Source organism: Zea mays, chromosome 5 (genome assembly GCF_902167145.1).
Source record: "Zea mays cultivar B73 chromosome 5, Zm-B73-REFERENCE-NAM-5.0, whole genome shotgun sequence".
NCBI classification, from domain to species: Eukaryota; Viridiplantae; Streptophyta; class Magnoliopsida; order Poales; family Poaceae; genus Zea; species Zea mays.
In genome coordinates, this window is record NC_050100.1 from 71,402,788 (window position 1) to 71,473,894 (window position 71,107).

Here is a 71,107-nt window from a genome sequence, read left to right on the forward strand (position 1 = left end):
ATGCTAAGAGATTCATACAAGCAATTTTTGGCTCTAGCATTTAAATGAATTTTTTCCTCACTCGTGGTGGGTTTCTCGGGATTCTTGAGGGGTTTCATCCCGTCACGAGTGACTCTCCAAACACCTAGATCAACGGTCTCTACGTAACAAGCCATTCTAGCACTATAATATGGGAAGTTAGTGTCGTCGAAGTGTGGTGGCCTATGGGTATCCATCACTTCCTCTAAAAAGCGTCGGCTCTTTTAGCGGTGAAGCTAAAGCGTTTCAAATGAGCCAAACCAGGCTCTGATACCACTTGTAGGAAACGGGTGACGCCTAAGAGGGGGGTGAATTAGGACTTCTAAAACTTTTACTAAACTAGGCCACAATTAAATCCCTAGAGCAAAACCTATGCAAATAATCAAACTAGAAAGCGCAATCTAGGTTTTGTCTAAGTGTAGCTATCTCTACCGCAATGGCTAAGTTTCAATCTACACTAAATAAGTATGTATACAAGATTGAAACTTAAATGCTTAATATAAATGCGGAAACTTAAAGAGCAAAGTAGAGAAGCAAACTCTCATGGATGACGCCGGTATTTTTACCGAGGTATCCGGAACCACGCAAGGTCCCGACTAATCCTCATTGGTGCCCCTACGCAAAGGGAAGCCCACACGAGGGCCAAGCACCACGGTCGAGTAACTCCATAGAGAGCCGCGGGCCTTCTCCACACGCAAGTGGTGCTCCGCTTCCGGCTCCTCTCGGACGCTCCCCACCGTCTCCACTATCGAGCTTCCGGCCGAAAACGCCGCGGGCCTCGTTCCCTCCGGTACACGGTGGCGGCCGTGACACAAACGCGGTTGTCACGGTCTCGCAAGACTCTTGCCCCACTCGGTACAATTACAACGGCTCACGCAAGAGCTGAGGGGTTATGTGATTTTACAAAACTCACTTAACTAACTAGGGTTCACCTAGAGCAAGCGCTAAAGCGGTCTAACTAACCTAAGCACTTCGCAAAGCACCTACGCTAATCACCGAGTGATTCTATTAAGCACTTGGGTGTTTGAGCTCTTGTAAATGTGCACTATATGCCTTGGTATGTTGCTTGGGCTCCCACACCTCCAAATGGCCGGTTGGGTGAAGTATATATAGGCCCCAACTCAAATATATCCGTTGGAAAGCAGTTCTGCAGCTTTCTGTGGCGCACCGGACAGGTGCACCGGACTGTCCGGTGGTGCACCGGACATGCCACGTGTACTAGCCGTTAAAAGTAGCTGTTGGAGCTTCCAAAGATGGCGCACCGGACATGGCGCATTGGACGGTCCGGTGTGCACCGGACAGCCCATGCCCTCTTGTCGTATTTTGGCCATAACTTTTAGCTCCAAACTCCAATTTCGATGATCTTGTACTTTTTGGAAAGCTTATGAAATTCTCTACATTCCAGAGTTAAAGCCATATCAGTTTGAGCAAATTTGGCACACCGGACAGTCCGGTGTGCACAGGACATCCCATATGCTGGTGCAGTTTTTTCAGCAATTCCGACTTCGTATTGTGGGCATAACTTTTAGCTCCGAACTACGATTTTGATGATCTTGGACTTTTTGGAAAGCTTATAAAATTATCTACATCTCAGAGTTGAATCCATGTCAGTTTGAGTAGATTTGATTTTGTGAAACACTTCCAATTCAGTTAGCCCTTCCTCTCAACTTTGTCAACTTCACTTTTGTTTTGCATCTTTGTATCTCACTTCTACTTCTTGATGTGTTGGACTCTTAGCATGTATAAAGTGTCTTCAATATGACTTTGTAATGTATGATATGGGTCTTATAATGTCTTCTTTGAGGTGTTGCATCCTTAGAGCCTCAGTCCAATCCACTTCGCATCCTGTGAACTACAACACACAAACACTTGGAAAATACATTAGTCCACAGGTTATGTTGATCATCAAACACCAAAATCTATTAATCTAAATGGCCTGGGGTCCATTTTCCTTACAGCTCTTCTACCATGACCGCGACCGGATGCGCCCCGCCTCCTCCTTCGTCTTCTGATTTGTAGGTTCGGGTTCCCTTTTGGTGTTTGCCGCCAAAGGGGGAGAGAAATGAGAGTTGTGAGAGCTAGGGGGAGTTAGGGAGTTAGTAGAGAGTCATTTTGATGTAATATATGTGCTTGATACTCTCTGTACTAGCTCCTCTTTTGTATGACGATTTTGGCTCACAAACTCTATTATATGCTCTTGATGCTATGTTGACTATGTGTGTATTGTGTTTTCACCTTATATGTTATCACCAGTCTTCTAGTTCTTGTTCATCGATTTGATTTTACTTTTATATGAACAAGAAACTTATGATGTGTATGCGCTCATTCTTATTATTATGTTACACACTCTTTCTGTCAAAAATTATTGAGTATAATTAACCATCTTCTCTATTGACAGAAATTTCAAAACAAACTACTCTCACAATCTTGTACGGTTGTCATCAATCACCAAAAAGGGGGAGATTGAAAGCATCTAGGCCCCTGGTTGGTTTTAGTGATTAATGACAACGTAATATTATATGTGACTAACGTGTGTTTTGCAGAGGCAAATGGTAAGTTAGGTCGCATTACAGGTAAACGTACTACAACGGTGAAAACAATCCCGAAGATAAGAACTTGAAGCGACGACTAAAGCGACAAAACAAAAAGTGAAGGCCTTCGTATTCCGAGTGTCAAGGAGTTGCGAACACTCGTGATATAGTTAGGTCTTTTATTTTGTTTTAACCGTACTATAAAGAGGGGTTATCGATGAGTAGTTTGACCAAGAGAGTTCTAGTGTAGTGTTGGTGCATATTTACACTCACATATAGTGCTAGGTGTCACTCTAGAACATACTCACGAGTTAGGACGAAACCAATTTGAAAAACAGCAGAAAATAGAAATTAGGGTTTCTGTCTATGGCGCACCGGACTGTCCGGTGTGCACCGGACTGTCCGGTGCGCCCTTTGTCAGGTGAGGCCAGGTTGGCCCGGGGAAGGTCTTTCCCCCTCGTAGAAACCCGAGAGCGCAAGGTTTGAGAGTTGAATTTTAGTGGCACACCGGGCAGCGCACCGGACTGTCCGATGCGCACCGGACAGTGACTGTTCACTGTCCGGTGTGCCATCTGCCCAACGGCTAGCTGTCAGAACTAGCCATTGGAGTCGACCGTTGGCGCAACGGTGGCGCACCGGACTGTCCGGTGTGCCCATGCGCAGGAAAGTTCTTGTAACGGCTAGTTGGTGGGTGAGGGCTATTTATACCCCCTCCACCCACCATATTGATTGTCTTGCTGCCCACATTTACTCCTGCACATTGGTAGAGCATTGCAAGCACCATAAAGCCTAGTGAGGTGATTTGAGAATCTTAATCCCGCATTTGGACCTCATTAGCGCTAGCGAGAGCCACCTAGAGCACACACCGCATGCATTAGGCTTCTCTTGGTCAAGCGAAAGTCTACGACTTGTTACTCTTGGTGATCGGCATCACCTAGACGGCTTGCTAGCATTGGGAGTTCGGTGATCACCGTGGAGATCTTGTTGGTGACCCGACTCAAGTTTGTAAGCGGTCGTGAGGGATCCACCGCGCCGGAGTGGCAAAGGATCATCTCGTAGTGAGCACTTGGTTCTTGCAAGGACCAAGGGGGAGCGATACCCTTACGCGGGTGCTCCAACGAGGACTAGGGGAGAGTGCTGACTCTTCGATCCTCGGGAAAAATTAGAGGAGTCTTCTAAACCTTGCTTTACATTCCGCACTTAATTCAAGTATTTTACATTGTGTATTTGTTTAGCAAGTATTTGAAGTATTGTCTTAGCATTGTTGTATTTCTAGTATTATTCGCTTATTGCTAGTTGTTGGGGTGAAGTTGGGCTCTTGTTTAGGTTTTAATTATTGTTGATTTTTAGAAAAGCCCAATTCACCCCCCTCTTGGGCATCGTGATCCTTTCACAGAGTTTGAAACCTATTTGTGTAGTCCGTGTCCACTGGTATGGATGAGTCTGGTGTGGTATGGCAATTAGTGTTTTTGATCTCCATAAACAGGAAAGTGTGTGTGGGTGTTTTGGAAATAAAAACAATGCCACGGGAGCAGGAAGCTCAATGGTGGTTGAGTGTGAAAATGTGCTACTTCTCTCTATGGAGTAAACCATCAAAGTATAGCCTTTCACTGAAAAAAGAGTGACTTCAACTCCACCATACCAAGCATGTACTGTATAGGTCTCTATCTTTTTACAGCCGGTTGGGCTTGCGGAATACCTAGTGTATTCATCCAGATTTATTTATGTTTTTCAGCAGCTGAAGACTTCTTTTCTGCTATGTTCGACTAGAAGGGGGTTGTGTCTGCACCCAGTCTGCATGTGGCTTGGGCTAGATGATCTTCCACTGTGCTTTGTATTCCAGGCTTGCTAGAGCTTGTACTTTGGTATTGTAATAACTGTTATTCGAAACTCTATACTATTTGAAGTAAGGAATGCGTTTACTAGCCTCCTGGGACTAGTAATTGTATCACATTTGAGTCCCAAAGGATCGAGACGCTTCAATTCCTCCTTGTGTTTGTTGCCGGACTCCCTTGAGAGGGTCCTCCCCGAGCTTGCGGGCTTGTCACCGGTTATCAACTCCCTCTTGGTGTGATCTCCAGACATCACTTCGAGTTGGTTAGACTCTTAATGAAGCACTAGCTCTGATACCAATTGAAAGTTGCCTAGAGGGGGGTGAATAGGCGAAACCTGAAATTTATAAACTTAAGCACGCACTAACGTCGGGGGTTAGCGTTAGAATTAAAATAAAGTTTGAAAGAGAGGGGAAAACAAATCAAACGAGAAATAAGACGAGTGAACACGATGATTTGTTTTACCGAGGTTCGGTTACAAAGAACCTAGCCCCTGTTGAGGAGGTTGAAAGGGAAATAGGGTCAAACCTTTTCCTAAATGATTTTGGTGGTTGAATTTCCCAACACAAATAATTGGACTAACTAGTTTGCTCTAGAATATACATTCTATAGGTGCTAAAGGTTCAACACAAACCAATAAAAAGATCAAGTTAGGGTTCAAAAAGAAAGGAGCAAAATAAACCGAAGGCTACCCTGGTCTGGCGCACCGGACTGTCCGGTGTGCCACCGGACAGTGTCCGGTGCACCACTGGACAGAGTCCGGTGCACCAGGGACCATACAATCCGAACTCCTCAGCTTCGGGTTTCTTAGAGGCCGCTCCACTATAATTCACCGGACTGTCCGGTGTAGCACTAGACTGTCCGGTGCGCAAAGCGGAGCAACAGCTACTGCGCCAACGGTCGTCTGCAAAAGTGAATAGTGCACGTGAATAGTGCGCGAACAGTTCGCGCAGAGTTAGAGCAGCGCCAAAAGGCGCACAGGACAGTGAACAGTGCCTGTCCGGCGCAGCACCGGCCTGTCCGGTGCACCAACATCGAAACTGTCAGAACCCTAATGGTTGGGTGACGTGGCTGGTGCACTGGACTGTCCGATGCGCCCATCGACATCAGCCCTCCCCAATGGCTGTTTTGGTGGTTGGGGCTATAAATACCCCCAACCACCACTATTCAAGGCATCCAAGTTTTTCAGACATCTCATTCAATACAAGAGCTAGTGCAATCAATACAAGACACAATTCAATAGAATCAAAGCCTCTCCAAGTCCCAAATCCACTCCAAACAAATAGTGACTAGAGAGAGTGTTTTGCTTGTGTTCTTTGAGCTCTTGTTCTTGGATCGCTTTCTTCTTCTTCTATTCTTGTTCCCAAGCTACTTGTAATCAAAGCAAGAGACACCAATTGTGTGGTGGTCCTTGTAGGGGTCTAAGTGACCCGTTTGATTAAGGAGAAAGCTCACTCAGTCTAGGTGACCATTTGAGAGAGGGAAAGGGTTAAAAGAGACCCGGTCTTTGTGACCACCTCAACAGGAAGTAGGTTTGCAAGAACCGAACCTTGGTAAAACAAATCATCATGTCATCTGCTTCATTTGCTTTTGATTTGTTTTCACCCTCTCGCTCGGACTCGATTCTAATTATAACGCTAACCCCAGCTTGTAGTTGTGTTTAAAGTTGGAAATTTTAGATTCCACCTATTCACCCCCCTCTAGGCGACTTTCAATTGGTATCAGAGCCTGGTACTTCATTAGAGCCTAACCGCTCGAAGTGATGTCAGGAGATCACGCTAAGAAGGAGATCGTGACTGGCAGTGAAAAGCCTACAAGCCACGGGAAGGTTCCATCGGGGGAGTCCGGCAACAAAATGAAGGGATCCCCTTCACATGTCAAGTCGCATCGGAGCGGCGACAAAAAAAGAAGATGAAGAAGGTGGTCTACTACGAGACCGATTCTTCGTCGCCATTCACTTCCGGCTCCGACGCGTCGTCCGTCACTTCTAAGAGCCATGAGCGCAAGAAGTATAGTAAGATGCCACTTCGTTATTCCCATATTTATAGACGCACTCCTTTACTTTCCGTCCCACTAGGCAAACCACCGGTTTTTGATGGTGAAGATTATAATATGTAGAGTGATAAAATGAGGCATCACCTAACCTCACTCCACGCTAGCATATGGGACATTGTTGAATTTGGAGCGTAGGTACCATTGCCGGGGGACGAAGGCTATGATTCGGACGAGGTCGACCAAATCAAGCACTTTGATTCCCAAGCAACTACTATACTCCTCGCCTCTCTATGTCGAGAGGAGTATAATAAGGTGCCAAAGAGATTTGGGACATGCTCAAGACCGCGCACGAAGGGGACGAGGTGACAAAAATCACCAAGCGGGAGACGATCGAGGGAGAGCTCGGTCGATTCGTCCTCAACCAAGGAGAGGAGCCACAAGCTATGTACAATCGGCTCAAGACCTTGGTGAACCAAGTGCGCAACCTCGGGAGCACCAAGTGGGATGACCATGAAATGGTCAAGATTATTCTAAGATCACTTGTTTTTCGCAATCCTACAAAAGTTCAATTAATACGTGGTGATCCTAGACATAAGCTAATGTCTCCTGAGGAGGTTATAGGAAAGTTTGTGAGATTTGAATTGATGATCAAAGGCTCCAAACAAATCATCGAGCAAGGCGGCACCTCCACACCCGAGGTGCAACCCGTCGCATTCAAAGTGACGGAAGAAAAGAAAGAAGAGTCTACATCAAGTAGGCTTCCCATCGACGCCTCCAAGCTCGACAATGAGGAAATGGCGCTTATCATCAAGAGTTTCCGCCAAATCCTCAAGCAAAGGAGGGGGAAGGATTATAAACCCCGCTCCAAGAAAGTGTGCTACAAATGTGGTAAGCCCAGTCATTTTATTGCAAAATGTCCTATATCTAGTGACAGTGACAGGGGCAACGACAAGAGAGGGAAGAAGAAGGAGAAGAAGAGATATTACAAGAAGAAGGGCGGCGATGCCCACGTGTGTCGGGAATGGGACTCCGACGAGAGCACCACCGACTCCTCCTCCGACAAGGACGCCGCCAACATCGCCGTCAACAAGGGTCTTCTCTTCCCCAACATCGGCCATAAGTGCCTCATGGCAAAGGACGACAAAAAGAAGGTAAAATCTAGAGCCTCCACTAAATATACAACATCTAGTGATGATGGTAGCTCTAGTGATGATGAAGATGATTTGCTTAAGCTTTTTGCCAATCTTAACATGCAACAAAAGGAAAAATTAAATGAATCGATAGGTGCTATTCATGAGAAGGATGAACTCTTGGATAACCAAGAGGAATTCCTTATTAAGGAAAACAAAAAGCATGTTAAGGTTAAAAATGCCTATGCTCATGAGATGGAGAAATATGAAAAATTGACTAATGAGATTAGCACTTGCCATGACACTATCTCCAACCTTAGAATTGAGAATGCTAATTTGATTGCTAAGGTTGAGAAGTCAAATGTATGTGATGATTCAATTGCCAATCTTATAAGTGATAATGCTAGTTTAATTGCTAAGATTGACAAATTGAATGAATCAATTTTTAGCCTTAAGACTGAGAATGATAAATTAATTGCCAAGGCTAAAGATTTGAATGTTTGCAATATTTCTATCTCCAATCTTAGAAATGAGAATGCCATATTATATGCTAAGATTGATGAATTAAAGGCTTGCAAACCCTCTACATCTACTGTTGATCATGTTTCCATTTGCACAAGATGTAGAGATATTAATGTTGATGCTATCCATGATCACCTAGCTTTAATTAAACAACAAAATGATCACATAGCTCAACTTAGTGCTAAAATTAATGAGCATGAGATAGAAAATGAAAATTTTAAATTTGCTAGGAGCATGCTCTATAGTGGGAGACGCCCTGGCATTAAGGATGGCATTGGTTTCTAATAGGGAACCAATATCAAGCTTAATGCCCCTAAGAAATTGTCTAATTTTGTTAAGGGCAAGCTTCCATGGTTCAGGATAACGAGGGTTACATTTTATATCCTGCTGGTTATCCTGAGCACAAAATTAGGAGAATTCATGCTAAGAAGTCTCATCCTGTCTCCCATAATGCTTTTATGTACAAGAATGAGGCATCTAGCTCTAGGCATTCTACCCATGTTAAAATGCCTAAAAAGAAATATCTTACTACATCAAATGAGCCAATTATTTCATTTAGGACTTTTGATGCATCTTATGTTTTAACTAACAAATCAGGCAAAGTAGTTGCCAAATATGTTGGGGCCAAGCACAAGGGCTCAAAGACTTATGTTTGGGTACCCAAGGTACTTGTTTCTAATGTGAAAGGACCCAAGACCGTTTGGGTACCTAAGAACAAGGCCTAAAATTGTTTTGCAGGTTTATGCATCCGGGGGCTCAAGCTGGATAATTGATAGCGGGTGCACAAACCATATGACTGGGGAGAAAACGAAAATGTCTTTCTAACCGAAGCTCAGAAAGCTTGAAAAACCCGCAAGTGTTAGTGAGCAAGAGCTATGAAAATTGATAAAATAAAGCAAGTGGCTTAAGCAGCGTACCAAATGAGGTTGATACGAGTTCTTATTTATACGCTCGGCACGCTTCAAATTGGGGGCCCTGTCTGTCATTGATTGTTGCTATTCTAGCAAAGGGAAGGTGTTTTTTCGGACCTTCGGCTTAAGGTCTTGTAAGGAAAATGGACCCCGGGCCATTTGGCTAATCGAGTTCTGGTGTTTGATGAACAACACAATCCGTGAACTAATAAGTTTTCTAGTGTTTATGTTTGTAGTTCACAGGATGCATGACTTACTTGGACTAAGGAATTGAGGCAAGTAACACCTCAAAAGAAGACATTAAGAAGATTCAAGAAAAGTCCAAGTGTGCTGCTGTGGACTTTCTGTGCGAAGGCGCACCGGACTGTCCGGTGGCACACCGGACTGTCTGGTGCCCACACGCCGGACTGTCCGGTGCACCAGGGAACTCCAGCCCAACGGCTAGTTCCAGGTGGCACTCGAAGAGAAGACCACCGGACTGTCCAGTGTGAGCACCAGACTGTCCGGTGTGGAAAAGTCTGCGGCGCCAACGGTCACCTGCTCTGATAGAGCAACGGCTAGGCGCACCGGACAGGCTACAGTGCGCTGTCTGGTGCACCATCGGACTGTCTGGTGTGCCACAGAGAACTGCAGCTTTTCTCCAATGGCTATTTTGGAGTTGGGGCCTATATATACTACACCCAACCGGCCATTTGAAGGTGTGGGAGCCCAAGCAACATACCAAGGCATATAGTGCACATTTCCAAGAGCTCAAACACCCAAGTGCTTAATAGAATCACTCGGTGATTAGCGTAGGTGCTTTGCGAAGTTCTTAGGTTAGTTAGACCGCTTTAGCGCTTGCTCTAGGTGAACCCTAGTTAGTTGAGTTAGTTTTGTAAAACCACACAACCCCTCGGCTCTTGCATGAGTCATTGTAATTGTACCGAGTGGGGCGAGAGTCTTGTGAGACCGTGACAACCACGTTTGTGTCACGGCCGCCACCGTGTACCGGGGGGAACGAGGCCCGCGGCGTTTTGACCGGAAGCTCGATAGTGGAGACGGCGGGGAGCGTCCGAGAGGAGCCAGAAGCGGAGCACCACTTGCGCGTGGAGAAGGCCCGCGGCTCTCTACGGAGTTACTCGACCGTGGTGTTTGGCCCTCGCGTGGGCTTCCCTTTGCGTAGGGGCACCAACGAGGATTAGTCGGGACCTTGCGTGGTTTCGGATACCTCGGTAAAAATACCGGCGTCATCCACGAGAGTTTGCTTCTCTACTTTGCTCTTTAAGTTTCTGCATTTACATTAAGCATTTAAGTTTCAATCGTGTATTCATACTTATTTAGTGTAGATTGAAACTTAGCCATTGCGGTAGAGATAGCAACACTTAGACAAAACCTAGTTTGCACATTCTAGTTTGATTATTTGCATAGGTTTTGCTCTAGGGAATTAACTGTGGCCTAGTTTAGTAAAAGTTTTAGAAGTCCTAATTCACCCCCCTCTTAGGCATCACCCGTTTCCTACAAGTGATATCAGAGCCTGGTTTGGCTCATTTGAAACGCTTTAGCTTCACCGCTAAAAGAGCCGACGCTTCTTAGAGGAAGGGATGGATACCCATAGGCCACCACACTTCGACGGCACTAACTTCCCATATTATAGTGCTAGAATGGCTTGTTACCTAGAGGTCGTTGATCTAGGTGTTTGGAGAGTCACTCGTGACGGGATGAAACCCCTCAAGAATCCCGAGAAACCCACCACGAGTGAGGAAAAAGAAATTCATTTAAATTCTAGAGCCAAAAATTGCTTGTATGAATCTCTTAGCATGGATATTTTTAATCAAGTATTTACCTTGAAAACTGCTAATGAGATTTGGCTAAAATTGCATGAGCTCCATGACGGCACATCCAATGTCCGTGAGCAAAAATATTGCCTAGTCTTAAATGAGTATAATTCATTTGCTATGAAAGATGATGAGCTTGTTAGAGACATGTATTCTCGTTTGAATCTAATTATCAATGAACTCAATTCTATTGGCATTAATAAGCTAGGTGATGCGGACATTGTGAGGAAGATTATCTCCCTGCTACCACAACAAAGATATGGGAGCATCATCACCATCCTTCACAACATGGAGGACTTGAGCAACATGACCCCGACCATTGTGATTGGGAAAATCGCGGGCTTTGAGATGTAGCGAAAAATGAGTCTGGGAGAGCAGCCAACTTCCTCAAGACCAATATGCTTTTGCATGTGATGAAAGGAAGGGCAAGAAGAAGGCTCCCACTCCAACTTCCTCAAGCGAAGAAGAGGAAGAAGAAGAAAGTGATGATGATGAAGATAATCAACCATACACATCATCCTCCGAGGACGAAGAAACAATCCGACGCGTTGGAAAGGTAATGAGGATGATTCGCAAGATTAATCTAATGGGTGTGCCCCTGTAGGTCGAGGATCTTCTCTTTAACATTGACAGAAAAAAGCAATGGAAGAGAGGATGCTTCGCATGTGGGGAGAAGGGCCACTTCAGGGACAACTGCCCAAATATGGCCAAACCCAAAAAGGAGAGGAGCAAAGGCAAGGCGCTAACAAGTGTTAGAACTTGGGATGATTCTTCAAGTGAAGATGAACCTCCAAGGACGTGCAGCCATCGGTCCTCATCACGCTCATCACGGTCATCACACAAATGCCTTATGGCAAGAGGTAACAACAGCATTCCATCCTCTAGTGATGAAAGTAGTAGTGATGATGAAGGTGAGGGAAAGGCCTCTGTAGATGAGCTTGCGGAAGCCGTAGAATTTTTTCAGGATGTTTGCACTAAACAAAAAGCTCAACTTAAAACCTTGAAAAATAAGTTGGTTAGCTCTCAAAATGATTACAAAGGTTTGCTAGAAAAATTTGAAACTTGTAAACTTAAATAGTGAGCTATCAACTAAAATTGAGCTATTAGAATCTAGTGCTCCATCCACTGCTACCGATGATAGCCTTATTAAAAAGAATGAAAAACTTAAGGCTAAGTTAGCTAGCTCCCAAGAAGCTATTGAAAATTTGCTTGAGAAAATGGAAATTTTTAGCATACACAATAATGAGCTAACTACTAAGCTAGAAAACATTGGTAGCACCCCAGCAGCATCTTTAGTTGAAATACCTGAAATAATTAAGAAAGATGCTTCTACTTCCTGCTTTGATTTAATTGATGATTCTAACCCCTGCAACCAAGTCGTTGTTGGGAATATTGTTGTAGAGACATGTTCGGATGAGGTTGCAAAGGAAAATGAACAATTAAAGCAAGAAGTGGCTCGCCTTGGCAAGGCTTTGTATGACAAGAAAGGCAAAGCCAAACAAATTCGACCTCCACAGGATAACACCACTGCGGGAGTGAACAAGCCTGTAGAGGGAGAAACTGTGATTTGTAGGCTATGCCACAAGGAAGGCCACAAGTCTTTCCAATGCAAGGCGATGACCGGGGATAACAAAGGCAAAAGCTCAAGCAAGAGCCATCAAGCAAAATCTCCAACACCTACATCAAAAAGGTGAATAAAAAGGATGCTACACCATATTTGATCAAGAAGAAAAAGAATGGAAAGGTGATAGCAATCAAGGCCAACAAGCAAGCCAACAAAGGAAAGGGGGCCAAACGCATCTGGGTGCCAAAGGAAATAATTTCAACCATGAAAAGCACCAAGAAGGTTTGGATCTCGAAAGGGAAGTGAGTGCACCGAAGGTCTTCGGGAAATTTGGAGACTTGGCAAAGTTGGGATGTATATCATGGGATACATCATATTGGATCAAGTTTATTGCCAAGTGGGTCAGTGAAAACTTTGGACCCAAATTTCCCACCCATGACTAAGGTAACTAGATTTATTGTATTTCTTGTTTTTAGATATGCGTATCTATTTACCTTATATCTAGTTTACCTTTCTTGCCTAGTATTACATTTGTTACTTACTTTTGTTTAAAATCATGCATACTAGGAAAATCACATGGTAGGTCTGCTTGTTTAAATTCATACACTTAAGCAAGCCTACATGATTTAAAATGTCTAGTTAAGCACGGCACATAGCTTCTATATCACTCCATAGTAAATGATGCATCAATTGAAAATTTTGAATTCTACAAGTTGTATCATTTAACTTATATGTGCCAAAGTTCGGATTATAGATAATGTGCCCCTCTTGATATCAAATCAAAGTGCATGTCTCCAACAAGTATTCAAAACTTGTATGCACACCTTCACGGGGAGGTTACTCTATAATCTAATACTTTGAGACTAACACTTTTTCAAGTCTATTTCATGTGATAGTCTCATTGTAAGGAAAATGAGGTCCCCGGAGAAAGACAAAAATCTTCCACTGCAAAATCTCCAAGAACTCTCATGTCTCTCAAGCTCGCCATTGAATTTCAATCGGTATCTTTTGAGACTACATCTAGTATCATTTACATGTCTTGTCCAATATTTGATTAGACTATGTTTCATATCATATACTTCCATGTTGCTAAAAATGCATAAGTAGTTAACTCATATTTTGTTACCTATGCATAAGGGAAGTTAGTCTTTTCAAATCATGTCTTGCACCTCTAATTTTCACATGCTTTTTCCTAAGTAGAGGATCTCTGTCAGGGGGAGTATTTCTTCATCTCTAAAAAAGGGGGAGAAATTTCTTTCTAAAGAGAACACTCGTTTAGGGGGAGTAATCTCTTCAAATGGTATCATTCATGTGGTTTAATTTAGTATCCTTCAAGTGGTATCATATGATAAAATTCTTAATGAGGGCAAGCTTTTATTTACTTCCTACATGCTTTTAATGTCTTCCTTTTCGGTGGTTGATGCCAAAGGGGGAGAAGTTTAGGGACCAAGGCAATGAAAACTATTCAAACACCAAACACCACAAATTTAAAATTTTATATCTATAAATTGTTTTTCAAGTGGTTTTGGTTATTTGGTCCTAAAATAGGAAGTAAGTGAATTATGGAGTTAGGGGGAGGCTTAAGTCCATAATATCACATTGTGGGGACAAACATGCATCCTAGCAAGTAGATTGCATATTTTCATTCAAATACTTGTATTATTTGCTTGTTTTGGTTGTGTTGTCATCAATCACCAAAAAGGTGGAGATTGTAAGGAAAATGGACCCCGGGCCATTTGGCTAATCGAGTTTTGGTGTTTGATGAACAACACGATCCGTGAACTAATAAGTTTTCTAGTGTTTATGTTTGTAGTTCACAGGATGCAAGACTTACTTGGACTAAGGAATTGAGGCAAGTAACACCTCAAAAGAAGACATTAAGAAGATTCAAGAAAAGTCCAAGTGTGCTGCTGCGAACTGTCTGTGCGAAGGCGCACCGGACTGTCCGGTGGCCACCGGACTGTCCGGTGCCCACACGCCGGACTGTCCGGTGCACTAGGGAACTCCAGCCCAACGGCTAGTTCCAGGTGGCACTCGGAGAGAAGACCACCGGACTGTCCGGTGTGAGCACCAGACTGTCCGGTGTGGAAATGCCTGCGGTGCCAACGGTCACCTGCTCTGATAGAGCAACGGCTAGGCGCACCGGACAGGCTACAGTGCGCTGTCCGGTGCACCACCGGACTGTCCGGTGTGCCGCAGAGAACTGCAGCTTTTCTCCAACGGCTATTTTGGAGTTGGGGCCTATATATACTACACCCAACCGGCCATTTGAAGGTGTGGGAGCCCAAGCAACATACCAAGGCATATAGTGCACATTTCCAAGAGCTCAAACACCCAAGTGCTTAATAGAATCACTCAATGATTAGCGTAGGTGCTTTGCGAAGTGCTTAGGTTAGTTAGACCGCTTTAGCGCTTGCTCTAGGTGAACCGTAGTTAGTTGAGTGAGTTTTGTAAAACCACACAACCCCTCGGCTCTTGCGTGAGTCATTGTAATTGTACCGAGTGGGGCGAGAGTCTTGCGAGACCGTGTCAACCGTGTTTGTGTCACGGCCGCCACTGTGTACCGGAGGGAACGAGGCCCGCGGCATTTCGGCCGGAAGCTCGATACTGGAGATGGCGGGGAGCGTCCGAGAGGAGCCGGAAGCGGAGCACCACTTACGCGTGGAGAAGGCCCGCGGCTCTCTACGGAGTTACTCGACCGTGGTGCTTGGCCCTCGCGTGGGCTTCACTTTGCGTAGGGGCACCAACGAGGATTAGTCGGGACCTTGCGTGGTTCCGGATACCTCGGTAAAAATACCGGTGTCATCCACGAGAGTTTGCTTCTCTACTTTGCTCTTTAAGTTTCCGCATTTACATTAAGCATTTAAGTTTCAATCTTGTATTCATACTTATTTAGTGTAGATTGAAACTTAGCCATTGCGGTAGAGATAGCAACACTTAGACAAAATCTAGTTTGCACATTCTAGTTTGATTATTTGCATAGGTTTTGCTCTAGGGATTTAACTGTGGCCTAGTTTAGTAAAAGTTTTAGAAGTCCTAATTCACCCCCCCTCTTAGGCGTCACCCGTTTCCTACAGGCCTTCGTCCATGTCGCAGTCTGAATTCGTCATCTTAAACAAATTGATACTGCGAGGGGCTACTGTTGGGGGCCTTCGTCCTCCGAAGGTCCTCAAAAAACGTGATTTAACAAAATCTTCAAGTGTGATATGTGAACAGGTACCTTCGGACTTGGGCTAAAAGCATGTACAACGTAAAAAGCACGATCGTGACGAAGGTTGGAGTTGCTCCAAAGCTATGTGCAGGGGAGCTTCGGCTAAATGGCGGAGAGAGGAACTGACTTAAAGGGGAAAAGGCTATATAGTCCTCATAGAATTGTCTATTAGTTAATAATAAATGTAAAGGGCATGAATGTAATTTCTCACAGGTTGTGTCTTGTGCCTATAAATAGATGAACAGTTCCCCCGTACTGTTCACGCTGACTGATACTTGCTCGTGCGTCACACTTGTACTTTTACCTTCTGTCAAACTGAAGGTACATATGTAATCTAATTTTGTTTCTATTCTTTTCATGGTAATATAATGAGAACGAATTGATAATGTTATATAATTGTTCATGTTATCTCCTGCATTTTATATGTTTCTCCTTTTATTAATTTATACCATGATGATGAAGGTATGTCCTTCATGACCTTCGTCTGAAGATCATTGTATCCTAAGGGAAATAATGCTTCGAAGGACGAAGGGCATTAACATTTAACATTTTGTGTTGCCTTGTTCTTAATTCATAGCACTTGATAACAAGTCCCCAACAAAAAGGATGTTCTCCTCCTATGAGAAAAACCAAGATCCCTAAAGAGCTATCACATTCGGGGATGGAAATCAAGGTTTGGTCAAAGGACTTGGTAAAATAGCTATATCATCTGACCACTCTATTTCCAATGTTTTTCTTGTAGATTCTTTAGATTACAACTTGCTTTCTGTGTCTCAACTATGCAATATGGGCTACAACTGTCTATTTACAGATGTAGGTGTTACTGTCTTTAGAAGAAGTGATGATTTAGTAGCATTTAAGGGAGTATTAGAGGGTCAGCTATACTTAGTTGATTTCAATAGAGCTGAACTCGATACTTGCTTAATTGCTAAGACTAATATGGGTTGGCTCTGGCATCGCCGACTAGCCCATGTTGGGATGAAGAATCTTAGAGAGAACACATTTTAGGACTAACGAATGTTCATTTTGAGAAAGATAGGGTTTGTAGTGCATGCCAAGCAGGAAAGCAAGTTGGTGCTCATCATCCACACAAGAACATCATGACAACGGACAGGCCGCTCGAGCTACTCCACATGGATCTATTCGGCCTGATAGCTTACATAAGCATCAGCGGGAGTAAGTACTGTGTAGTTATTATGGATGATTATTCTCGCTTCACTTGAGTATTCTTTTTGCAGGATAAATCACAAACCCAAGAGACTTTAAAGGGATTCTTGAGATGAGCTCAAAATGAGTTCGGATTGAGGATCAAGAAAATAAGAAGCGACAATGGGGCGAAGTTCGAGAATTCTCAAATAGAAGGTTTCCTTGAGGAGGAGGGCATCAAGCATGAGTTCTCTTCTCCCTACACACCACAACAAAATGGTGTAGTAGAGAGGAAGAATAGAACTCTTTTGGACATGGCAAGGACCATGCTTGATGAGTACAAGACTCCGGACCGGTTTTGGGCTGAGGCGATTAACACCGCCTGCTACTCCATCAACCGGCTCTACCTTCACCAAATCCTCAAGAAGACATCATATGAACTCCTTACCGGTAAAAATCCCAATGTTTCATATTTTAGAGTCTTTGGTAGCAAATGTTTTATTCTTATCAAAAGAGGTAGAAAATCTAAATTTGCTCCTAAGGTTGTAGAAGGCTTTTTACTAGGATATGATTCAAATACAAGGGCATATAGAGTCTTTAACAAGTCCACTGGACTGGTTGAAGTTTCTTGTGACATTGTGTTTGATGAGACTAATGGCTCCCAAGTGGAGCAAGTTGATCTTGATGAACTAGATGATGAAGAGGCTCCGTGCATCGCGCTAAGGAACATGTCCATTGGGGATGTGTGTCCTAAGGAATCCGAAGAGCCTCCACAAGCCCAAGACCAACCATCATCTTCAAATCAAGCGTCTCCACCAACTCAAGATGAGGAACAGGCTCAAGACAATGAAGTTGAAGATCAAGAGGATGAGCCACCTCAAGAGGAGGACAATGATCAAGGGGGAGATGACAATGATCAAGACAAGGAAGATGAATAGGATCAAAGACCGCCACACCCAAGAGTCCACCAAGCGATTCAAAGAGATCACCCCATGAACACCATCCTCAGTGATATTCATAAGGGGGTAACTACTCGATCTCGAGTCACTCATTTTTGTGAACACTACTCTTTTGTGTCCTCTATTGAGCCATACAAGGTGGAGGATGCACTAAGAGATTCGGATTGGGTGTTGGCAATGCAAGAGGAGCTCAACAACTTCACGAGGAATGAGGTATGGCATTTAGTTCCACGTCCTAATCAAAATGTTGTAGGTACCAAGTGGGTATTCCACAACAAGCAAGATGAGCATGGTGTGGTGATAAGGAACAAAGCTCGACTTGTCGCCAAAGGTTATTCACAAGTCGAAGGTTTGGACTTTGGTGAAACTTATGCACCCGTAGCTAGGCTCGAGTCAATTCACATATTACTTGTCTATGCTACTTACCATGGCTACAAGCTCTATCAAATGGACGTGAAGAGTGCATTCCTCAATGGACCAATCAAGGAAGAAGTCTATGTTGAGCAACCTCCTGGCTTTGAAGATAGTGAGTACCCTGACCATGTTTATAAACTCTCAAAGGTGCTTTATGGGCTCAAGCAAGCCCCAAGAGCATGGTATGAATGCCTTCGAGATTTTCTAATCACTAATGGCTTCAAAGTCGGCAAAGCCAATCCTACTCTCTTTACAAAAACTATTGCAAATGATTTGTTCGTATGCCAAATTTATGTTGATGATATCATATTTGGGTCTACTAACAAATCTACATGTGAAGAGTTTAGTAGGATCATGATTCAAAAATTCGAGATGTCTATGATGGGGGAGTTGAAGTATTTTCTAGGATTTCAAGTAAAGTAACTCCAAGAGGGCACCTTCATCAGCCAAACCAAGTATATTCAAGATATTCTTAACAAGTTTGGAATGAAGGATGCCAAGCCCATCAAGACACCCATGGGGACCAATGGGCATCTTGACCTCGACACGGGAGGTAAATCCGTAGATAAAAAGGTATACCGGTCGAAGATAGGATCTTTACTCTATTTATGTGCATCTCGACCGGATATCATGCTTTCAGTATGCATGTGTGCAAGGTTCCAAGCCGATACTAAGGAAGTTCACCTTAGGGCCGTGAAAAGAATCATGAGATATCTAGTTTACACTCCTAAGTTTGGGCTTTGGTACCCCCGGGGATCAATCTTTGATTTGATAGGATATTCCGATGCCGATTAGGTAGGGTGTAAAATTGATAGGAAGAGTACATCAGGGACTTGTTAGCTTCTGGGAAGATCCTTGGTGTCTTGGGCTTCAAAGAAATAAAATTCAGTAGCCCTATCAACCGCCGAAGCCAAGTATATTGACGCAGGCCATTGTTGTGCGCAATTACTTTGGATGAGGCAAACCCTCCGGGACTATGGCTACAAATTGAGCAAAGTCCCTCTCCTATGTGACAATGAGAGTGCAATCCGCATAGCGGATAATCCCGTTGACCATAGCCGCACTAAGCACATAGACATTCGGCATCACTTTCTGAGAGATCACCAACAAAAAGGGGATATCGAGATTGCTTATATAAACACCAAAGATCAATTAGCCGATATCTTTACCAAGCCATTAGATGAGAAAACCTTTTGTAAACTTAGAAATGAGCTAAATATACTTGATTCTCGGAACTTTGATTGATACTTTGCACACATTGCTCATTTATATACATTTGATCATATCTCTTTCTTTTTGCTATGACTAATGTGTTTTCAAGTATGTCCTTATGCTAAGTCATAGATTGAAAGGGAAATGGAGTACATCGACGAAGAGAAGGCTTCCACTCCACTCTGTCGGTATCATCCTTCATCGCTACTCCACATCACTCTCACATTGGTATAATCTTTTTACTCATATTTACTTGTACCAATAGGGGAGAAAGACAAGGGCTCTCAAATGTCTCCATTTTTGGCGATTAATGCCAAAGGAGGAGAGAATAATAGCCCAAAGCAAACGGACCACACCACCACCCAAATTTTAAAAAGAAGTTTTCAAATTGGTATTTCAATGTGTTTTCAAAAAGGGGAGAAAGTCTTTAGTATTTACAAAAATTACTAAAACCCTCTTGAACACTAAGGGGAGAATTTCATTTAGGGGGAGTTTTGTTTTAGTCAAAGGAAAAGCATTTGAAACAGGGGGAGAAATTTTTAAATTTTGAAAATGCTTCTTTCAAATCTTATTCATATGCCTTTGAGAATTTGCAAAAGACTTGAAAAGAATTTGCAAAAACAAAACAAGTGGTGCAAGCGTGGTCCAAAATGTTAAATAAAAGAAAGCAATTCATGCATATCTAGCAGTGAAGGTATAAATTGGTTTAATTCCAAGCAACCTTTGCACTTGCCTTATGCAAACTAGTTTAATTCTGCACTTATATATTTGCTTTGCTTTGTGTTGGCATCAATCACCAAAAAGGGGGAGATTGAAAGGGAAATAGGGTCAAACCTTTTTCTAAATGATTTTGGTGGTTGAATTGTCCAACACAAATAATTGGACTAACTAGTTTGCTCTAGAATATACATTCTATAGATGCTAAAGGTTCAACACAAACCAATAAAAAGATCAAGTTATGGTTCAAAAAGAAAGGAGCAAAAGAAACCGAACGATGCCCTGGTCTGGCGCATCGGACTGTCCGATGTGTCATCGGACAGTGTCCGATGTGGCAGGGACCGTACACTCCGAACTCCTCAGCTTCGGGTTTCTCAAAGGCCGCTCTGCTATAATTCACTGGACTGTCCAGTATAGCACCGGACTGTCCGGTGTGCCAAGCGGAGCAACGGCTACTGCGCCAAGGTCGTCTGCAAAAGTGAACAGTGCGCGTGAACAGTGCGCAGACAGTTCGCGCAGAGTCAGAGCAGCGCCAGAAGGTGCACCAGACAGTGAAAAGTGCATGTCTGGCGCAGCAACGGACTGTCCGGTGCACCAAGAAGTCAGAGCTCCAACGGTCGAAACTGTCAGAACCCTAACGGTTGGGTGACGTGGCTGGCGCACCAGACAGTGTCCGGTGGCGCACCGGACTGTCCGGTGCGCCCATCGACAGCAGCCCTCCCCAACGGCTGTTTTGGTGGTTGGGGCTATAAATACCCCCAACCACCACTATTCAAGGCATCCAAGTTTTTCAGACATCTCATTCAATACAAGAGCTAGTGCAATCAATACAAGACACAATTCAATAGAATCAAAGCCTCTCCAAGTCCCTAATCCACTCCAAACAAATAGTGACTAAAGAGAGTGTTTTGCTCGTGTTCTTTGAGCTCTTGTTCTTGGATCGCTTTCTTCTTCCTCTATTCTTGTTCCCAAGCTACTTGTAATCAAAGCAAGAGACACCAATTGTGTGGTGGTCCTTGTAGGGGTCTAAGTGACCCGTTTGATTAAAGAGAAAGCTCACTCGGTCTAGGTGACCGTTTGAGAGAGGGAAAGGGTTGAAAGAGACCCGGTCTTTGTGACCACCTCAACGGGGAGTAGGTTTGCAAGAATCGAACCTCGGTAAAACAAATCACCATGTCATCCGCTTCATTTGCTTTTGATTTGTTTTCACCCTCTCTCTCGGACTCGATTTTAATTCTAACGCTAACTCCGACTTGTAGTTGTGTTTAAAGTTGGAAATTTTAGATTCCGCCTATTCACCCCCTCTAGGCGACTTTCAGAGGTCACAAAGACCGGGTCTATTTCAACCATTTTCCTCTCTCAAACGGTCACTTAGACCGAGTGAGCCTTCTTCCTTAATCTCACGGAGTCACGGGTCACTAAGACCCTGCAAGGACCACCACACACTTGGTGTCTCTTGCCTCACTTACAAAGCACTAGAGAATAAGAATGGGAAAAGAAGAAAGGCGATCCAAGTGACAAGAGCGCAAATGAACACAAAAATCTTTCTCTCACAAGCCACTAAGTGTTTGAAATGGATTTGGGATTCGGAGAGGATTTGATCTTTTGTATTGTGTCTTGGAGTGAATGCTAGAGCCCTTGTATTAAATGTGATCTTCAGAAAACTTGGATGCCAATGGTTGTGGTGGTTGGGGTGTATTTATAGCCTCCAACCATCAAGTAGCCGTTGGCCAAGGATGCTGGTGATGGGCGCACCGGACAGTCAGGTGCGCCACCGGACAGGTACTGTGCGCTGTCCGGTGCGTTGCCACGTCACCCAATCGTTAGGGTTCGGAGCGAAGTCGACCGTTGGAGCTTTGTCCTCTTGCGGCACCGGACAGTTCGGTGCCCCTCTGACTTCCTGCTCTGATTTCTGCCGCGGTACTGTGCTGTACTGTTCATCCATCAGAGTCGACCGTTGCGCGCAGATAGTCGTTGCTCTGCTGGCTCACCGGACAGTCCGGTGAATTATAGCGGAGCGCGCCTTCGTTTTCCCGAGAGTGGCTGGTTGACACCTGTACGGACTTGGTGCACTGGACACTGTCCGGTGCGCCAACTTTCAACACACTCAAGTTCTTTGCTCCGTCTCAAATTGAGTCCCTAACTTGATTCTTTTATTGGTTTGTGTTGAACCTTATGCACCTGTAATACATGAGTTCTAGACAAACTAGTTAGTCCATGAGTTTATGTTGATGATCAACCACCAAAACTAATTATAGGAAATGGTTAACCCTATTTCCCTTTCAATTTCTCACCATCCACACTTAGTTTGTGTTTCTAGCAAAGGAGAAGATCCTCGGAATTTTGTTGTTAGGTGAACATTATTCCAAACATCTAACCAACCAAGAAAAGTTCTCCCATCACCCGCTTTTGGTATGGCAATCCCTCTGTAGTTCTCGGCCATTTTATTGATGTCCTTCCACGGAAAGTAACCTCTTTCACTTAAGTATGAGGTATCAGCCCCCTAGTGAGTGTTCTAGATCAAACGGGACTAGGGAGTATTCTGGCGATTTTTGCCACGTTATCTAGTCGTTGTTGATAATTTGAGATTGAGCATACAGTGTTTTGACCGGTATTGCTCCAGACACATCAAGTGACTTATAATCCTGTCCAGTCACATTACAATCCTCTCTAAGTACTTTACCCGATGGTGTATGCGGTGTTACACCAGACATGAGTAACCTTTAAATGTCCATAAGACCATGCATTTCTCTCAGTGTCGTACTAGCAAATAACATAATGTATAGTATGTCTATTAGCAAATAATGTTATTTGCTAGTGTATTTTATATAGTTTAACATCTTTAGAAAAGGAAATATTATTAATATTTCAGCTTCTGTATCGGTTGATACTTGTGGCTGTTCAAACTCACAATCATGAGGTTCTACTTTGGAACGAAAATCTCAAATTTTACAAAGGTTTCATAAATTTAAGCTCTCAATCTATAATAAAAAGACCAGCCACTATTTGAAAAGATCTCCACCATTGTTATTTCAAGCACACGACATCCCCATTTTACTTTAGGTCTGTCCTCCTCCTTCTGCAACAGTGTCTAGAACCTTGTCCAATGTGTTTCTTTGAAGGTGACCTGTATATCAAAAAAATCACATCATTACGACTTAACCATATAGCTCAACATAGGTCACATGCTCCAACCTAAATCTTTATATAGTTTAACATGATGTGAAATATACTTCAAATTAGATAAATGAATGATAAATATCCCAAACAAGCTGAATAAACAAAAGCATAAGATATAAGATAAAACCAAACCAAACAACATGTGTTAGTCAATCAATCGAGATCATCCAATCCGTCATCAATTCGAGTCGAAGACAGAGATCCTACGTCGCGGAATAGAACCTCTCTTCTTGAATCTTGACAGCCTTCTCGTGGACGACTGAGCAATCAAGAACCCCAAAAAGGCAAAATAAGGAAACCCCATGCCACAGATTATTATAAAAGATTTCAGTCCTCCATGGACGACACGACGAAGGTCGTCCGACACAAAGGTACAGCTGGAGAGCCCTGTCGCACCCGCACCCGCACCCGCACGCAGCGGCGGCAGCGCAGCTGCGCAGATCGCCATCTCAATTCTCGACCCAACCCCCACGCTGGCCGCTGCACTGAGCAGCAACCACCAGTCCTTCTGTCCGCAGCCTACCACACACGCCACGCCTCGCCTCCGGTCTACATGGCCGGCGAACTGCGCCACCGCCGCGCGCCGTCGGAGGACGAGGGCGTCGCCTCCTCTCAAAGACTCGACTCCGCCCCCGCAGGCAACGGCAAGGCTGGCACTTCGTCCGGCGGCGGCGAGGGGGCGGAGCCGCGGGGCGGGAAGAGGGACGCGCTAGGGTGGCTGGAGTGGTGCCGCGGTTGGATGGCCATCGTGGGGGAGTTCCTCTTCCAGCGCATCGCCGCCAGCCACCTGGCCAACCCGCTCGAGTTGCCCCCGCTCGATGGCGTCTCCATCGTCGTCACCGGCGCCACCAGCGGCATCGGGCTCGAGATCGCAAGGTGCCTGCTTTCTCCCCTCCCTCATCTTGTTTTCTAAAACCCCACAACACAAGATGTGATGGATGGATCTTTTAGACGGCCGTTGCGATTTGCCATAGTTAGCTGCAGCCTTTCGAATTGATTCATTGATTGATGATAGTTTACTCCAGAGTGTCTGGGCACTGTGGTTAGTGTTGCTGACTTATGTGTGTGCACTCTGAAAATAATAAACCTGGTCACTTTTTATTACTACGTTTATCTGTTATCTTGTTCATTCATGTATATGATTATCTTGTTCATTCATGTATATGGAAGTCCTACTTAACCAATTATGGTATAAGTATTTGGTATTGTTAATCTTTTATATAATAAAGCAAATACTTCACCAACTGACTGCTGATTGCTGGACACTCAAATCTAGCATGCCCTGTGCTGCTGATTTGAAAGCTTGGTTTTGTCTATCCAACGCCACGAACAACAAAACTTTTTCAGTCCCAAGCAAGTTGAGGTAGACTATTGGTTTTGTCTATCCTATCGTTATAGAAATAAAACATATCAGATTGCTCCACAAAATCTATCTATCTACTCCATTTTACATCGAAGCACCTAAGTCTTCATGTTATTACCAGTCTAAAATAAAAGGCCTTGTTGTATTGGAATTCAAGTTTGCACGAAACATTGTACAAAATTACAAACCAGAAAGCAGGCTCCAAATAAGAAGTGTGCATCTTGTTCTCAAACTGGAACTGGTGGTACTAACTGGATCCTTTTGCTTAATGTACAAAACAGGCAACTCGCTCTCGCTGGGGCACATGTTGTTATGGCTGTAAGGAGACCCAAGGTGGCACAAGAGTTGATTCAGAAGTGGCAGAATGAAAATTCAGAAACAGGAAGACCACTAAATGCCGAGGTAATTTTCAAGATACTTGCTGTGTGGCCCTTGGATGATGAATGAGTCTGTTTAAGTTGCTTAAATTTTGTACAGCGTGACCTGACTGTGCCTGCAGACATTTTTTTTTAATTTTTCCAATCTGGTGCATTTAAACATGAATCTGAGTTTCTGCTATTTGTTTAAATGACTTCCATATGAATATTTATTAAGCAATATTTATGTAGTTAACTACATATATTACCTATGTGTAAGTTCACCACACTTGCCACCTATAATCAGTCACAGAGACGCATATCATGATTGGAACAGATGACAGGCACACCTAGATAACTTGCAACTCATAAACTTCAGGATCATAAATTTGGTTTGGTTGTCTGCTTTTTTTTCATCATTTACACCTTACTCTTTAAGGTGATGGAACTTGACCTGCTCTCCCTCGACTCGGTCGTAAAATTTGCTGATGCTTGGAATGCTCGTATGGCACCGCTGCACGTGTTGATCAACAATGCTGGCATCTTCGCTATAGGAGGTCTGCAAGATTATTTATTAACACAATCGTTTGGGTCTTGACATACTAAATATCAGGTTTCAATTAAGCATGCATTTTAAATTGTAGCATATATATCTACCTTTTCCATTCTATGTAGAACCCCAACATTTTTCGAAGGATGGACATGAAGAACACATGCAAGTGAACCATCTTGCACCTGCATTACTGGCGATGCTGCTTATACCTTCCCTTCTCCGAGGTTCTCCCAGCAGAATCGTTAACGTTAATTCAATCGTGAGTTTCCTTGTCTCACCACCATTAGTTGTATTGCAGGCACAGTTTTCTACCATGGATGCAAATGCTTGAATTCTAGTGTTAATTTAGTATCAATGAAGATGACACTCTACAATTCTTTTATGGCTACATTACCAGCATCTGACCTGTTTGTATCCAATTGCAGATGCACAGTGTAGGTTTTGTTGATGCTGAAGATTTCAACTTGAGAAAACATAAATATAGAAGTTGGTTGGCGTATTCAAATAGCAAGTTGGCACAGGTAACCTATCTGTTAAAGGCTGCTGACAAAAAAGTTGCTCCATTTGAAATGCTAGTTCCTATTCTATACCTTTGAACTGTTTTTTCTCCCTGTTATATCAAAATAAAAGTACATGCCTTTGATCTATAATAGGAATAGGTCTGAATTATTCTTGTTGCACTCTCAGGTAAAATTTAGTAGCATGCTTCATAAGAGAATTCCTGCAGAAGCTGGCATCAGCATAATTTGTGCTTCTCCTGGAATTGTCGACACGAATGTTGTGAGTTCCATTTCCATTTCATTTGTGGTCTGGTCATTTGTGCTGTTTCAGGAGGTGGATTATTATTATTATTATTATTATTATTATTATTATATATATATATATATATATATATATATATATATATATATATATATATATATATATATATATATATATATATATATATATATATATATATATATATATATATATATATATATATATATATATACTTCTCCTGGAATTGTCGACACGAATGTTGTGAGTTCCATTTCCATTTCATTTGTGGTCTGGTCATTTGTGCTGTTTCAGGAGGTGGATTATTATTATTATTATATATATATATATATATATAACATGCATGCCTATCCAACGTTCACATTTCGGGAAATATAGAGGTGTGGATAGTTATCACTCATGATTAATTGAACACAGTGATAGAAAAGAAAACGCAAATGAAAAGGTGCATATATTGTCCATGATTGATTCACATGTATCATAAGTCCTACCACTCCCCAGTAAAGTATATTTATCACTTATCCTGAAGACCATAATTTAGCAACCTATTCTGCTTACTATCTGTAAAGGACAAGCCCGGTGCAGTGTCTCACTGAGTCACTAGGATACGGGTTCGAAGCAAAGACTTGCCATGGTTTTGTCCCTTCCCTAGACTACACTCGTGTGGGAGCCTCCGGCACGGGGTCTATCCCTTCTATTCTTCTTACTGTATGTCTTTCGTTCACTATGTATATAAATGTTAAACTCAGCACTTGTTACATGACGCAGACAAGAGACCTTCCTAAGATTGTTGTAGCTGCATACCGTTTTCTTCCCTACTTCATATTCGATGGTCAAGAAGGTGAAGCTACCGAACTTCCGCCACTCTACAGCTTGTGCATCTTCTGGTACACAACTGATATTCTGTTCTGGATCCCGTCCAGGTTCTAGGAGTGCACTGTTTGCGGCATGTGACCCCCAAGTTCCAGAGTACTGTGAGATGCTCAAGTCGGAAGACTGGCCAGTCTGTGCTTGCATTAACTACGACTGTAATCCGATGAACGCGTCTGAAGAAGCGCACAGCCTTGAAACCTCGCAGCTGGTCTGGGAGAAGACGCTCGAGATGATCGGCCTTCCGCCGGATGCCCTGGACAAGCTCATCGCCGGAGAAACAGTGCCGTGCCGTTATGGACAATAGGATGTCGTCGCACAGATCCAAACAACACCACTTTTCAGTTAACAGTTTCGAGGTGGTTTGTTCCAGCCTTTGATTAGAGCACCTCTGTTGTATCCTTTTTTTATCCTAAATTTGCAGGGGGGAAACACCGTGTAAGGAAGAAAAAGAAACTGTTAACATCTACAACCTTTGCTCTTTCTTGTACTGTGTTGGAACTTGCTCTCTGCTGCAAGTGGGCCAACGGGGGTGAACAATGGCGACAACAGGGTTACGTGCACGGGGGCAATAGCTCTGTTTTTCTAGCCCCTCACGGGCACTGTGCGGGGGTATTTATAGGTGTCTGAGCGCCCAGCGTCTTGTCTCAAGGACGCATGTGCCCTCAGACGCCTAGTTTATCCCCGGAATATTCCCATAAAGCAGGGTTACAAGCTGTAATTACAAGTATGCCTTTACAAGTCAGGCCCGTAATACAGAGGCGGCCACGCGGGGCCCGTTACAATGGGCCAGATCACACGCGGGCCTTGGGGCTGAATGAGGCCGCGCCGTGTGAGGACGTCGCCGCAGGTCTTCGTCAAGGTGTCGAGACCTGCGAAGGGTGTCCCTGCCCGCTTTGCCTCCGTCGGACCAGCGGCTGCAGCGAAGGCCTGGAGCGAAGGGTGGCGTCTTTGCCTTCGCCCCAACATTTGCCCTCCGAGGGACCAGTTCGACAGTCACCTGGTGCCGAAGACGTCGCTAGATGGCGGAGACGCTGAAGGCCTGGAGCGAAGGGTGGCGTCTTTGCCGTCGCCCCAACATTTGCCCTCCGAGGGACCAGTTCGACAAAGTCACCTGGTGCCGAAGACGTCGCTAGATGGCGGAGACGCTGCCCTCGCTCGAAGTGGTTCCGCGGGGGTTTTTGATGTGACCGTTGATGGACGGCGTACTGTTGGATTGCGGGTTTCCCGAAGCGTCGCGGCCTGTCGGGTTGTGGGTTTCCCGAGGAGCCGTGCCCTGCCTATAAAAGGGGGGCGGGGGCGGCGCTGTTTGAATTCTGCTTTCCGCGCTCCGTAAAACCCTAGCCGCCCGCCGCCTTGCTGCTCCTTTTCCTCCGCTGCTCCCTTTGCTCGCCGTCGTTCTGGCTCGAGTGAAGCAAACCGCCCGCCGCCGCCGACGGTACGTAGCCATGCCATCCTCTTCTTCTTCCGCCACCGCCACGCCGCCGGCCGCCGCCTCGTCTGAGGAGACGTTGAGTGACGCGATGGTGGAGGAGTTGCGCGCCGGCGACTCTGTTGAATTCGGTGTGTCACGGATGACGTCAGGCCGTATTGAAGATATGCAGCGGTTGGGCTACTTTGGCGACGGAGTCGCTCGGGCCCCGGGGACGGAGGAAGTCCCCGAGCCGGAGGGCGAGTTGGTTGTTTTCGAGGCGTTCTTCGCCGCCGGACTCCGCCTGCCTGCGCACCGGTTTGTCAGCGAAGTCCTGCGCAGATTCAGTGTTCAAATACATCAGCTTACGCCGAACGCCATAGTGGCGCTGGCGAAGTATGTCTGGGCGACGACTTCGTACGGCGGGCAGCCGTCGGTGGAAGTTTTCGCGAAGAATTATTGCTTGCATTGGCAGAAAAGGGTGGTTGAGGGCGGAGTTGCGCAGTTCGGGTCGTGCACTTTCACGCCGAAGACCGGCAAGACCACGATGCCAGTAGTGGAGTTGGTCCCGTGCGCCCGCAACAAGTGGGGCAGTTGGAATGAGTTTTGGTTTTATGTTTCTGAGGCGACTGTCGAAGGCCATCAAGGGCTCCCCGTGTCCTTAATGTGCTCTCACTATTACTCTGCGTATCCGCCTTTCGAAGTGGCAGAAGAGGATACAGACGAAGAGGCCCTACGGTACGCCGCCGGACAGAGCAGCGGGCGTGATTTGGTTGAAGAGTTTGCGGCGTACGGGGTCTGGCCCTTGGCGCACGGCTGGGCGCTGGGCGAAGTATGCCCTCGCCGGATGCCCTTTCACGGAGGAAGGGAGGTGCGAAGTCCTGCCTTCGCACTGAGTTTGCGGAACCGTGACCCGGCCGCCTTCGTGCGCGATGCAGAAGACTTGGCGGTGCGACTCGTGGGGCGCTACGTGCCGAAGACGGAAGGCCAGCGCAGTTTCGATATCCGTGGGTCAAACGATCGCTTGAACAGGGTCTTTGAATTAAATCAACTGCCGTACGACGGCTACCCTGGTCAGGACGAAGCAGACCGCCGCGGGAAGAAACCGGCGGTGGAGGCCGGAGGCGACCCTGCGCTGGCGGCCGCCACCTCTTCGAAAAAGAGAAAATTAGGTACTGCGATGGGAGGGCTTGGGGTGTCTGATAGTTTCGCTAGAGAGTTAATGAGGACGTGTGCGGCCCCGGGGGAGAGGATGTCTTCGCCCGAGCTCCGGGAGTCTTCGGCTCGGATGCTGAGGGTTACCGGGGGTTGCTGGCCTAAAAACATTCCTATCCCCTGGGATGAAGAGGACTGTTTTACATCTCGTATGGCTCGTCGGTGGAAAGTTTTTCCTTATGGGCGAAATATCGGTCATGTTGTGTGGGCAGTGATGGACAAGGATCGCCAAGCGGCGGCGCGGAAACGTCAGGCGACTGTGAGGGTTCATGAAGCCCGGCCGAAAAGGCAGCGGGGAGCATCGAAGGCTGAGGCCTCCGGCGGAGGCAAGCCGCCATTGCCGGCGAAGGCGGGTGCCTCCGCGCCTGGCAAGGCGCCGGAGGCGACGGTGGGCGCCGGAGGCCCCAAGCTGTCGAAGGTGGTGCCGTCCGCCAGCGGAGTGGCGGAGGCTGCGAAGGCGGCCCGATCGCTACCGCCGCCCGGCAAACGCGTTGCCGACTTCGGCACTGAGATTGATGTGGAGGATTATCTTGGGGGTGAGTCTGTATGTATACACTTTTTTTTTTTTTTTTTTTTTTTTTTAAATCTGTTGATGCGTTGCAGGGTTGGACGAGGGCCCGCTCGCTCTAGTTGTGCCTGGCGCGGCGGTCGCGACGGCTGTGCCAGCGCCGAAGGCGGGGGTAGAGATCCTTGGCGCTGGAGGCGAGGTGACTGCCCTCGCGTTGGTCAGAGACGAGGCGGACGCGGCGACCCGCCGGCTGAAAGAAGCAATGGAGGCGCTGAGTCAGGTCTGCCGAGCTTCTCTTTTTTTTTTTTTTTTTTTTCTTTTTTTTTTTTTTTTTTTTTTTTAACACGGGCCTTATGTGTGTTCTGCAGGTGGCTGACTTCACCAGCCGTACTGCGTCGGGGGCCCTTACGGCGACGTTGTCTGCCGAGGTCGAGAGACTTCGGACGCAACACGCGGACGCTGTCCGTGAGAAGTCGGCCTCCGACAGCAAGTGCCGCAAGCTGGCGGAGAAGGTGGCCGCCCTTGAGAAGGAGAAGGCAGACCTCCGGCGCCAGCTGATGGAGGAGAGAAGGGAGGCCAACGAAGCCATCGCCAAGGAGCAGTCTGCGCAGGCGGAGGCCAGGCTGGCGCGGGCGGAGGGCAATGTCGCCAAGGAGCTCGCCGGGGAGCTGCAGCGGCGGCTTGCTGCCTTCGAGAGCCGCGCGGAGGGGGCCGAGGCCGCGGCGCGAGCGGAGGCCGAACGGACGCGCACGCAGCTCATGACTTCATATCGCGAGCTGGGTGTGCGGACGAGCGACTTCGAGGTGCCGGAGCGAGAGGCCGGACTTCGCTGTCTGGAGTGGGTGCAGGAGGAACTGCAGGAGCTCCCCACTGTCTTGGCGGGGTTGATGTCGTTCACCTCCCTGGTCACCTGCGAGGCAGCGATGAACGCGCTCTCTCGCGAAGGCTGCCGGCACTTTGAGGCCCTCGACCAGGTGGATGAAGATTTTGGGCGAGATATCTTTGAGGTCGAAGACCCCGTGGTGAAGGAGTCCGGCGGGGCCCTCTTTGACCGGATGTGGGGTTCATACGGTCGAGAGGTGGTCCGGGCGCGGGCCGAGGCTGCAAGGGCTCAGGTAACGTTGTCGTTTGCTCGGTGCTTGCTGGGTGCGGTTTGTGCGTGTGTTTGCTGAATTTTTTTTGTACGTTTTGCCTTAGGCGGAGCGCGGCGAGCGGGTGGACGATTTTGGGGCGCTGAACAGCGCGCCGCCTGAGCCGGAGACCACCCCTGCGGAGGCCGCCACTGGAGTCGCCCCGGTGACCGCGGAAGATGCACCAGGCGTCCTTGTACCTGCTGCGGCCGGCGAAGGCCTACTCCCAAGGGTGGCCGAAGGCGCGTCTGATGCCCCCGCAGCCGCTGTGCCGGGCGTTGAAGATCCAGCGGAGACAACGGCGGAGGCGGCGGCGGAGGCTCCCGCAGCGGCAGGGCCTTCGCAGGTGGCGTAGGTGGTGTTTAGGGTTGAGGGATTTTTGGATGATGTACTGAATTTTGGTTGCTGCGCAGGTTCAAGATTTTGGGCCTGCGCACGCAACCGCTACTACTGGTTTTTTGGCGGCTTCGACCGCGGAAGGTGGAAATGAATGTGGTGGGTCTGTTTCTGAGTTTTTTGATTTTACTGACTCTGGGAGCTCGGCTGAATGGACCGAGGAGTCGTCCGAGGAGGACTTGGACTATTTTGCGGCCCTGGACGAGGCTGCGGCGGAGGCTGCGCTACATGCTGTGGACGCGCCAGGCGTGCCCGGTCCTAGCACCGGGCACCGACGACGAAGGGCGGTTGCGAAGCGTAGGATTAGTGCGGAGGAAGGGGCTCGTCTTCGCGTTAGTAGGGTTGGTCGGCAGGGGCTGCTGTCTTTGCCGGCCGTCTCGGGTGTGGGGGAAGGGGAGCTGCGAAGCCTTTTTGCTGGTGAGGAGCTTAGGATAATGTTATTTAATTATAGAGAGATGGGGATTATTCCTAAAGTTGAGCCGATGTAGGGCATAGTGCCCTCGCTTGTGTATGTGCAAGGGTTTGTAAAATGGAGTGGTGTGCCCTCGCGTGCTTGTGCCTGCGAGGGCGCTGTGTGCTTTGACTGGTGTGATTGATTGTGCTGTGCCAGTGTGATTATAATTGGTCTTGCTGTCGCTTCTGCTTTTGCCATACTGGGTCGGCTGCGCCCTTGGGCGGTTTTTGCGGTAGGCTCCGGCTGCGCCTTTTAGGCGACTTCTGCGTGAAAAACCTTCGCGATAGACTTTGATTTTTGCGCACTTGTGGAGCTAAGTCCGGCTGCACCCTTGGGCGACTTCTGCGCGGTTAGTCTTCGCGATAGACTTCGATTCTTGCGCACTTGTTGTGCTAAGTCCGGCTGCACCCTTAGGCGACTTCTGCGCGGATAGTCTTCGCGATAGACTTTGATTTTTGCGCACTTGTTGTGCTAAGTCCGGCTGCACCCTTAAGCGACTTCTGCGCGGATAGCCTTCGCGATAGACTTTGATTTTTGCGCACTTGTTGTGCTAAATCCGGCTGCACCCTTAGGCGACTTCTGCGCGGATAGTCTTCGCGATAGACTTTGATTTTTGCGCACTTGTTGTGCTAAATCCGGCTGCACCCTTAGGCGACTTCTGCGCGGATAGCCTTCGCGATAGACTTTGATTTTTGCGCACTTGTTGTGCTAAATCCGGCTGCACCCTTAGGCGACTTCTGCGCGGATAGTCTTCGCGATAGACTTTGATTTTTGCGCACTTGTTGTGCTAAATCCGGCTGCACCCTTAGGCGACTTCTGCGCGGATAGCCTTCGCGATAGACTTTGATTTTTGCGCACTTGTTGTGCTAAATCCGGCTGCACCCTTAGGCGACTTCTGCGCGGATAGTCTTCGCGATAGACTTTGATTTTTGCGCACTTGTTGTGCTAAATCCGGCTGCACCCTTAGGCGACTTCTGCGCGGATTGGTCGCACGCGAGGGTGGCTAGCGCTTAGCCTCGCGGTGACTTCGAGTTGGTCGAATGCCGAAGACCGTTGTCGCGGTCTTTTTTCGACACATGCTTTTGCGGGGGATTTTTCTCACATATATTACATGGCTCCGCCTCGTTAAAAACCTCACCCCCCGGGAGGAAAAGAGTGCGGGCCGGTACAAGATTGTTTGCGGTGAATTACAAGGGCGAACTCAGCCCTAGGAATTAAACAAGAAATTTACGAAGGTTGTCAATGTTCCAGGAGTGCTCCAGGTCCTCGCCATCTGGCGTTGCGAGTCTGTAAGCGCTGGGGGAAGCTCTTGTCTTGACTATGAAGGGGCCCTCCCACTTGGGCTCCAGCTTGCCCTTGGACTCCGTCCGAGCTGTTCGGATGAGTACGAGGTCCCCCGCGCTGAACTCCTTTGGGATGACTGCGCGGTCGCGCCATGCTTTGGTCTGGGCTTGGTATTTGTTCAAGGCCTGCAGGGCGAAGACCCGGTCTCCGTCAATGAGATCTTTGGAGGTTGGCTCATCGACGTCAGGGGTGGCTGACGGAGCTGTGCGCGGAGACCCATGTTTTATTTCTTGCGGAGTCATTGCCTCTGATCCGTATAGAAGGCGGAAAGGAGTGAACCCGGTCGCCCTGCATTCGGTTGTGTTTAGCGCCCAGACTGCCTCCGGTAACAAGTCGGTCCATCTGCCTTTTTTCTCGTCGAGGAGCATCTTCTTGATGGCTGTGAAGATTTTCCCATTGGCACGCTCCACAACTCCGTTGGACTGCGGATGATAGACTGAAGCGAAGGCAAGCTTGGTGCCGATGGAAAAACAGAAATCCTTGAAATCTTGATTGTCAAACTGCTTGCCGTTGTCAACTGTTAGCTCGGACGGTACTCCGAAGCGGCAAACAATGTTCTGCCAAAAGAATTTTTGGGCAGTCTTTGATGTGATTGTGGACACAGCCCTCGCTTCGATCCACTTGGTGAAGTATTCGACGGCTACGAAGGCGAACTTGAGGTTCCCCTGAGCGGTGGGCAAGGGCCCGACAATGTCCAGGCCCCAGCGCTGAAGAGGCCATGTATGGGCGATCAGCTTTGTGTATTGCGAGGGGTTGCCTGACCGAGGAGAGAACTTCTGGCAAGCTTCGCAGGACCTTGTGACTCGATTTGCGGCGCAGATCATTGCAGGCCAGTAAAACCCTTGTCGGATCACCTTAGCAGCCAGGGCCCTTGGCCCCGCGTGCGAGCCGCAAGTTCCACTGTGGACCTCGCGCAAGATTTGGATGCCTTCGGTCTCGGTGACGCATTTAAGCATTGGCTGACTGACCCCCTTCTTGTATAATTGGCCCTCGATTGGTGCGAAGTCCCGGCTCCGATGTTCGAGGCGCTTCGCCTCACTGACGTCGGTTGGGTGATAGTATCCCTGTAAAAACAGGGTTATTGGGGCCCGCCAGTCTTCGGTCATGATTAGGTGGACTATACGGTGGCCCTCGCTATCATTTGTTATTTGGAGCCCTTCGGGGCTCCGGACGGCTGGCGTGCCGATGGTGTGAAAGAATACGTCGGAGGGCAGGGGCTCGCCCCTGGCGGCGGCCTTGGCTAATGCATCAGCCTCCTCATTCTTGGCCCTGTCCACATGCTGTAGGGTGAATCCCTTGAACTGCCTCTCGAGACTTCGGATAGCCGCGAGGTATTGCATGAGCGCGGGGTCTTTTGCTGCATAGTCTTTTTCGACCTGACCGGCGACTATCTTGGAGTCTGTTTTGATGATACATGTGGTGACTCCGAGGGCCCTTAGCTTGCGGAGGCCGAGGATGACTGCTTCATACTCTGCTATGTTGTTTGTACATTTGTCGGATTCCAGAGCGAAGCTGAGGCGTGCTGCGTATCTGTGTTTGACTCCGGCTGGTGAGGTGATGACTGCCGCGACGCCTGCCCCCGCATGACACCATGCACCGTCGCAATGGATAGTCCAGACCTTTTCTGTGGATGGGTCCGGCTGTGTTACTGGCCCAGTCCAGTCGACGACGAAGTCTGCCAGGACTTGCGATTTGATGGCTGTCCTGGGCTCGAAGCTGATATGGTAGCCGGAGAGCTCGGCTGCCCACTTGGCGATTCTCACTGATGCCTCCGGGTTCCTGAATAGTTCGCCGAGTCCCCTGTCCGAGGTGACTCGGACCTTGAATGCTTCAAAATAATGGCGCAGCTTGCGCGAGGACATAACAACTGCGTAAGCAATCTTCTCCAGCTCTGTCATGTTGCATTTGGATGGTGTCAGGACTTCGGAGACATAATAAACAGGGCACTGTCTGACTGTGCCTTCGACTGTCTGCTCCTGCACTAGTGCCGCGCTGACCGCGTGCGGCGAAGCCGCGACATAGAGCAATAAGGGGAGCGAGGAGTCTGGGCTTGTGAGGATGGCCAGCTCCGCCAGGTACTGTTTTAATGAGGCGAAGGCCGCTGCTTGCTCCGGTCCCCAAGCGAAGTCCTTCGCGCCGCGGAGGGTTTTGAGGAAGGGTAGACTTCGCTCGGCGGACCTGGAGATGAATCTATTGAGGGCGGCCATCCTGCCTGTCAGGCGCTGGACGTCCCTGGCGGACTGCGGAGGCGACATGTCGACGATGGCCTGGATCTTGGTTGGGTTGGCCTCGATGCCTCGGCGGGACACCAGGTAGCCCAATATCTTGCCCTGGCGGACACCGAAAACGCACTTTTCCGGGTTTAGGCGGAGTCGTGCATCTCGCATGCTCGCGAATGTTTCCGCCAGGTCGGCGAGGTGGTCCTCCTTATTTTTGCTGGCGACGACGATGTCGTCCACATATGTGAATACGTTTCTGCCGACCTGCCCTTCGAGCACCGTTTTGGTGAGTCTGGAGAAGGTGGACCCGGCATTCTTGAGACCCTCCGGCATTCTGACAAAGCAATAAGTGCCGAAGGGTGTTATAAAGCTGGTGCTGGCCTTGTCTTCCTCCTTCATGTATATCTGGTGATAGCCGGAGAAGCAGTCGAGGAGGGACATGACCTCGCATGCGGCCGCGCTATCGACTATTTTGTCGATCCGTGGCAACGGGAAATTGTCCTTTGGGCAGGACTTGTTGAGACTGGTGAAGTCTATGCACATGCGCCATTTTCCGCTTTTCTTCTGCACCATCACAACATTGGAGAGCCACGTGGGGTAAGCCACCGGCTCGATGAATTTAGCCTCCAGGAGGCGATGCACCTCCGCCTTGGCGGCTTCTGTCTTTTCATCTGACATCTTGCGAAGTTTCTGCTTTTTGGGTCGCACCGAAGGGTCGATCCCCAGGCTGTGTTCGATTATGGCTCGGCTGACTCCGACCAGATCGAGGGCAGACCAGGCGAAGACATCTTTATTCTTGGCCAGGCAGCAGAGAAGTTTCTCTTCTTCAAGTGACGTGAGGTCTTCGCTGATAGTTACAGTCTGTTTGGGCGTGGCCTGATCGAGGGGGACAGTCTTGGTCCCGTCTTGGCACTGCAACTGTGCCTTGTCGTGCTGCTTGTTGGTTGGGCTAGCCGGCGCAGGGACTTCGCTCTGGGTCGTGAGACAGTGTACATTTCTCTGACCGGGCACGAAGTCCCGCTCTATGTTGCGCGCCGTCTGCTGGTTGCCGTAGATTGTGATGGCGCCCAGCGGGCCTGGTATCTTCATACATAGGTACAACCCGTGGATGGCGGCTTCGAATTTGTTGATGGAGCCTCGGCCCATGATGGCGTTGTATGGATATACCATGTCGACAATGTCGAAGGTTATTTGCTCACTTCGGGCATTGGGTGCTACACCGAAGGAGAGGGGCAACTCTATCTTGCCAACTGGAAAGGTGCCCTTGCCGCCGAAACCATACAACGGGTTGTCCGAAGGCTTCAGCAAGCTGTGGCTTATGCCCATGCGGTCGAAGGCGTGGAGGAAGATGATGTCCGCCTGACTGCCGTTGTCGACGAGGACTTTGTGTAAGTCCCAGCCTGCCACGCTGCAGTTGATGACCATTGCGTCGATGTGGGGGGCGCTGCGCAGGTCGACGTCTCGCGCGTCGAAGGTTAGCGGTATATGGGACCACTTCGTCTGCACGACTGGGCCAGTGACGGCGACATGGTTGATGCTGCGGTAGTGGTCCCGCTTCTGCCGCTTGGTGTCGAAGTCGGTGCTTGACCCCCCTGTTATCATGTGAATGACTCCGCGATAAGGTTGATCGGCGAAGTCTTCTTGCTTTGGGGGATGGGGAATGTTTTGGTGTTGTTGGTGTGGTGGTGGGGGTGGAGGAGGTACGATTTGTACTTCCTGATGATGTTGGTAAGCGTGGTGCGGTGGATGCGGAGCGGGGGCGTGGACGTATGGTGGAGGGGGTGGCTGGTAGTTATGCGCGACAATTCTGGGATTGTCGGCCGGCTGCGCCCTCGCCATTCTATCTCTGGTGGCCTTCGTCTCGGGGCAGTCTTTGGTCTGGTGGGCGCAGTCTTCGCCGTGGAAAAGGCAATAGAACCGGCGCGGTGGCTGCTGCGCCCGCCCTCGACCCCTGCCGCGCGTTCCATTTCCGCGGCCTTGTGGGGGATATTCCTGGCGGCGAGGGGGGTCGGCAGCAGGCTGTTGGTTGACGATGTTGTGGACTTGCTGCTGACTGCGGCTGTCTCGACTGGAGTCTGGCTGCGAAGTCCTTGTCCACGTGCGGCTGGACTGCGGAGTCTGACTGTTGGGTTTCCGTTGCGACTCGACCTTGCGCTGGTGGAGCTCTTCGGATTTGGCATATTTTTCGAAGAGCTGATATAGCTCCTGCAAGCTCTTGGGTGGATCCCTGATACAATGGCTGTAGAGGACGCCGGCCCGAAGGCCATTGATGGCGTAGTGGATAGCGATCTGATCGTCGACAGAGGGCAGCTGTGACTTGAGTGTTAAGAACTTGCGGTAATACTCCCGCAGAGTCTCCTTTTCCAGCTGTTTGCAAAGCGAGAGCTCGGCCAAAGCGTCGGTGTCTGGACGGTACCCTTGGAAGTTGAGGAGGAACTTGTCCCTGAGACTTCGCCACGAATCAATGGACAGCGGGGGCAATCTGGTGAACCAGGTGAGTGCTGGGCCCTCTAGGGCGATGATGAAAGACTTTGCCATTGTGGCCTCGTCCCCTCCGGCTGATGCAACGGCGACTTGGTAACTCATGATGTACTGCGCCGGATCGGTGCTGCCGTTGTACTTGGGGTATGCCCCCGCTCGAAAGTTGGCTGGCCAAGGCGTCACTTGCAGGTGTGGCGCCAGGGGACTTCGCTCGTCGAGGTAGTTGATCCCTTGGAATGGCGCGCCGTGCTGGGGGGCGTAGTCATGCTGGGGGAAACGCGGGTTCTCCGGCTGCGCCCGGTGCTGCAGGGGTTGGCCGTGCTGTCGGCCGAGGTAGCCTTCGCGCATGTCCTCCGGCTGAGCGCGTTGCTGGAGGGGTGGTTCTTGCTGCAAACCGAGGTGGCCTTCGCGCTGCATCAGCGCGATCTCGCGCTCGAGGTCTTGGGCTTTCTGCTCCTCGTCGCGTATCATTTGCCGCACTTTGGCTAGCGCGGACACACGCTGGCGCTTGGCCTCCAGTATCTCTTTCTGCCTTTGGAGATTGCGGTTCCTGAGGCGCAGGGCGCGCAGCTGCAGCTGTTCTTCTGTTGAGACGCCGAGGACCTCGCCGTCCTCGGTGAGGTCCGCGCCCTCCAGTGGGGCGAAGCCTGGGGGCGGCTGTGACTGTCCTTCGGTTCCGCAGGTGCGGAAGGTGTCGTCTTCGCCGGTGTGGGGAACATTGTCTTCAGTGGGCTCTTGGTGGGTGGATTGCGTGAGGACGAGGGCCTTGCCCTTTCTTGCGGCCAGCAGTGCTGCCTTCGCAGCCTCGTCAGCCTTGGGGTTAGCTCTCTTGGGTGCCATCGCGGGTGGTTTTGTCGTAGCACGAACGGTGGGCGCCAAATGTTGGAACTTGCTCTCTGCTGCAAGTGGGCCAACGGGGGTGAACAATGGCGACAACAGGGTTACGTGCACGGGGGCAATAGCTCTGTTTTTCTAGCCCCTCACGGGCACTGTGCGGGGGTATTTATAGGTGTCTGAGCGCCCAGCGTCTTGTCTCAAGGACGCATGTGCCCTCAGACGCCTAGTTTATCCCCGGAATATTCCCATAAAGCAGGGTTACAAGCTGTAATTACAAGTATGCCTTTACAAGTCAGGCCCGTAATACAGAGGCGGCCACGCGGGGCCCGTTACAATGGGCCAGATCACACGCGGGCCTTGGGGCTGAATGAGGCCGCGCCGTGTGAGGACGTCGCCGCAGGTCTTCGTCAAGGTGTCGAGACCTGCGAAGGGTGTCCCTGCCCGCTTTGCCTCCGTCGGACCAGCGGCTGCAGCGAAGGCCTGGAGCGAAGGGTGGCGTCTTTGCCTTCGCCCCAACATTTGCCCTCCGAGGGACCAGTTCGACAGTCACCTGGTGCCGAAGACGTCGCTAGATGGCGGAGACGCTGAAGGCCTGGAGCGAAGGGTGGCGTCTTTGCCGTCGCCCCAACATACTGTGTCGTAGAAACATTTCAATATGTTGACTGACTTGATTTCTTGTACTGATGGCCCCTAAAACAGGGCCCACTACTTTAGATTTGATAAGGGATCTTTCTATCTTTGAGGGCTTTGCTTTTTTTTTACTGCACTCATGACTTCAATAATGGTCCTTAAAATTCAGCTCTCGAATAGAACAAATGATATACATGCCAACTAGAGGGTTAAGATCCATATATTAATTACAGGCACCACCCTTCAGTAGAACAAAGTAAGTTCATAAGTAGTGCTGGAAACCAGCTGTTACAGCATAAACATGGCGCGAGTTGCGAACTTGATTCCTCTCCAGTCTCCAGGGACCTAACTGACACTGATTTGCCCACCAAATGCATGAAAAGGCACAATGAGTCAACATTCCAAGGTAGCTGCCCCTAAGCATTTGGGGGCCAGAGCTTTGGATCTTGAGTTGTGTCCACGATGGTCGGAGGCAACCACTGCCACATCGCCATCCCAGGGAACGGTGCTGGGATTGGAGCACTTTTGTTGGCTGGAGCTTGCTGTGGCGGCGCAAATGGAGTGAACGCAGCAGGATGGTATGAAGCTGGATGAGGGAGATGGGGGACATATCCTGTAGGAGCTACACTCATAGCTTTGACTTGCTGCTCCAGCCTATCCTTTTCTACCTTTAGTCTCACTTTCTCTTCACGGAGCTCGTTCTTCTCCTCCTGAAACAATAATAGAGCATTCCCCTAATTAAAGCAAACAGCTTTGGTCAGAGAGTAGGCTTCTTATAGATGTGTGAGTCTGTGAGAGGTTACACTGGCCATCTCTAAACATGCATATTTGAAAATGACAAATCTAGTCTAGAAACTAATTTGGACCAAGCAATGGCCGCAGAAACATTGGGCATGATTGTGAGTTCAGTAGAACTAGGTTTGCCAGCTTGGAACCTTGTGCAGAAGCAGAAGACAAAAAATCATGCATTTTCAACAAGAAACGACAAGAGTTGTGACTTATGATTATCTTGAAGCAATAAAATTTCCCTTATCCAAGAAAAAAGACCTTAGAAGACATTGAGAAGCATGTGGAGGGCATCAAAGACTCTGAAATCCAGTAGAAAGATTAGTAAGAAGGATAGGCTGTATGAGGAAGATACCTTCAGATCCTTGATATTCTCCCGCAACTTCTCATTTGATTCCTTAAGCTTTTCTGCCTCACCTCTAAGTTGTGCCACCATACGGGCTGCATCACTCAATATATTTGCTTTATCTAACTTTGCTTCCTTACCAGGATTCATAATTGAACTTAATTCCAGGAACCTGCAATTCAAAATAACAGAAGAAAACTAAGATATGTGCAAGTAAGTGCATTCACCATTCCTTTCTTGAGCAATGGTTTCAGAGGTATCATATAATATTACCTGTCATTCAGCTTGTCCCTCCTCATTTTTTCACGGCAAGCTTTGGATGTTGGGCCAGATGAACATGGTTCATCTCTACCCCTGCACAGAACAAAGTATTTATATTATTATAGAGCAAAACATAAGGAACTGCCATGTACAAGTTGAATGCTATGTTCATAGTGTTGTGATTCCATTGGCAAGCATAAGAAAATGAAACACACCAGATCACATGGGAATTGAAATTTGATGCAAGATAATTTGACAGCAATATGCTATACAGCCACTATTATCTGATTGCATTTGCACACTTAAATGCCATACAATCTTGATGGCATTTTAGAACCTTTAAAGCCTAATGTTTCCTGCTTGGGGCTTGAACCCCATGAAAAGGAAGAACAGGATGCCCAAATAGACACACACACACACAGTGGACATGAACTTGACACAATTCAGCTACATGCATGTACTTGACAATCAGAATGAAGAGTAAGGACAAGACACAATACCTTTTCCCCAAATTAGATTGCTCAAATCCACAAGCATCTCCATGGATACCCTCAATCCCAAGTCTGCTACAATTGCAAAGTAAGTACCAAATTCCACACCAGGAAATACATACAGAGGAAATGAAAGTGCAGAGTAGCTGCTCAAGCATCTAATAAACTATTGTGCTGCTAGCATTTCAGTCAAAAGATAAGAAGAAAACGCCTAAGGGATCATGATAATGCAAACCAAGTAGCACTGCAGATTGCTGATTAATCTAAGTCGCATAATCGCATGACCATAGGTTAGGCTACAGAATGGCAGACTGAAAACTGGCAGATACACACAAGCCTTCCTCCTTTCCCTTGGACAGAAAAAAAAAAGAAAGATATATGCGCATGCTGTTTCGGTTAGCACATAGTTTTTAGAATCTACACCAGCCAAATCAAGCAACCAGTCTACCACCGCCCACAAAATTAAAACAAAACAAAACAAAAAAGGAATCCGCAGCGACAACGACCCTCGGGAGTATAAAACCCCATGCACCGGTCCGTAAGCCTAAACGCAGTCCACATGTAAGTATATACTAGGACGAGAAAGGGGTGCTCCGGTCGGCATCGCCGTACCCTCCGTCGTCGCAGAAGACGGCGACGAGATCTCCGTCGTCGCCGGCGCCGGCGCCGCCGAGGAGGAAGTCCTCCACGGGGTCTCGGCCTCCAGCGCAGTCCATCATCGTCGCAGTCGCCGCGGCGACCGGTCGGAGCAAGGCTAGGCTAGGGTTCCTTCCTCGGGGGCGGGCGGATGAGCGAGACGAGAGGTCGAGAACGAACCGGGCCGTCCGGTCGCGCGCTTTGCAGAGTGCCCCCTGGACGCTGCCCTGGCTGTTGTTAGCAAGGTCCTCGCCAGTCGTCACACCGAGGCGCGGGGGAGGGGCCCCCCAGTTTGGAATTTCGGGAGACGTGAGGGGGCTTGATGCGATTACGTTGGTGGACTGATGAGTGATGAGATATGGCCATGCGAAGAAGAATGGCCCGGCTGGCCCTCACAGTCACAGCAAGCGCGTGGAGTGACTTGACAGTGATGGGCCGTAGTGGACGAAGTATATATATGGGCGTGTTCGGCTGGCTGCAAGCCGACACTGTTGCAGCTGTTTGGACTGCTGCAGCTGCAATCCATAGAGAGAAAAATACTGTAGAACCCGCAGCCGCAGCCGGATTGCAGCCGCAGCAAGCCGCAGCGAACAAGCTGTATATTTTTTATGGTGGGCTTACTCCTACAAAACGGATCCGGTTCCCTTCACCAACCAACTTGGCCGGGCTGTTTTCCAGAGCCCAATATCTTCTGTTTGTGTTGTTTCGGGCTGTCACTCGTTGCAGCAAAACGATGTCATCAGGTGTGAGTGTGACCGTGACATGCAAACCAACTGATGCCTTTGTTCTCCCACCAACTCTTTTTTTTCTTTTTCTTTATCTTTACGAGAGAACAAATGCCTTGAGGAGTTGACACAAGCGGGGAGAAAGCAGGAGCTGACATTTCCTCACACTGATCAGATCACACACTCCCACTGAATTTTCCTCCAGACACTCCCATCGAGTTTTTTTTTTCTCCTTAGATCTTCAGCTTACAAGAAACGCAACTCTCCCGGTCAGAGGGCGGCAGTTGGGCCCAGCCCAAGTCTGCGTAGGGACATGATTATTCGGCTAGCAAAAAGGAGAGCAACTTCCTAGCTCTGGCAAACAGGGAGACAACAGATGGAAGCAGGATGCTGCTCCATTCACCCCTCAAGAAAAATTTGCAATCGGTCCAAGTGCTGCCTGCAGATTCCCTCCATCTGCATGCCTCTGCTTTATACCCGCTACCTCTCTCTCTCTCTCTCTCTCTCTCTCTCTCTCTCATACACACACACGGCAAAGCAAAATGTTCCATGGATGGATGGGATGGAATTGATGGACGGATTCCCAGACCAAGAGTGCAACAAGGGAAGGGAAGGGACTGCAAATCAAACACCTGGAGATGTGCCGGGCAAATCTGCCAGTTGCTGGGCATCATTACTCACTAAGCTAGATGCGTGATCCACTACCGCCACCCTAATTGCGTCTCATCAACTCAACGATAAATAAAAAAGGATTACCCGCTTTCTGTCTGAATTAATTAGAAAAGGGCCCAGCTCAGGACTAATGGAGAGATAGAGATGATTGTCTGATCTTCTTGACTAGTGCTTCCCCCTTTTCCGCAAACAATGTTTTTGGCTGCACTATGATTATCTTCAACACTTTACACATTCTCGTACTCATATTAAAATTACACTCTGCAAACAGTGCAGTCTATAATACAAAACACCATCTAAGTTTGTGAAGTTATTGTTGTACAGTACAAGTCTGCCCTAGGGGAAATAACAAATGGGTACGATAAAAGATAGACAAGTTTTATCATTATCATTAAAAAGAACATACAAGAGAAGAATTATATCTTAGATGTTACAAGATGCATGAATTACAGAGAAGGCAACCGAGAAAATCTCAGCAAAATCTAGGGGCCTTGCCTTTCGGCATACACAGGCATGGACATGACACAGGAGATTGTGTGAAGTGACCAAGAAGATCTGCAGCTTCCTCTCATATCTCCTGCGGTCCTGCCTGCCTCTCGAGCCCTAAACAAACAAGTGGCTTCCACCACTGCCACTGCCACCATATTTTATACCTGCGCAAAACGGTTGACATGCTGTGAGCCGTTGCTTCTGATCCAGCGCTCTCATCATGAGATTAAAGAAAGCTAATCCCTGGGCGCAAAGCAAAGGACACCGCACCATGTCAGAGTCACCTCCCTAATGAACCCAAAAAGAAAACACCACCACATCACAGAGATGGATACTTTTTTTTAACACACCCACCCACATTCAGACATCACACACACACAAAAATAAAAACTCCATGTGTGCCTCATCTCTACTACATGGCAACAGTGATGTGGCTGACCCTGAAAATCATGCTGTTTTTTAATCATATCCTAGCCAACAAAAAAAAATAAAAACATCTTTTTGGTGCCTTGCACTACCGTCTGATCAATGGTGATGACAGCTTTTTGCAGGTTCATGGAAGGTCATCCATTAAATTAGTATTAGAAAGGTGGCTGGAAATTTTTCTTTTTTGTCATCTTGGGGCTAAATGGTGATATTTTTGAGTAAATGCTAAATGGTGAATAAGTAACCGCCATTTCGCTGCTGTGAGTTTGTCAGCTGCAGCCTGCAACTGCAAAGCATGCATGCCTTTTACAAAAAAAAAAAAGAACAAAAAAAAGGATAGTCAGTCAGAGTAGCCGTGAAGCATGCAGCTGTCCTGAAACTGACTTGTGTGCAGAACTGGAACAAGCTAGGTGGTTGCTCACACATTCTGTTGCATGCAGCTAGGTAAAGTAGGGACTTGAAGTGTAGTTCAAATGCTTCTCTGATCAGCTCTTGCTTGCTAGCTCAAACTCAAAGCAACCCTCTACCCTGATCTTCCAAGTCGTTTTTGTTCTTCAGGGGGCATGCTTCTCTAACGCATGTGGTTTTGGACCTTTGAATTCTGACCACTGACCATTCTGGATTATTTGTTAAATCATGTGTCCACGTCAAAGCGCCTCTAGTGCATGTGAACCGGAAAATATGAAATTTTGGAAACAAATTAAAAACCAGATCTATTGATGTTCTAATTGACACTACTGCTTCCCTTTAAAATTAAGATTGGAACATGATTACTTATGAATCGCCCAAGGCCAAAAAAAATGCTCCCTGCTTATCCAGAGGTCAACCATACCCTAAACTATTACTCTCAGGTTTCGCCGCCTGGACCAGGAACGCTTTGCTTGGATCGCAAACAATTCGGCCGACATGGAAACACGCTAGAGTGCAGATAAACTCGCACCAAGATCATGCCATCTGACTTCTCTAGCTGATATATAATCAAAATGCACGCAGCAGAGACAAAAGCCGGCTAACTAACTGATTGGACAGAAGAAGAAAAAAAAACTCACTGTTAGAATCATGACGTTCAAGATGGAAGATGAATTAGGTTTTTTTAAAAAAAAATATTGTGTAAATTAAATCTTAATGGTAAGTCTAACTTCACTCAAACATGCGATAAAGAGTTATGTACCCTAATTTACAACTATATGCTTACAATACAATTTTAAGAATGCTAACGATTGAATTAAAATTGCTCAGATATAAATGTGTATAGTAAAGCAAGTTTTAGAAGACTCGTCGACGTTTTCCCAAAGCCTCAGAGAGTCGACACTCCTCATTAATCCTTGTTGAACCACCGGGTGACACTTCCATTGGTCCGCACAAGGACCTAATGCTCTCTACGGGTTGTTTTTTCTGAACCACTCGCAACCATGTACAATTTTCAAGTTAGGTCACTCACAAGCTCTGCGTGTGATCACCATACTTCTGATGGCCACCTAGCCATTTATGTGATAATAATCACCGAGAGTAGCAGACACAAGACTCTCACTTGATCATACCAAGTCTAACGAGGGTGTTGATTGCACACAAGTTACTCTCTATGCACTAATGAGGCCGCTAGCGGCATGAATATCGTTTCCTTAATGTTCTCATTATATAAAGGGTCTTCTTCACTCTCAAATTGATGCTTTAGCTATTAAAATGGATAATACGCCTCAAAGAGTTGAGTTTAGGGTATAAATAGTCGTATCCTCTTCACTATTGTATTATTGTCTCTAGTTTAAGTCAAAGGGGAAAAGGGAGAGAGTAAATCTACTGCAACTACCGGTGGACGTAGAGATGGCGGGCCTAATCTCTGATTCCCCGCGGAGAATTCCTCCCTTAGGGCTAGTTTGGGAGCCATAAAACCAGAGGGGATTGGAGGGGTTAAAATCTCCTTCTTATTCAATTTTAGCCCCTCTAATCTTCTCCGGATTTCGGACTCCCAAACTAGCCCTTAGGGGATCGGAATGGAGAAGGTTCTCTCCCGCGAAGATGTGAAAAGGGAAAATTCTTCCCCGACGGGTAAACAGGGACGGGGAAGCATTCTCCTTCCCCGTCCCCCGCGGGGTCCTGTTAAATTTACATATGATAATGTTTTCATATAATATTTAATGATAAAAATAATCAATTACCTTGTCAATAGATCACTCATTATACAAACATGTTTATTTTGATGTACACATAATGATTTATTATATCTGACAATTTGTATAAGTGATAATGTTTGCATTAATAACAAAAAAAAGTATATCTTAATTATAATTTAAACGGGGACAGAGACAAAAATAAATACCCACCGAGAGTTCGTGGGGATTCCCGTAAGGGCTTGTTCGGTTCTACCCCAATCCATATGGATTGAGGGGGATTGAGGGGGTTTCAATCCTTGATAAGTCAAAATCCCCTCCAATCCATATCAATCCCCTCCAATCCATATGGATTGAAAATAACCGAACAAGCCCTAAGGAATTTTTTCGTCACGAGAACGAGGATGGAGAGTTAAAACCGGACGGGAAATTTTTCATTGTCGTTCCTAGGTGGACGGTAGTTTTGTGCTAAACTAGTAACCACAACAAGTAACAGCCCTCCGTTTCGTGATCGACGGCCGCGCGCCCGCTGCAGGTCCTTACCGCCACGTGTCACGCTCCAGCAGCCGTTGACCTCCATTACTCCCCACCATTAATCACTGGCAGGATTAAGGTGGTCAATGCTAAGATACAAGATATACAGTCCACGACCAGTCAGGCAGCCGGAGCCCGGAGATGAAGACGATCACTGAAAGAAAGATCAGTCTGGAGGTGACATTTTTTTTTCTTTAGATGCAGCTTCCAGATGCATCCAACAAATTCAGCCAAACCAAGGTAAAGCAAAGCAAGCACTCAACAAATATAATTACACACTAAGCAAAACTAAAAAAAACTTTAGAGGTGGATCATGGATCTGAAATCATGACATGTAGTGCCTACTTTATAAACCACTTAGAAACCTGAAGAATTAGGACAGGTCAGGTCAAGGATGTAAGCTAAGCAACAGTATTAAACTTGAGCTGCAGAGTCAAACCCGGAGTGCCTTCTCTCTCTCTTTTCCTTCTCACTCTCTCTACCCTCCCTCTAGCTCAGTAGCTCCTTTCTCTCTCTCTCTCTCAACACACACTTCTTCCTGCAAGGGAACAAGAAAGAGCAAGCAAGATTGAAGAAGGACGCTCTGAATCCCTGATCATGACACCAAGATGTGAGAGAATACACTGCGCCTGTTTACCATCACCATTAGCTAGCTAGCTGGTAGCTCCCGGCGGCTGATCGTCGCTAACCACCACCCTTGTCTTGTCGTGTCGTGTGGCAAGGCCGGCCGGCGACATGGCGAGCAGAGCATCGGCGGTGCTGCTAGTGACGGCGCTGTGCGCGGCCGCGCTGTCGCGGTCCAGGATCTTCGGCGCCGCCGCGCAGACGCAGCCGTGTGGCGCCGGCGACCTCGCCGCGTTGCGCGGGTTCTCGGCGGGTCTCGACGCCGGGGTCGACGGCTGGCCGACCGCCGCCAACGCGTCGGACGACGCGTGCTGCGACTGGCCCGGGGTGACGTGCGGCGAGGCGGCGGCTGTCGTCGGGCTGGCGCTGCCCAACCGGACGCTGCGGGGCCAGGTGGCCGCGTCGCTCGCCGGCCTCGTCGCGCTCCGGGTGCTCGACCTTTCCGGCAACGCGCTGCGCGGCGCGCTGCCCGCGGGGCTGCTCCGGCTCCGCAGCCTCGAGGTGCTCGACGTCAGCGCCAACGCGTTCGCCGGCGGGCTGCTGGCGGCCGCGGCCGGCGCGATCGACCTCCCGGCGGCACGCGTGTTCAACGTTTCGTACAACGCGTTCAACGGCACCCACCCCGTGCTCCCCGGCGCGCGCAACCTGTCCGCGTACGACGTATCGGGCAACGCCTTCGGGGGGCCCGTCCACGCCGCCGCCCTGTGCGCCGAGTCTCCGGCGCTGCGCGTTTTGCGGCTCTCCTTGAACAGGCTGTCCGGCGCCTTCCCTGCCGGGTTCGGGCAATGCCGGTCGCTCATCGAGCTCTCCCTCGACGGCAACGGCATCCACGGCGCGCTCCCGGACGATCTCTTCGGCGTCACGTCGCTGCAGTTCCTCAGCCTCCACACCAACTCTATCTCCGGCGGACTGTCGCCTCGCCTGCGCAACCTCAGCAGACTCGTCCGCCTCGACTTTTCCTTCAACGCCTTCTCCGGGCCGCTACCCGACGTGTTCGACGCGCTCGCCGGCCTCCAGGAGCTCTCGGCGCCCAGCAACCAGCTCTCCGGGGAGCTCCCCGCCACGATCTCGCGCTGCCGCTTGCTCCGAGTGCTCAACCTCCGGAACAACTCGTTCGTCGGGGACATCGGCCTCGACTTCCGCGCGCTCAGGGGCCTGGTGTACCTCGATCTCGGCGCCAACGGCTTCACGGGGCCCATCCCGGCGAGCCTTCCCGAGTGCAGGGGCATGGCCGCGCTCAACCTGGGCCGGAACAAACTCACCGGCGAGATACCGGCGTCGTTCGCCAACTTCTCCGCGCTGTCCTTCCTCTCGCTCACCGGCAACAGCTTCTCCAACGTCTCGTCGGCGCTGCAGACGCTGCAGGGCCTCCCTAACCTGACCAGCCTGGTGCTCACCAGGAACTTCCACGGCGGCGAGGAGATGCCGTCGGACGACGCCGGCATCGCGGGTTTCCCAAGCATCCAGGTTCTGGTCATTGCTAACTGCGAGCTTCACGGGACAATTCCGTCGTGGATCGCCGGCCTCCGGAAACTGAGAGTGCTGGACCTGTCATGGAACCGGCTCGCCGGCCCGATCCCACCATGGCTGGGGCAATTCGACCGCCTCTTCTACCTCGACATATCGAACAATTCCCTGCAGGGGGAGATACCGGGTAGCTTGGCGCAGATGCCAGGGCTGGTCGCCGCCGGTGCTCATGGTGACGGCGGCGACGACGAGGCGCAGGTGCAGGACTTCCCGTTCTTCATGCGCCGGAACACGTCGGTGCAGGGGCGGCAGTATAATCAGGTGGACAGCTTCCCGCCTTCGCTGGTCCTGGGACACAACAACCTCACCGGCGGCGTGCCGGCCGCGCTGGGGGCATTGACCAGGGTGCACATCGTTGACCTGAGCTGGAACAGGCTGTCGGGACCCATCCCACCGGACCTGTCGGGGATGACGAGCCTCGAGTCGCTGGACATGTCCAACAACGCGCTCTCCGGCGTGATCCCGGCGTCGCTGACGCAGCTCAGCTTCCTCTCCCACTTCGACGTCTCGTTCAACAACCTCTCCGGCGAGGTCCCCGTGGGCGGGCAGTTCTCCACGTTCTCGCGGGGGGACTTCCAGGGGAACCCGCTGCTGTGCGGCATCCACGTGGCGCGGTGCACGCGGAAGGACGAGCCGCCGCGCACGGTCGACGGCGGCGGGGGAGGCAAGCAGGAGCGGAGCGCCGGCACCGGCGTCGCGGCGGCGATCGGCGTCGCGACGGCGCTGCTCGTCGCCGTAGCCGCGGCCGTGACGTGGCGCGTGTGGTCAAAGCGGCAGGAGGACAACGCCAGAGTGGCGGCAGACGACGACGACGACGACGACGGCAGCCTCGAGTCGGCGGCGAAGTCCACGCTGGTACTGCTCTTCCCGGCCGGCGATGAGGAGGATAGCGACGAAGGCGAGCGCGCGATGACGCTGGAGGACGTGATGAAGGCGACGCGCAACTTCGACGCATCCTGCATCGTCGGGTGCGGCGGTTTCGGGATGGTGTACCGCGCGACGCTGGCGGACGGGAGCGAGGTGGCGGTGAAGCGGCTGTCCGGCGATTTCTGGCAGATGGAGCGCGAGTTCCGCGCCGAGGTGGAGACGCTGTCGCGCGTGCGGCACCGGAACCTGGTGCCGCTGCAGGGCTACTGCCGTGCGGGCAAGGACCGGCTGCTCATCTACCCGTACATGGAGAACGGCAGCCTTGACCACTGGCTCCACGAGCGAGGCGGCGGCGCGCTGGCGTGGCCGGCCCGGCTGGGCATCGCACGCGGCGCGGCGCGCGGGCTGGCGCACCTGCACGCGTCGTCGGAGCCGCGCGTCCTGCACCGGGACATCAAGTCGAGCAACATCCTCCTGGACGCGCGGCTGGAGCCCAAGCTGGCGGACTTCGGGCTGGCCAGGCTGGTGCTCCCGACGGACACGCACGTGACGACGGACCTGGTGGGCACGCTGGGGTACATCCCGCCGGAGTACGGGAGCTCGTCGGTGGCCACCTACCGCGGGGACGTGTACAGCCTCGGCGTGGTGCTGCTGGAGCTCGTGACGGGGCGGCGGCCGGTGGACATGGCGCGGCCAGTCGGCGGCGGCCGGGACGTGACGTCGTGGGCGGTGCGGATGCGGCGCGAGGCCAGGGGCGACGAGGTGATCGACGCCAGCGTCGACGAGAGGAAGCACCGGGAGGAGGCGGCGATGGTGCTGGACGTGGCGTGCGCCTGCGTCAACGATAACCCCAAGTCGCGGCCGACGGCGCGGCAGGTGGTCGAGTGGCTCGAAGCCATCGCCGCCTCCGCCTCGCTGGCGCCGCGGGTGACTGACACAGTGCACACCGTGAATACTTGTAACTGGAGGTGAATGTGTAAAATGAAATTGGAGATGTGCACTTGTAAAACAGGTTTACATTGATCATTTAACCGTATAATCGTACATACAGAGTAACTGCTGACACTGTAAACAACAAATAAGAACATCTCCAAGTGATGCCTCTTTGCTACTATGCATCTCTGTCTATGATTTGAGTCCGATGGATATTAGCGAAGCCCACTGCCGCTGATGATGAAATGGCAAATCCCTCGAACATATATACAATGTACACTTCTGCTGAGATCATTCATTCACCATACAACAACGTGATCATCTTTCATAGAATCACGGAGCTTAGAGTAAAATATAGTACCGGTCCTTGAACTTAATATGTTGTGTCACTTAGGTACTTGAACTCAAAAAAACAGAAAAATCAATCCTCTAACTTAGTCCAAAAACATCTAAAACCGTGTTTCCTCAAAGCGGATGCTCACGTGGTGTGTCACGTTGGAACATACTAATCAAAGTTTAGAGACCCAAGTAACAATGCATGGCAAGTTCAAGGACCCAAATGATACAACATGACGAGTTTCGGGACCCAAGTGACTCCAATGTGACACGCCACACCGACATATGGTTTGAGCAAACTCGGTTTTAGACGGCTTTGTACGGTCTTACTAAGTTAGAGGACTAGTTTTACTGGTTTTCTGAGTTCGAGGACCTCAAATGACATAATGTGCAAAGTTCCAAGACCGCTAATGCATTTTACTCATATAAATACTACACTATATATCAAATTTTAAGGCGGTAGCACTCTTGAGGGTTATGGCTCCATCCCCTTACCCTAGGGCTATTGGTTGTTATTGTGGAAATAACGTGTCACGGAGAAGACCATAACTCGGTAGACATTAAGACATCCTCAATGATCCTAGTATAAGAGGCTATCATGAATCCACTATGATGGGATTGATGTTTCCGAGACATCATTGCTCCAAAAACCTCCCATGGTCCAGGTGAGAGAAGAAACTTGATGCCAGTGGACTTGACATTAGGGCACCATAAGCGAATAATTATGCACTAAGACTTATAAAGTCACAAAGAGACCTAGAGTCCACGTGACCCTAGGGTGATCTAAGAGCCTAAAGCATATAGTGTCACGTGAAAACCTAGAGAAAGAATTATATAAGTTCTCAAGGAGCTTGGTGTCACGGGCAGCAATTAGCCAATTAGCACTTTAAAAGCCCCTAGGCCTCTTGTGCCTAGAGGTGCTCATTAGAGTAAGCCATTGAGACCCTCGTGTCCTGGGGCATTCATGAGACTAAGCTCTCGAACCCCTCGTGTCCTTGAATTAACCTAGACAAGATAATGCAGTTTTGTTATTGTTTGGTTTGTATGAATATGAAGTTGTATAATGTTATGTGTGTGATTAAATAGGGGTGGACCCATGTTGGGCCGAGCGGGGGCACAAATCCCAACTCCATTTTTCGGTGGACTTTTTATCTTATTTGTTGTAGCTACAAAGATCCATTAGTTAGTAGGCATCCACTTAGGACCCACTCAGATTTTGGGTTGGATGTCGGAGAAGAAATTCTTCGGCCGGGTGGCGGAACGCACCCGCCCTAAATCCTAAGATGAGGAGGGGGCCTAAGCGTTTTGCCTGTCTACTAGATGGTCGATGAACACGAGTGAACACAGGAATTTAGAGTGGTTTAGGCCGCCGGAGCGTAATACCCTACTCCACTGTGTGTTGTATTGAGCTTGAGAGCTTGTATGAACTTGTGAGTCTGAGAGTCTAAGTGAATCTGCCTTGCAACGTCGTGTGCCCTCCCTTTTATAGCTCAAAGGGGGGGGGCACGTACAAGGATGCTGAGCCCCGACATGTGGGCCTAGGAGCAAAACGGAGGGAATACATTATAGAAGTATCTAATGCGAGTACGCTTGAGCAATCTCCTGGCGCCATGATATCCGTAGTCCACGCAGTATTGATATGCGACGGTTGCTTCCTCAGTAACGCGCGAGTGATGATGAGCATAGTGCACGCAGCAGTATGGGCGTACTGCCTGCCAGTGGAATGGACAGGCACGCCGCCTGCGGAATGGACTGGTCGCCGCCTGCCCGCGGAATGGACATGTCTCATTAAATGCGGAGGCGGCACATCACCTGCCAGTGGAATGGACATGGCTCAATTAATGCCGAGGCGGCACATCGTCTGCCAGTGGACTGGACAGGCGGCGCGCCTTATCCACAATAAATGTAGAGGCCGCGCAACCCAGAGGCCTTATGTCAGGCTCCGCCCGTTGGCTTACGTCACGTGCACCATGCCACGTGGCAGCATCGGGGCTCTGCCTGAGCGGGGAGCAGAAGTGTATACGGTAAGGTCCGGACACGTGTCGGCTCCGGACCCCCGCCTGGCCTTGATTAATGCCTGGGTATTCTTGAAAGGGAAATAGGGTCAAACCTTTTCCTAAATGATTTTGGTGGTTAAATTGCCCAACACAAATAATTGGACTAACTAGTTTGCTGTAGAATATAAGTTCTACAGGTGCCAAAGGTTGAACACAAACCAATAAAAAAGTCCAAGTTAGGGTTCAAAAAGAAAGGAGCAAGAGAAACCGAAGGCTGCCTTGGTCTGGCGCACCGGACTGTCCGGTGTGCCACCAGACAGTGTCTGGTGCACCAGGGTGGATCAACTCCAACTCGCCACCTTCGAGTTTCTGGAAAAGCCACTCCGCTAAAATTCATCGGACTGTCCGGTGTGGCACCGGACTGTCCGGTGTGCCAGCGGAGCAATGGCTACAACGCAATGGTCGACTCCAACGGAAACCTGAAAAGCACTACAGTGCGCGGACAGTTCGCGCAGAAGTCAGAGCAACGCCAGAAGGCGCACCGGACAGTGAACAATGACTGTCCGGTGCACCACCGGACTGTCCGGTGGCCCAAGCTGTCAGAGCTCCAATGGTCGAACCCTAACGGTTGGGTGACGTGGCTGGTGCACCGGACAGTGTCCGGTGGCGCACCGGACTGCCCGGTGCGCCCATCGACAGACAACCTCCCCAACGGCCATTTTGGTGGTTGGGGCTATAAATACCCCCAACCACCATCACTTCAAGGCATCCAAGTTTTCAGCCATTGCATTCAATACAAGAGCTCTAGACTTCACTCCAAGACATAAACAAGAGATCAAATCCTCTCCCAAGTCCAAAATCACTCCAAACAAATAGTGGCTAGTGAGAGAGAATTTTTGTGTTCATTTGAGTTCTCGTCGCTTGGATCACTTTTCTTCTTCCTCCATTCTTGTTCTCAAGCAACTTGTAATCAAGCAAGAGACACCAAGTTGTGGTGGTCCTTGTAAGGGGTCTAAGTGACCCATTGATTAAGGAGAAAAGCTCACTCGGTTTAGGTGATCGTTTGAGAGAGGGAAAGGGTTGAAAGAGACCTGGTCTTTGTGACCACCTCAACGGGGAGTAGTTTTGCAAGAACCGAACCTCGGTAAAACAAATCACCGTGTTATCCGCTCTATTTCGTTGGTTGATTTGTTTTCGCCCTCTCTTTCGGACTCGACTTTATTTCTAATGCTAACCCCGGCTTGTAGTTGTGCTTAAAGTTTATAAATTTCAGATTTGCCTATTGTTGGGGACTTGTTCGCAAATGCTATGAGTTAAAAACAAGGCAACACAGAGAATGTTAAACGTTAAAGTCCTTCGTCCTCCAAAACATTATATCCCTTTTGGGAAATAATGTTTTTCGGACGAAGGTTAAGAAGGACGTACCTTCGTTAAAGTAACATATGAACAAAGAAAAGAAAGCACATGAGGTGTAAAATATAATGTCAACATTCACTTATTACTATCAACTCATATTTACCTTACTATTAAGGAAAAACAGGAATGTTAACAAGTTACAAAAGTACCTTTGGCTTGAAAGAAAATGAAAGTACAAGTGTGACGCAAAGGCAAAGATGTCCAGTCCGCGTGAACAGTACAGGAGCACTGTTCATCTATTTATAGGCACGGGTCGCAGCCCATGTAAAATTACATCCAGGCCCTTGCATTTGCTAATAATTCTATAGTAAATCATCGAGGTCTAAATAGCCTTTTCCCTTTTAAGTCGGTTTCCTTTTTCCTATCATCATGTCGAAGCTCCCTTGCGCACAGCTTCGGCTCTGTTCCATCCTTCGTTTCCCTTGTGCTTCTTCATACTGTGATTTTGACTCAAGTCCGAAGGGTCCAAGTCTGAAAGTACATGTTCATGTATTATACTCCAGAAACATTGTTAAATCATGTTTTTGAGGACCTTCGGAAGCCGAAGGCCCCAACAGTAGTCCCTCGCAATATTAATTTGTTAGAATGATAAATTCAGATTGCGATATGGACGAAGGCCTTAAGCCGAAGGTCCGAAAAAACACCTTCCCTTTGCTAGAATAGCAATAGTCAATGACAAGCGGGGCCCTCCCACTTGCAACGTATTGGGCGTATAAATAAGAGTGCACCGCGAGCACATTTAGCACGCTTTCTTGCCGTCTGCTCTTGCCTTCCCAATTTTTAGTTCTTTGCACACCAACGCTTGCCTGGCTTTTTAGATTTTTTAGCTTCGGCCTTAAGAGCACGTTTTCATCATTTCCGAAGATGTCTCAAGACAAAAAAGCTGTTGCTGAAACGAAGCTGAGCCTTTCTGAGGAGAAGAATCTTGGCTTTATTGAATCGATAGCAAAGACAAATACAGAGAAGATTACTAGGGAGATTTTAGAAGGTTTATCTGAAGACACCGGTGATAGTGACAGTTATGATGTGGAAAGTGGCGGAGAAGACTCCGAAGATCGACCCTGGCGACCAAGTCATGCAGTTTTCGGAAAATCAACTATTAAACAGAGTCATCTCGACAATATGAGGGGAATATATTTTCGGGACATGTCTACCGTAAGGGCTGATGACGGAGAGAGGACTGTGCCTACTCCCGAAGAGAATGAAGTTGTGATCTTCCGAAGCTTTTTTAAAGCTGGGCTTCGGTTTCCATTAAGCAAATTTGTGGTTGAGGTTTTAAAGATCTATCAAGTCTACCTTCATCAAATTACGCCCGAAGCAATCATAAGAATGGGAATCTTCGTCTAGGCCGTGAGGAGCCAGGGCTTGGAGCCAAATGCAAAAAGCTTTTGCAATATGCATGAATTGTTATATGAGGCGAAACCCTGGGGCAAAGAGCAATATCATAACAATTTTGGTTGTTATAGCTTCGTTGCTCGCTCTGGCTCGAGCTGTCCCGTGCCAACCTTCCGGAAAAGATGGCCTGGGGACTGGATGAAGGAATGGTTTTACGTGAAAAACGATTTAAAGGCACGAGAAGAAATTAAAGATATTATCATGCGTCCTATCTGGCAGCGCTTCGGCCTTAGGAAACCAAAGGTGGAAATTGATGATGCATACGAAGAATGCCAAAAGGCCTTCGGCATAGTCTGCTCTTTCATCGGAACGAGGGATTTAGTCCAGGAGCACATAGCCTTCAGAGTGTGGCCGCTTGTAGAGCAATGGGAAATGCCAAAGGAAACTATCAGCAAGCCTGACGAAGGTGGACTGGTTAGGTTGAAATACACCTTCAGATATGAGGGTAAGTTTATTGAGCCAGATGATGACTGGCTGAAATGCATCGAAGCTACAAGCGACGAACTGCTTGGACCATATTCAAAGACAGAAGATAACGCGCTATCTGCGACCTTCGGAGGGCGGAAAAAGAAGAGGCTGAATAGAGTTTTCGATGCTATTGGGTTTATGTACCCTGATTACCGCTACCCGCTGAAAGGGCAAAAGAGAAAAAGCGCAACTTCTGGAAAAGGTGATACTTCGGTTGCTCTAAGTGAGGTTGCGCCGAAGAGGAAAAGGGTGAAGGTCCTTACTCACCGACCACGCTTCATCAAACCGGCCTCAGTGCCCGAATTTGGTGGTGAGACCGGTACTGCTACTGAAACCAAAGAACCTTCTCTTACTCAGAAGAATGAAGAGCTGGCTATATTGCCGAAGGCCGATAATATTAAAGAAATAGAGACCGCGAAAACAAAGATAGTGGAAGTTACAAGCCCTCTGGCAGGAATGACAGTGCTGAAGGCGCAAAAAGACCTCACGGCGACTCCGAAGAGGAAAAGGATGGTCAATGTACTAGATGTGTTAGAGACGATAAAGTTTTCAAGCTCTACTCCGAAGAAAATTGCCGAAGCTTCAAAAGCGCAAATTGAGACGACAGCCTCTGAAGCCGAAGCTACAAAGCACCAGGCTGAGACTGAAGCTGGGCCTTCGGAGCCCGCCAAGAGGAAATCCTTAGAAACCAAAGGAAAAGAAACAGAAGTGGCAGAACAAATTTTGGCTGAAGAAACTGGCACTGCCACCCCTGTAGCATTTTCCAAAGCTCTCAATTATATTTTACGACATGCTTCGGGGAAAATTTTGACTGAAAAAAGCAAGAAGCTCAGTTTTACGCTCAAAAATTGAAATATCCGAAGGGGGCATTGATTTTCAATGGCAGCGGAGAAGAAGACTTCTTATATTGTCTCCCGGACAACAAGGAGATCTCTGTCTGCCGGGAGATGGGAAGAAGCTTCGGATTCCCGACGCTAGAAGACGGGCTTTCGGTGCTATCAAAAGATGAATTAGCCGACAGCTTAGCGTACAACAGCTTAAAGGTGAGAGGATAAGATTTTTTGTGTTTAAAAACAAGATTTTTTCGTTTGCTTATACTTAATGCCACACTTCTTTTGCAGGGCCTTATTCTTAGCAACGCCCTTAGGGCGCAAAAAAGCGTTGAAGACGAGGGATATACCATGGCCTTGAATAACCTTCGTTCCGAAGTAATTGAGCTAAGGAACGAAGGTCTTGAAAAAGACAAAATATTAAACTCACGAATAAACAAAATAAAAGAAGACGAAGCTACTTCGAAATCCCAATCTGAGACCCAGAAGAGCGAAATTGAAGATCTTCGGAAACAGCTGGCAGAAGAAAAATTAAAATGTGCAGTTGCCGAAGCTGACCGAGACGCCAGTGAATACTGGAAAAATCACTGGGAAAAAACAGTTGTGGAGCTTCGTTCTTTAAAAGAAAGATGCTATGAAAAATCTATGGCATGTGTACAAAAAATAAAAACCAGCTTCGCCAATATTGGCACATACTCAAATGAGGACAACTTCATAGTAGGCGATCCCGAAGGTCCAATCGAATGGATCAAGGGCGAAGCCGAAGCCTTTGAGGAAATTCTGAGTGGCCGCGGAGATGTTTGCGCCTTCTCAGGTGCCAGGGGGATTGCGGCCATCTTAGAAAAGGCAGGATGCGAGCATGTGAAGATGCTGGCCCAAGCCGAAGCTGCGTTTTCCATTGAAGATACAAAAGACCCTTCGGCCGAGGCAAGCTTGATTGGCGGAAAGTTTTTTACCGACATCTGGGAAAATGGTGGCCGAGAGATGGCTCACGAAATTATAAAGAAAAGTGAAAAAGATACCCACGATGCTAGAGAAGCAGCAAAGGCAGTTGAAAAAACTGCAGAACTTGAAAGGCGGATAGGTATTGTCTAATTGCTTTTGACTTTATGTTTTATTCTTGTGACTTTGAACTTATTCATGTTTTATATCTCAGCCGAATTATCTCCTCCCCCGGAGCCCTTCGAGTCACAAGCCGAACCCGAAGCAAAGAATGAAGATGAAATTATTAAGATGGCCGAAGCTATTATGGACAAAGTTGTAACTCAACTACTGAACGAAGCTGCGGAAGTAGTTTTAAAAGAAGAATAGCTATTGTTGTAAGAACATTCGAAATACTGATGTAATATTTGCTGAACAAAGTGTGTAATATTCTATAGTTTTGAAAGTAATATATAAGTTGTATGTAATTCAGTTCTTTACGATGCATGAAACTTTACATACATACCGTTTTTGAGCCTTTGGCGAAAAAACACCTTCCCTTCTTTTCATGCTTCGTGAAGAATATCCATATTCGTGAAAATATCATGCTTCATAAGCAATATATTTCCTTCGATACTAAAGTTGATGAGACTGTACTTGGCACAATTTATCCGAAAATATCATGCTTCGTAAGCAATAGATTATCCGACACCTTATTTTGTGCCTTGGCGCAATTTCTTCGAAACAATTTCCGAAGGTTAACATTGTATTCCCTTCTTGTGCCTTTGATGCGATATGATGTATGATGTCATGTTATGTGAATGATGTGATGATGCTATGGTATGCAAAATGATACTTGTGCCGAAGATACACACACATTCCCACAGTAGAACACATTCTCTTTGCCGTTTATTTTTCGGCTTCACCGTTTATTTTTTGGTGTATTAGTGTTGACTTTTCGTTGTAAGCCTCCCTTGGGAGCTTCTTCGCCTTTTATTTCGGTGGTATCAGCGTTTATTTTTGACTGTAAGCCTCCCTTGGGTGCTTCTTCGCCTTTTATTTCGGCGGTATCAGCGTTTATTTTTCGCTGTAAGCTCTGCATTCCCTTTGGAACGACTTTTGAGCAGAAAACTTACGATGCGTTCCCTTAAGAACGACTTTTGTTGCTCCGACAAAAAATTACACTGCGTTCCTTAAAATGACTTTTTTGTTGCTTCGTCAAAACTTTTGTAACTTCGTCGGTTTATGAGGAAGGTATATTACATTTTGATAATGACGAAGCTGTTACAAGAAATTGAAAGCAATAAAAGAACTAGGTTTTTAGTGATTGCTCTTTATTTAAAAAAGGTAAATGATAACGAATGTAAAAACTATTTCAGAGATAGGATATCTCCTAGTAGATGTGCTTCGATTCTGGCACAGTACTGTTGACTGTGCGAGCTTCGGACTATTCCCTGAAGTCTCGCTGCTGGTGAGTGTGCTGGCTCCCTTCTGGCTACTGGCCTTGGGGATAAGCGGGTTGCATTGGTGGTGGAGGTGGAGGCTGTTGCCAAGATGCCTGAGGTTGGATTGCCGAAGTAACAGAAACTGCAGGATGGTTACCCACATACTCTGGAATGTACGGTGAGTGGTACGAAGCAGTATGCATAACCTGCTTCGGCTGGCTCTATTGGGCTGCAGCTTCTGCTATCTCTTTCTGTTTCTGGATGGTGACATGGCACATCCTGGTAGTATGACCCTTGTCCTCACCGCAGAATAGGCAATAAATTTTCCTGGGCTGATCCCCAAACCTTCCTCTGAAGCCCCTGGCGCCTCTGCCCCTTGGAGCTAGGGGCCGGGGATAGCTCTGTTGCTGCCCCGAAGCCTGGGAGAAATATTGCGGCCTCTGTTGCTGACTTCCCCTGTCGTCATTCTGAGTAGAGTGGATAGATCTGACGTGCCTAGGGTGGATTCTCCCTCTGAAGCCCCTGGTCATTTCAGAGAACCTGTAAGCTTCCTCCCTTCTTTGTCGAAAGTCATTATCTGCTCGGATATATTCATCCATCTTCTGAAGCAGTTTCTTCAGGGTCTGAGGGGGTTTCCTGGCGAAGTATTGGGCTATAGGTTCTGGCCGAAGCCCCTTAATCATGGCCTCAATAACAATTTCATTGGGCACCGTTGGCGCCTGTGCCCTCAGTCGTAAGAACCTTCGGACATACGCCTAAAGGTATTCTTCGTGATCCTGAGTGCACTGGAACAAAGCTTGAGCAGTGACCGGCTTTGTCTGAAACCCTTGGAAGCTGGTGATGAGCATGTCCTTCAGCTTTTGCCATGATGTAATTGTTCCTGGCCGAAGAGAAGAGTACCAGGTTTGTGCAACATTTTTGACTGCCATGACGAAGGATTTCGCCATGACTGCAGTATTGCCACCATATGAAGATATGGTTGCTTCGTAGCTCATCAGAAATTGCTTCGGATCTGAATGTCCGTCATACATTGGGAGCTAGGGTGGTTTGTAAGATGGGGGCCAAGGTGTAGCCTGCAGTTCTGCTGACAGAGGAGAAGCATCATCAAAAGCAAAATTTCCATGATGGAAATCCTCATACCAGTCATCCTTGTTGACGAAGCCCTCTTGGTGAAGCTCTCTGTACTGGGGCCTTCGGTTCTGCTCATCTTGCGTAAGATGACGAACTTCTTCAGAGGCTTCGTCTATCTGCCTTTGTAGGTCAGCTAGCCGGGCCATCTTTTCCTTCTTCCTTTGCACTTGCTGATGCAGCATCTCCATATTCCTGATTTCTTGGTCCAAGTCGTCCTCCTGAGGCGTTGGACTGGTGGCCTTCCTCTTCTGGCTTCGGGCCTTCCAAAGAGAAAGGGTCTCCTGGTTCGGGTCCAGCGGCTGCAGAGCGGCAGCCCCTGTTGCTGAAGCTTTCTTTGGCGGCATGACGAAGGTCGATGCTTGCCGAAGGTGGTTGAAAAGGGTTCACCGGAGGTGGGCGCCAATGTTTAGGACTTGTTCTCAAATGCTATGAGTTAAAAACAAGGCAACACAGAGAATGTTAAACGTTAAATTCCTTCGTCCTCCAAAACATTATATCCCTTTTGGGAAATAATGTTTTTCGGATGAAGGTTAAGAAGGACGTACCTTCGTTAAAGTAACATATGAACAAAGAAAAGAAAGCACATGAGGTGTAAAATATAATGTCAACATTCACTTATTACTATCAACTCATATTTATCTTACTATTAAGGAAAAACAGGAATGTTAACAAGTTACGAAAGTACCTTTGGCTTGAAAGAAAATGAAAGTACAAGTGTGACGCAAAGGCAAAGATGTCCAGTCCGCGTGAACAGTATGGGAGCACTGTTCATCTATTTATAGGCACGGGTTGCAGCCCATGTAAAATTACATCCAGACCCTTTGCATTTGCTAATAATTCTATAGTAAATCATCAAGGTCTAAATAGCCTTTTCCCTTTTAAGTCGGTTTCCTTTTTCCTATCATCATGTCGAAGCTCCCTTGCGCACAACTTCGGCTCTGTTCCATCCTTCGTTTCCCTTGTGCTTCTTCATACTGTGATTTTGACTCAAGTCCGAAGGGTCCAAGTCCGAAAGTACCTGCTCATGTATTATACTCCAGAAACATTGTTAAATCATGTTTTTGAGGACCTTCGGAAGCCGAAGGCCCCCAACACCTATTCACCCCCCTCTAGGCAACTTTCAATTCTCTGTCCCAGAATCCCGGGACCCTGCTGTGAGTGGCCCGGACCTCACACAGAGGGGTCCGGAACCCATCCTAGGGGTTTTGGTTTGCGCCCGTGGAGGTCCTGGACCTTACCCGGAGGCCCGGTCTGTATATACAGAGGTCCGGCACTTTCCCATGGAGGTCCGGACTCGCTGTTGATACCTTGGAGTATATCATCTTCTCTGGCTATGTGGCGGTCCTGGAGCCGTCCACGTGGTGGGGTCGGGTGCTGTTGCTGGCCCAGAGTAGTCGACCGAGGCTAGGGCGAGCCATGGTCTGGTCCCACGCACAACTTCTTTACCACGCGACTAAAGATAGCCACGTGGGTACTGCGTCTTCATACGGTACTAAGGGGTACCCCTGTTTTAGGGTACTGACAGTGGCGCCCGGGCCCACCTCAGGGGAGGATGTGAGCCTGCAGGTGGGGCCAATAGCCTGATTGGTGATTGGCACGCCGCTTCCGTGCGTTTGCTGATGTAATCACCGCCAATCCGCCTTCGGTCATGCCAACTACCATGTTTGTCCCCGCGGCTGACTGACCCGCGGCCCACGCCTGATGGTTTCGCCAGGCCATGCGCGAGGCGCCTCGATACCGCTGCATTGGTTTAAAAATCACCTTCTCTGTCTTCTGCCGCGGCACCGAGGAAGCGCACTACCGGCGCGTGCAGAAGTTCGCCTTCTCTGCACTCGGGAACCGGCACTCGAGGATTACGACTTGTGGGCCTGGGCCCCCGTGTCATAGACTGGGCTATTGGTTCTTGCGGTGGAGATGAAGAGGTGCGCTACCGCGGGCGATGGTTCGCTTTTCGAGCATGCGCGGTGGTTCGCCTGTTCCGCACCAGGAGTTCAGCGCACAATCCATATGACTTGTGGACCCGGGCCCCTGTGTCATAGACTGGGTTACCTTGGTGCGCGTCGGGCGTGTGTCGGACGGGATTTCCTGTAGCGTTTCGGGGCGGGAGCGGGAGAGTCTGCTTTGAAGAGGGATTCACCCTGCGCGCAGCGATTACGCTTTTGCATTCTCTCCCAATCGCTGTGCCCTTTCGCCTTCGAGCTCTCTGTGCCACTTTGCCTTCGAGCTCTCTGCTTTGCGCCGCCGTAGTCGCCATGGCCTCGCTAGTTCATCCCGAGCATTTCTAGACTGAGGGGGCACTCAAGCTGGTGCGCCACCTGCTCGGATGGAGCGCGCCAGCGTTCGCCGGAAGGATCCACGCCGGCGCCACTCCCCTCGGCGATCTCGCCGCCGGGGAGTTCATGATGTTCGTCTCCTACCTCTCCTGCGGGTTGGCGCTGCTGATCTCGCCTTTCTTCTTGCTGCTGTTGGAGGAGCTCGGCCTCCAGCTTCAGCGCCTCACGCCCCACTCCATCCTCCAGGCGGCCATCTTTGTCCACCACTGCGAGATGTTCGTGGGGGTGGCCCCCAGCACCTCCCTCTTCCGCCACTTCTTCGTGTTGGTGAAGTCTAGGAAGGACAAGGACCACATCGGCGCCTACTACTTCTAGACAAGGTCGGATTCAGACGTGGCCTACATCCCCACCCTTGGCGGCGCAAGGTGGGAGAACTGGCGCGACGACTGGGTGATCGCCAGCGCCGAGGCCAACGATCGCCTCGTCCTGCCGAGCGACGGGCCAGCACTCGACCGGAAGCAATGGAGGGCCAAGCCATCCCTGGCGTCGGAGTTCCTTCCTATGCTGGACAAAATCAAGACCTTGTGAAAGGGAAATGTGCCCTTGGGCCATTTCTAAGTATTTTGGTGATTAAGTGACCAACACAAATGGTTATGTGTTAGACTATGCCAAATGGTGGACAAAGTGCAAATCAATACAAAGGTATGATTCTAGACTTAGTACATTGGTTTTTGTGTACTAACATATTTGTCTAAGTGCTAGAATCAGAGAAAAGACAAATGGAAAAGACTTGGCTCGAGCAGCCAAGACTCTGCTCAGTCTGGGTGCACCGGACTGTCCGGTGGTGCACCGGACAGTGTCCGGTGTGCCAGGCTGGCGCTGGTCAACTGGCCGCTCTCGGGTTTCATCGGCGGCGTACGGCTAAAAATCACTGGGCTGTCCGGTGGTGCACCAGATTGTCCGGTGAGCCAACGGTCAGCCGAGCCAACGGTCGGCCGCATAATCCGCGCGTGACGCGTGGCCGAGCCAACGGTCTGATGGGGGCACCGGACTGTCCGGTGTGCACCGGACAGTGTCCGGTGCGCCAACGGCTCCAAATCGTCAACGGTCGGCTGCGCCAGAATAGGAAAGAGATCAGCACCGGACAGTGTCCGGTGGTGCATCGGACTGTCCGGTGCACCAGTCGACAGAAGGCAAGATTTGCCTTCCTGGATTGCTCTCAACGGCTCCTAGCTGCCTTGGGGCTATAAAAGGGACCCCTAGGCGCATGAAGGAGAAAACCAAGCATTCTTTGATCATCTCTTAGCACCAAGACATCTCTCTAGCGCATTTGATTCGTTGTGATAGCAATTTGAGCTCTTCTTAAGTTGAGAACTCCGTGTGTGATCTTAGAGCTCAAGTTGTGACTTGTGTGCGTGTTTGTGCTCGTGCTTTGAGGCTTGTGTGTGTGTTGCTCTTCCCACTCTTACATCTGTGCTTCTTTGTAATCATCTCATTGTAAGGGCGAGAGGCTCCAAGTTGTGGAGATTCCTCGCAAACGGGAAAGAGAAAAGACAGAAGAACACCATGGTATTCAAGTTGATCATTAGATCACTTGAAAGGAGTTGAGTGCAACTCTCGTCCATTGGGACGCCACAACATGGACTAGGCAAGTATTGTACTTGGCCGAACCACGGGATAAATCCTTGTGTCTCTTGTGCTTGTTCTCACTGTGTAAATTGTGGTTCACAAGAGCTCTCCTTAGCCACTTGATTTCATTGTGCTAACACTTAATCAAGTTTGTGGCTTTAAGTTTCAAGTTTTTACAGGATCACCTATTCACCCCCCTCTAGGTGCTCTCAATTGGTATCAGAGCCATTCTCTTCACGAAAGGGACTAATTGCCCGAAGAGATGGATCCTAAGGGAAAGGGGATGGTGGTCAACGATAAGGAGAAGGAGTCTATCTTCAACGAGCTGAGGGATGACAAAGCCACTGACTCCGGCTCGAGTCAAAAGAAGAAGGACGAGAAGAAGAAGAGGCGGATCAAGAAGATAGTCTACTACGGCAGCGACGAGTCTTCCTCTTCCCAAAAGGACGACGAATACAAGGAGAAAAAGAAAACGGTTAACTCGAACTTTTCTTTCGATTATTCTCGTATTCCGCAAAGTTCCAATGCTCATTTGCTTTCCATTCCACTTGGTAAACCTCCTCACTTTGATGGAGAGGACTACGGATTTTGGAGTCACAAAATGCGTAGTCACTTGTTCTCTCTCCATCCAAGTATATGGGAGATAGTAGAAAATGGAATGCAATTTGATAGTACGGATAGTCCCATATTTATCAATGAACAAATTCACAAAAATGCACAAGCTACTACTGTTCTTTTAACATCATTGTGTAGGGATGAATATCATAAGGTGAGCGGCTTGGATAACGCCAAGCAGATTTGGGACACCCTCAAGATCTCGCATGAGGGGAACGACGTCACTATGCTCACCAAGATGGAGTTGGTGGAAGGCGAACTAGGAAGGTTCGCGATGATCAGGGGAGAGGAGCCAACTCAAACTTACAACAAGCTCAAGACCCTGGTCAACAAAATAAGGAGCTATGGAAGCACGAGATGGATGGACCACGACGTTGTCAGGCTCATGCTAAGGTCCTTCACCATCCTTGATCCGCATCTTGTAAACTCTATTCGTGAAAATCCTAGGTACAACAAGATGACGCCCGAGGAGATACTTGGAAAGTTCATAAGCGGGCGAATGATGATCCAGGAGGCGAGATATGTTGATGAGGCGTTAAATGGCCCAATCCACGAGCCTCAAACCATTGCTCTAAAAGCAAAAAGTAGCATGGAGGCGCTACCTAGCAAGGTGGCGCAAGTTGAGGCGGCCGGGCTAAATGAAGATGAAATGGCCCTCATCATCAAGCGCTTCAATACGGCGCTCAAAGGTCGCAAGGAGCATCCCAACAAGAGCAAGTCGAAGGGAAGCGCTCCTGCTTCAAGTGTGGTAAGGTTGGTCACTTTATTGCTAACTGTCCTGATAATGATAGTGACCAGGATCAAGAAAAGAAGAGGGAAAAGAAGAAGACCTACAAGAAAGCGAAGGGCGAGGCACACCTTGGCAAAGAGTGGGACTCGAATTGCTCTTCATCCGACGACGAAGGACTTGCCGCCTCGGCCTTCAACAAATCATCCCTCTTCCCCAACGAGCATCACACCTGCCTCATGGCAAAGGAAAAGAAGGTATGCACTAGGAATAGTACTACATATGCTTCTTCAAGTGATGATGAATCTAGTGATGATGAAATAGACTATGCAAGTTTATTCAATGGTTTAGATAGAACTAAAATTGATAAAATCAACGAATTAAATGATGCTTTGAATGACAAGAATAGATTGTTAGAAAAGCAAGAGGATCTTTTGTATGAAGAGCATGATAAATTTGTAGATGTCCAAAAATCTCTTGCTTTAGAAGTTAAAAGGAATGAAATGCTTTCTTGTGAACTATCTACTTGCCATGAGACTATTTCTAGCTTAAAAAGTGTCAATGATGATTTAAATGCTAAGCTAGAAGTAGCAAATAGATCTAGTCCTTGTGTAGAACATGTCGTGATTTGCAATAGGTGTAAGGACTTTAATGTTAATGCATGTGTTGAGCACCTTACTTCTATTGCAAAACTAAATGTTGAATTGGCTAGTCTTAATGACCAACTTAAGACTAGCAAAAATGAATTTGATAAACTAAAATTTGCAAGGGATGCCTACACTGTTGGTAGACACCCCTCAATTAAGGATGGGCTTGGCTTTAAGAGGGAAGCCAAGAACTTAACAAGTCATAAGGCTCCCATCTCCACCAAGGAGAAAGGGAAGGCCCCTATGGCTAATAGTGTTCAAAAGAATCATGCTTTCATTCATAGTGATAGAAAATTCTCTAGAAATGCTTATAGGAATTATTCTTATGATTCATATGCTATGCCTGCTTCTAGTTCTTCTATTGTGCATGATATGCCTAGGAAAAATGTTATTCATCATATTCCTAGGAGAAATGTTGTTCATATACCTAGGAAAGCAAGTAATGAACCCTCTACAATTTATCATGCTTGCAATGCTTCCTTTGCAATTTGTAGAAAGGATAAGAAAGTAATCGCTAGGAAATTAGGGGCAAAATGCAAGGGAGATGAAACTTGCATTTGGATCCCTAAGGCTATTGTCACTAACCTTGTAGGACCCAACAAAAGTTGGGTACTTAAGACCCAAGCCTAAATTTGCCTTGCGAGTTTATGCATCCGGGGGCTCAAGCTGGAGTATCGACAGCGGATGCACAAACCACATGACATGGGAGAAGAAGATGTTCACCTCCTACGTCAAGAACAAGGATTCCCAAGATTCAATCATATTCGGTGATGGGAACCAAGGCAAGGTTAAAGGACTAGGAAAAATAGCAATTTCATCCGAGCATTCCATTTCTAATGTGTTTTTAGTAGAATTGCTCGGATATAATTTGTTGTCCGTTAGTCAATTATGTAATATGGGGTATAATTGCTTATTTACAAATGTAGATGTGTCTGTCTTTAGAAGGAGTGATGGTTCATTAGCTTTTAAAGGTATACTAGACGGCAAACTCTATTTAGTTGATTTTGCAAAGGAGGAGGCCGGTCTAGATGCATGTTTAATTGCTAAGACTAGCATGGGCTGGCTGTGGCATCGCCGTCTAGCACATGTAGGGATGAAGAACCTTCACAAACTTCTAAAGGGAGAACATGTGTTAGGACTAACAAATGTGACCTTCGAAAAAGATAGACCTTGTGCAGCTTGTCAAGCAGGTAAACAGGTGGGAAGTGCTCATCACAGCAAGAATGTATTGACCACATCAAGACCTCTAGAGTTACTTCATATGGACCTCTTCGGACCCGTCGCCTACCTAAGCATAGGAGAAAGTAAGTATGGTCTTGTTATAGTTGATGATTTTTCCCGCTTCACTTGGGTATTCTTTTTGCAGGATAAAACAGAAACCTAAGGGACCCTCAAGCGCTTCCTAAGGAGAGCTCAAAATGAGTTTGAGCTCAAGGTGAAGAAGATAAGGAGCGACAGCGGGTCCGAGTTCAAAAACCTTCAAGTAGAGGAGTACCTTGAGGAGGAAGGAATCAAGCACGAGTTCTCCGCTCCCTACACACCACAACAAAATGGTGTGGTAGAGAGGAAGAACAGGACACTCATTGACATGGCAAGGACGATGCTTGGAGAGTTCAAGACCCCTGAGCGATTTTGGTCGGAAGCCGTGAACACAGCTTGCCACGCCATAAACCGGGTCTACCTTCATCGCCTCCTCAAGAAAACGTCGTACGAACTCCTAACCGGTAACAAACCCAATGCATCATACTTTCGTGTTTTTGGGAGCAAATGTTATATTCTAGTGAAGAAAGGTAGAAATTCTAAGTTTGCTCCCAAAGCTGTAGAAGGGTTTTTGTTAGGTTATGACTCAAATACAAAGGCGTATAGGGTCTTCAACAAATCATCGGGTTTGGTTGAAGTCTCTAGCGACATTGTATTTGATGAGACTAATGGCTCTCCAAGAGAGCAAGTTGTTGATCTTGATGATGTAGATGAAGAAGACGTTCCAACGACCGCAATACGCACCATGGCAATTGGAGATGTGCGGCCACAGGAACAAAAGGAGCAAGATCAACGTTCTTCCTCAACAATGGTGCAACCCCCAACTCAAGACGATGAACAGGTTCATCAAGAAGAAGCGTGTGATCAAGGGGAAGCACAAGATGATCATGTTATGGAGGAAGAAGCACAACATGTCCCTCCAACTCAAGTTCGAGCGATGATTCAAAGGAATCATCCCGACGACCAGATATTGGGTGATATTAGCAAGGGAGTAACTACTCGCTCTAGATTAGTTAATTTTTGTGAGCATTACTCTTTTGTCTCTTCTATTGAGCCTTTCAGGGTAGAAGAGGCCTTGCTAGATCCGGTCATCCGGACTGGGTGTTGGCCATGCAGGAGGAGCTCAACAATTTCAAGAGAAATGAAGTTTGGACACTGGTGCCACGTCCCAAGCAAAACATTGTGGGAACCAAGTGGGTGTTCCGCAACAAACAGGACGAGCACGGGGTGGTGACAAGGAACAAGGCACAACTTGTGGCAAAAGGTTATGCCCAAGTCGCAGGTTTGGACTTTGAGGAGACTTTTGCTCCTGTGGCTAGGCTAGAGTCAATTCGCATATTGTTAGCCTATGCCGCTCACCATTCTTTCAGGTTGTTCCAAATGGATGTGAAGAGCGCTTTCCTCAACGGGCCAATCAAGGAGGAGGTGTACGTAGAGCAACCCCTGGCTTTGAGGATGAACGGTACCCCGACCACGTGTGTAAGCTCTCTAAGGCGCTCTATGGACTTAAGCAAGCCCCAAGAGCATGGTATGAATGCCTTAGAGACTTTTTAATTGTTAATGCTTTCAAGGTTGGGAAAGCAGATCCAACTTTATTCACTAAGACTTGTGATGGTGACTTATTTGTGTGCCAAATTTGTGTCGATGACATAATATTTGGTTCTACTAACCAAAAGTCTTGTGAAGAGTTTAGCAGGGTGATGACTCAAAAGTTTGAAATGTCGATGATGGGCGAGTTGAACTACTTCCTTGGGTTCCAAGTGAAGCAACTCAAGGACGGCACTTTCATCTCCCAAACGAAGTACACGCAAGACTTAATCAAGCGGTTTGGGATGAAGGACGCCAAGCCCGCAAAGACTCCAATGGGAACTGACGGACATGTCGACCTCAACGAAGGAGGTAAGTCCGTTGATCAAAAAGCATACCGGTTTATGATAGGTTCCTTGCTTTACTTATGTGCTAGTAGACCGGATATTATGCTTAGTGTATGCATGTGTGCTAGATTTTAATCCGATCCAAGGGAGTGTCACTTAGTGGCCGTGAAGCGAATTCTTAGATATTTAGTCGCTACGCCTTGCTTCGGGATCTGGTATCCAAAGGGGTCTACCTGTGACTTAATTGGATATTCAGACTCCGATTATGCTGGATGTAAGGTTGATAGGAAGAGTACATCAGGGATGTGCCAATTCTTAGGAAGGTCCCTGGTGTCTTGGAGTTCTAAGAAACAAACTTCCGTCGCCCTATCCACCGCTGAGGCCGAGTATGTTGTCGTAGGTCAGTGTTGCGCGCAACTACTTTGGATGAGGCAAACCCTCCGGGACTTTGGCTACAATCTGAGCAAAGTCCCACTCCTATGTGATAATGAGAGTGCTATTCGCATGACGGATAATCCTGTCGAACACAGCCGTACAAAGTGAAGGATTACGGGGAGGCTACGCTAGCGCAAAACAAAATTTTCAACCCCATAAAACCAAGAACTACTGCGGTTATAGGTCATAGAATTACCACTAGACGCGCAGAGCAGCGGAAGACGTCTTGATGTAGACGAACGCGTCGAGCAGTGCCGTGCAGTCGTCGGCGTCCTTCACGTCCTCGCACGGTTCATCCAAGTGCTCCAGATGTAGCACCTCCGAGGTATCCACACGTACAGGGAGGAAGCGCCGCGTACCGAACTGCTAGGTTCGCGACGGCGGCTTGGCGAGGGCGAGAGGCGAGCGGCTACTCGTTTGCTGGTGGCGAATTAGGGTTAGCCTAACCGCGCCCCCGCCCCTCATTATATAGGCGTTATGGTGGGCTTCTGACACCGAGGCCCATCAGTAACCCTAAAGCCCAGTCTAATTTCAGATCTAATCCGAGTTAGGCTTCCTTCCCCTTAAGTGTGTGACCCTA

The 71,107-nt window shown here is 48.2% G+C and overlaps 3 protein-coding genes across 3 annotated transcripts; 2 read left to right on the forward strand and 1 right to left on the reverse strand.

Annotated features, from left to right (window-relative positions):
• The first annotated feature begins 23,520 nt into the window (after positions 1–23,520).
• On the forward strand, positions 23,521–27,562 carry LOC100274558 (uncharacterized). Its single transcript, NM_001148913.1, has 8 exons — positions 23,521–24,032; positions 24,801–24,921; positions 25,315–25,432; positions 25,551–25,687; positions 25,854–25,949; positions 26,116–26,208; positions 26,977–27,049; positions 27,132–27,562. The coding sequence occupies exons 1-8, from the start codon at positions 23,710–23,712 to the stop codon at positions 27,383–27,385; spliced, it is 1,215 nt and encodes a 404-aa protein (NP_001142385.1). The 5' UTR covers positions 23,521–23,709; the 3' UTR covers positions 27,386–27,562.
• Positions 27,563–39,856: 12,294 nt separating this feature from the next.
• Positions 39,857–42,613, reverse strand: LOC100282509 (uncharacterized). The gene is made up of 5 exons (NM_001156600.2): positions 42,200–42,613; positions 41,597–41,659; positions 41,109–41,189; positions 40,845–41,007; positions 39,857–40,413 (listed from the first exon to the last, which is right to left on the reverse strand). The coding sequence occupies exons 1-5, from the start codon at positions 42,304–42,306 to the stop codon at positions 40,120–40,122; spliced, it is 708 nt and encodes a 235-aa protein (NP_001150072.1). The 5' UTR covers positions 42,307–42,613; the 3' UTR covers positions 39,857–40,119.
• Positions 42,614–47,239: 4,626 nt separating this feature from the next.
• LOC103626523 (phytosulfokine receptor 1) lies at positions 47,240–51,309 on the forward strand. Its single transcript, XM_008646946.3, has 2 exons — positions 47,240–47,787; positions 47,900–51,309. Coding segments are annotated over exons 1-2 (3,270 nt in total). The 5' UTR covers positions 47,240–47,785; the 3' UTR covers positions 51,168–51,309.
• The last annotated feature ends 19,798 nt before the right edge of the window (positions 51,310–71,107 follow it).

What these genes read in the sequence shown, in the direction of transcription:
- LOC100274558 (NM_001148913.1), top strand. Translation starts at nt 23,710, where the DNA reads ATGGCCGGCGAACTGCGCCACCGCCGCGCGCCGTCGGAGGACGAGGGC. An exon ending in TCGTTAACGTTAATTCAATC is followed by an intron (nt 25,688 to 25,853) that starts GTGAGTTTCCTT and finishes ATCCAATTGCAG; the next exon opens with ATGCACAGTGTAGGTTTTGT. An exon ending in GAATTGTCGACACGAATGTT is followed by an intron (nt 26,209 to 26,976) that starts GTGAGTTCCATT and finishes TACATGACGCAG; the next exon opens with ACAAGAGACCTTCCTAAGAT.
- LOC100282509 (NM_001156600.2), bottom strand. Translation starts at nt 42,306, where the DNA reads ATGATGGACTGCGCTGGAGGCCGAGACCCCGTGGAGGACTTCCTCCTC. An exon ending in AGGGACAAGCTGAATGACAG is followed by an intron (nt 41,008 to 41,108) that starts GTAATATTATAT and finishes TTTGAATTGCAG; the next exon opens with GTTCCTGGAATTAAGTTCAA. An exon ending in AGAATATCAAGGATCTGAAG is followed by an intron (nt 40,414 to 40,844) that starts GTATCTTCCTCA and finishes TTATTGTTTCAG; the next exon opens with GAGGAGAAGAACGAGCTCCG.